Consider the following 72,089-nt stretch of genomic DNA (forward strand, 5'->3'; position numbering starts at 1 on the left):
CTGTTTAAAAACACATTGAAAATATACTTTAAATTAAGTACAAAAAGGAAAGGTATACTTGTAATGAATTTGGTCAACATGAATATTTCCAACATACTAAAGTATACTAGTTTTTCACCTGGGGAACCTCAGACTTTGTCCATAGAGTGATCTTACTGGGTTTAGGGCAGACTTGTTGGCCTGAGACCAGCACACTATACAGTACTGAACGTATGGTAGTATCAAGGCGTTAAGGTAGGTCTTGGCTGCCTCTACCGACGGAAGTTTGCTATATCATATTTAAAGCCTCTGGAAACTTGGCTTGAAATAGTAAAAATGCATATATGATATCAAATGCTAGTGTCTCTTTAAGCATCCACAAAAATCTGAGTTAAAATAAACGTTCAGAACCCTTCGAAAAAAGTGTTGCTCTCTAGACCATTTCTCAGGAATGTGTGGCCGTGTCAGATCAGGATTGACATTTTGACCCGCCAATTACAAACAATCTCATCAAAACTAGCAACGCACTATGCACAGCAACTAAAAGTCCAGCCGTCAGATACTCAATTCTCAGAGGATGCAGAAATACAGTAGAAGCCCTGCCATCTCCAAATAATTCATTTTAAAAGATCACTGAATGGTGAGTTCCAAAATGCTTTTCTATCCATTAGTAGAATTAGTTAGCCACAGCTAGTTCTAACCATACTAGCTAGCGCTAACATTATTAGGCTGCTAAGCAGCTACAAAGCACTGAGTTGGCAAGCTAACAATGTTAGATTTTTTTAGAAAAAGGTGAGGTTAACAATAAACGCGGAACATTTACTTAAACTTTATCATTAGCAAGTAACTTACATGATCGATCTCTAGGCTCTGGGCATCGGGGAGAGGCTGAAGTGGAGGGAGAGAGGGTACTGCTCCAGCTACAAGACATAGCCATTGTGCAAAACATTTCTGGCAGAATTTAATGAATGAGCGCAGCATATAAAGGTATGTTTCCGGACTGCTCCACTACGGCTCACCAAAAACGCGGTCCACTGTTTCTCTAAATCCAACACAGTTGGAAAACTAAAGAATGACTTGTTGTCATCTCACCGATGAGCACCCAGGGACAGCACAAACAATCATGATGGTGCACAGTGTGGGGAGATAAGAGGATAGTTAAAAATAGATACCGGTAGATGGATAGATAAAAATAGACAAAGATACTAGGCTGGATCAAATATGTTAGCTAACTGCAAATTTGCTGTCGACGAGGCAGATTTAGCAGGGAGGTAGGACTTACTAACGTCCTACTAACTAATGATTGGATCTCAGATATAATGATGTCACATTAAACGAATTAAACAACGCCCATTTCAAACCCACTGTCAGGAATGTTACAAAAACTTAAATGAGAATATTTCGAATTTTGATAGAAAGTAATTGCTAATACTTTTACATGTTGTTTATTATGTACATAATACACTAAATTACATAGTGAGAAGACTTTTGTGGATTTGAGTTTCCAGAGGCTTTAAAGACATGACACATCTTTTTGATGTGTTTTTTGAAGGTCAGCTGTCTAAGGTAACCTCTAGGTATTTAAACTCTTCTACGTTTTTAATCTGATGACCCTTCACATATATACATGGATGTTGACTGTTTGCGCTTTGAAAAGTACATAGTGACAGTTTTATCTGTGTTAACAGTGAGGCAAGATCGGCTCTGCCATTCTGCTACCTGTTCCAACGCTGCAGATAGTTTATCAGCAAGTGTCTCACTGTTTTTCCCGTGAGCATACAGGACTGTGTCATCAGCATACATCAGAGTCTCAACTCCTTTACAGGCAGCAAGCAGGTTGTTGATATAGAGACTGAACAGCATTGAGCCTTGCAGCACTCCCATGGTACAGGCACTTGGGGTAGATGTTTTATCCATGATTTTGACACACTCGGAGCGGTCAACTAGATATGACTGTTACAATTTAAGTGTGTTGACAGAGAGTTTAAAGTTAGAGAGTTTAGAGAGGAGTACAGTGTGGTTTACAGTGTCAAAAGCCTTGCAAAGGTCAAGAAAAACGTCTCCAACTACCGCTCCCTTGTCAAGGTTCCCCTTCATGACCTCGAGGAAGTAGCAACATGCAGTGGCCGTGGAGTGGTTTGCTCTGAAGCCGTATTGCATGGGAACAGATTCCATTTGGTTAGGTGATCTGTGAGCTGTTCAGCTACAGCCTGTTCTAAGATTAGGTAGCAGGGAGAATGCTAATGGTCCTGTAGTTGCTTACTTCCTCCACAGATCCTACCCGTACATATTCCAGAGGGAGGCAAAAAAACAGTTCACCCAGGGGCCGAAAAAGTTATCTGTAAAAATGCCTCTGTCAGAGAGAGAGAGTGGGTGACATGACAGGACAGGGTGGAGCCCCCCCCCCCCAGGACAGGACAGGGTGGAGCCCCCCCTCCCCCAGGACACCGCACCGCTGCACAGGGCATTACAATAGGATCACACAGTGTGTCTGGAGCCCCGCTCTAGCTCCACTTCCCAGGATGCCATGGGCTGAGGTCCCTGGCGGGAGGACTGCTGCTCGACTGGGGCGTGTTTGTGTGGATTCATGCGGTCTGGTTCTGGTTTCGGTTTCCAGCCACAGACACTCAGTTCCTATCAGCAACGGGCAGGTCATCGAACCATAATATTGACCAGTCAGTCAATACTCAACCTGTGTGACACGTGAACCACACCACTTACGTAGACAGTCACACGTGAACCAGGCCACTTACAGTACGTAGACAGTCACACGTAAACCAGGCCACTTATGTAGACACAACCGAACAACAGAAGTGATCCATTACTCTCCCCTGAGTCTTAACTGAGGAGAGACAGGTGACTTCAGCATTATTACTGAGTTTGTGTCCCTTCCAGGAGCAGGTGGGTGTTCGAAAGGTGGCTTGGGGTCACACACACACACACACACACACACACACACACAGAAACAAATGAAAGGACTATGTTTAGCAGAGGGGGAGGAAAAGTTCCACACACCAAGAAAAACAGCGATAAGAGTGTTTCTAAAGAAGAACACCCGCTGGAACCCGGATCTTCAGTCTTTGAAACCCAAATGAAAGCACTGGGTAAACAACACCATGTAAACAAACAACAACAACACTAGAACCGTCGGCCAATTCATGTTGTCCTCGGTAGTCTGCAGGAGACCCAACCAGGATATCAGAACAGGACATCACGTGGGGGTCAGGGCTACTGTAGCAGGACAGGACATCAGGCTGGGGTCAGGGTTACTGTAGCAGGACAGGACATCAGCCTGGGGTCAGGGTTACTGTAGCACAGGAGTCTCAAACTCAAATTGGCTTGGGGTCACTGCTGGTATCGTCAACTCATAGGAGGACCACTTCGATGTCAACTTCAAGTACTATGAATGAAATGGTTTAGTTTTAGATTTCAAGAACACACTGAGTGGTCGGACAAGCTGGTTTCAAACAAAGACAATAGGTTTATTCTGATGTTACGATTTGCAAAGCGGACTCTGCACAGGAAGTGAATCCAAGTAAGAGAGGGGGACTCGATCGAAAGTGATAGCTTATATCGAGAAAAAGAAAGTGACATCCAGTTTCAGGATGAAGAGGACAGGGAAGTGATGTCACACAGGAACAATTTGTAGTTTTAACAGACTGATTCTAGGGGAACGAACTACAAAGTTAGAACAAAAGTCAGGTAGGAAAACAAAGAAAAGAACAAATTGGGGGGTAACACATTGGTGATACTTGAATTTCATTAACAGTACTACTAACTATAAGGAAGTGCAATATTTCTGAAAATGCCATTTTTAATTTCCATAACTAGACTCACAAGTCAGTCTCTAAATGTTGCAAGATTATTCCATAACATTTTCATCATACAAATTCTAACCAGTTTCTATACATTTCAATATATTTTAACAGTTAGTTCAAATCTTTTTTCCTTACTTTTATTTTATCTTGAATAGCCTACATTTTAGCTGCAATATGCATCACTACTGTAAGCCTGCCCTGGACCTGGACTTGCATTTATTAAAGTTCAAGTTTGTTTCCATTTCTTGCCAGACACTTGAATACATACTATTCTATTTCTTGCCAGATACTTATCTTGAAAGACTGAGACGTCAGCCTTCTCAGCTGTGTGGCTCGTTTTCTCCTCTCGTCTCCCTATGACTCATACTGTTCTCCATGTTTAGTAATGAATAACGCTTGACATTATATCCCTTTAGAACGATGACTTTCTTCTGGTAGCATGTCCATTGAACTCCACAAAAAATACTGCAATATCCATCTTTCTTGAAACTGTCTGTGTTCCTAACGTTAGTTAACCATGAAAACAGCCTCTCGGTGGCGAGCTGCATTCCGTTCATAGTTCATAGTCGCGTGCAGTTTGATTTCACCTGTGACTGTAGGAGCATTCACCTCGCTCACTGCGCACAATAACACCATTTCGGCCCGCGTTTGAGCGACTTGAATTTCACATTGTAGGCCTGACTGCCGGCACCGTGTTCAATTAATTATTTTGCGGGCTGGATTATATTTCTGACATCATGTCCCGGGCCGGATGGAGGGGTGGGGCTGGCCGGAAATGGCCTGTGGGCCGGGAGTTTGAGACCCCTACTGTAGCAGGACAGTACATCAGGCGGGGGTCAGGGTTGCTGTAGCAGGACAGGACATCAGGCGGGGGTCAGGGGTCAGGGCTACTGAAACCAGAGGCCTGGTTCACATCGGTGCTTCCTCCCAGCCCCTGCCCTCCACCTCAGATGAGCTCTGCTCCTTCACTCACCTCTCTCTCTCCTGCGCTCTCTCTCTCTATAATCTCTCTTTCTCTCCCCTGTCCATCTCTCTGTCTCTTTCTCCCTCCCTCTCTCATAGCTGGTGCTGTACTGTGCCGTGGTGATTAGACAGGTGTTTGAACCTGCATCTGTCTACCATGTTCTACAGCAGGATTCCCAGCCTGGGCTCCGGGCCCCCTCAGGGGGGAGCCAACCATCTCAGGGGGCCGCCAGGCCCCAGACAGTTTACGGCCTTAATATGAGCTAGACAAATATTTGCCAAAGAATCATGTTATTGACATGTCACACAGGCATTTTAACAAAATACATTATTCTATCTGATGAAGGGCTTAAAAGCCTTGTATTTACGGCACTACAATGCCATATGAATTCAACAAATTAATCTGAAAACATGAATCATGTCAACATTAATATTACTGCTACACTAGCGAAGTGCTTCATTGTACCCTAACTTACATCTGATGGAATTTGCGCATATTCTGGGGGGGGGTACAAATTCCATCAGGTGTAAGTTAGGGGGGGTCTGGGGAAGAACGGTTGGGACCCCTGCTCTACAGCGTATCAGAGGAAACATCTTGTTCTCAGGGCTGGTTATATGGAGAGGCCTCAGCCGTGTGTGACCATGTTCTCTAACCACTTCCTCCGACACAGCACAGTGGGGGGCATGGCCTGGGGGTGTGGCCTTGCTGCACACTGCTCTTCAGGCTGTCAGCAGCACCTGAGGCTGAAGGGGAGGAGCGCTGCTGTGATGGAAAGATCGAGCGGAAGATACGAGATAATTAATAGGCAGGTTCACGTTCAGTCCTCCTTTATTGGGTGTGTGCGTGCGTGCGTGTTGTTATGACTCCCAGGCGTCTGGGGGTGGGAGGGAGATTGAAACATGAATATAGTTAAATAAAGGGACTGGATTGAGAGGCGTTGAGCCTGTTGGGTGCAAATAAGCGTGAGCAGAGCAGAGTGGAGATGCAGTCAAGATATATTATAAACAAAAACAAGAGTTGCGCAATTATGTAAACAATAAATAAATAAAACATTAAATAAAGACCTGTCTACTCTTCACACGTTTGTGTCTGCATGTTTTCTTGGATGTTAACGGACAAAGCTATCCTTCTGGTCCTTCTCATCTGCGCTCCCTGTACTGGCACAGACTTCTGTTTCTTTGTCTGGCTGAGGGGAGCGGTTCGAGGCAAAACTTGTCACACTATTGAAGAAGAAGGACAAATACTTTTTTATTTCACTTTTATAATCTGTAAAAAAAATCTAACAGAAAAAGGACCTTGGCAGACATCAGGACCAAATCTCCAGTGGCAGTCACAAATGTGTCATCTCCATAACAGTTGTGTCAACGTTGTGACTTTCAGCGTGTTTGAAGACAGACGACTATGTTTTCTTTACAACCTTAGTGGGCAGAACAGTCAATAGGATAGCAGCCTTGTTATATGGCTACAATCAGTGGCGATTGCTCCTATAAGCCAGGTTAGGCCTGGCTTACCCATACAAATCAAAATAAAACTTGCTTTTTTGCACCTGCTTTCAGTGAAAGAAGGCACGAAAATCGACTTTCAGACTGTTTTTGACTTAAATGCGTCTTGTATTCTGCCATATCGCTTCATTTTCATCAGTTTTTAGCGTTTTAGTAGTGCTCCGTCTCCCCCTACAGTCCTAATGAAAATACAGTCTATGTTACGATCCGTTGACAGCTGTCTTACTAGCTCGTCATTCACTTAACATTGTAGGCCAGGTAAAATGATTCTGGTTTACGGAAATCAAGACCGAATGAAAAATCAACCAATCAAATTAGCCCACACATACAAAACCACGAATAATGTCGTCATCAGTCAAAATGTTACCTAATCTGTCATTTGTCAAAAATGCTTAAAAGTGGGCGTAGGGTAAGCCAGTTCTCAAAGTGCTTACATTGGAATTCCTATTGACATTTTAACATTGGTACGGTTTATCCAATCAAAACTTGTCATGACTGTCCGGTCATTCACGTCACCTGTCAATCACATTACCCACTTTAGCGATCTAGCTAGCATCAATGAACATGGAAAACGGAGATCTTGATATTGAGTGCTGTGCCCTAAGGGCAATTTTATCGTCCTGTCATTCCTACTCGTGGTGCTTGGCTATTGTTGTCATATAATGTCTCTGTAGTTTATTTAGTGGGTCCCTAAAAGCTTGGTTGTTTCGGCCTAATTATTGTCCCTCTTATTCGCTCGCTCTCAAATTATTGGCCTTTGACGTGTTAAAAAACATCAGTAGCCTAGGCTACTGTAGATTTCCTGTATGTTTTTTTACATATAAAAATGCCACTGCTCAGCGCCCTTCTGGTGCTGTGAAACCGCCCATCAGGGCATGCTTTGAAAGCGCACCACCCAAAAATTGTGCGCTGCGCGTGCGTGCTTCGTTGGTCCTGGCTTACCCGGTTCTGGGACCCACCAGACGCCACTGGCTACAATATGTTCCGATTTCAGAAATACGTGCTTAGACATATATATATATATATATATATATATATATAGATATAATATATATATATGCCCCTGGCTCTATGATTACAGCAGGTATATTTTGACATCTTTTTTTCTGATGATGATTATACAGTTAACCACGGTTATATGCCTTATATCTCAGACTAAGTGTCAATATAAATGTGTGATTGTGATGCTCTCATCTGTCTTACCCACCCCCAGCACTAGACTACACACACAACCACACATTCACACAGAGCCACGAGAGCTCAATGAGAGAGCTAGCACTAGCACACACGCGCACGCACACACACACACACACAACTTTTATTTTCCAGAGGAGGGACATGATTGGTAGAGGCAGAAGCACATTAAGAATGATTGGCAGCAGGTGCAGCCATAGCACTGGAGTGTTGAATGGCCATCCTGCAGACATGGAACGTAACATGTGTGTGTTTGTGTCTGGCCTCGGTCTTCAGTGAGAGGTAGGCTCCCGTAGATAGCCAGGTCGATTATTCAGTGTGTGTGTGTATACTGTACGTGTGTGTGTGTATGTGTGTGTAGGGCTGGAACAATTTGCAACTATCGTAAATTACATTTAAAACACTCTAAATAATTTTATTGTGGTAAATTTCCATTATCGGGGTAATCGTGCATGTTTTCTTATTTTTGTTCAAAGTACAGTGTGAGTATGCCCCAAACAATGCCATAGGTCTTATTTAAAGAATATACTTATATAAAATGTTATTTATTTATGCATGCATGCATGCAGGGGGACTTCATCATTTGATATATACAGTAGGACCCCACTTATCCGAAACCAACGGGACCGAAGGTCGTTCGTATCTCTGAAATGTCCGGATGACTGAAACTTATGTTAAAATGCACCAAATTCAATAAGTGGTATACTTGTTTCATATAGACTCATAATAGACCAATAAATACCCTTAATTACATGTGAAAATGCATCAAAATTGCAATCAAATAGCCAACTAAACTCATATAGCCTAGCCTATAATAGACCTACAGTAGCCTATAATTAAATAACCAAATTTCCACTTGAGTGCGTGCTTTGATCAAATACAGTAGCCTACTTTATTCTCAAATGAGGCGTAAGCTGCATCGATAGGCTACTGTATTCGCAGAACAAAATGGTATAGCCTAAAAACAACCCAACATTAGAACAATTAGAGCAAATGATAATCAATCAATAAATAAATGAAATGACAGACAAGTTGTCGTGTCTCTAAGTCAACCGATGTAGGCTAACGTGGGCTGTAGGCTATTATTTAACAAATACAGTAGCCTAGGTCTAGTAGGCTAATCTACATGCCCACAACACGTCTGTGTTCCTGAAGTCCATTAACTGGGAACGAAAAATGACTCGATGCTGCTTCAGGTTGCTGATGCGCTTTCTGGCTACCAAGGAATGCAGCTCTCGCGCAGCAGACTCGTTTGCGTTTTGCGCTCGACATTAGAGTAACAAAGAAATGAAACGTGACAGTAGGCTACAGCCTACAGGCAACATGTAGGTCTACATACAGTTCTGTTTTTTTTCACAGTAGGATACAGTACTGTAATGAAAATCCCACCAGTAACCAGATAGCAGGCAAAAAAAAACAAGCCCGTTTTTTAAGCCTGTCCGGTAGACCGGGAGGTTCGGATCTCTGAAGTTCGGATGAGTGGGGTCCTACTGTATATGATTTTTTTTGTCTCCTTGCTGCTGGCTATTGTTGATGACTCTGAATGTCTGTTTGAGGTAACAACAACAAAAACTAGAAAGTACATTTCCTGGAGAAAATGTGAGGTGGGCTCACAACAGCTGCCACCACTCTAATCCCAACTGACACTCTGATCCTATACTATACTATACTAGACATGGTCCGCTTCAGACAGCTCTATGGCAAAAACTACAGATGTGAGAACATAAGAATGTAACTTGACCCGCGGTATTCTAACAGGAGCTTTACGGCATTCCGCACCACCGCTCGCATGCCCATAGAGGGTAACAGTAATATTAGGCTACTCATTGACCCATTGCTGTAGCTCATCTCGTACATTAGATGAGCCTACCTTGTTCTCAAACTCCTTGTTCTCTGTCTGGTTGTAATTTAATTATTACGAACAAAGCCTACCTATCTATAGTATCTATCTCTGTAACTGTCGCCGGGTCTATCTGTTAACTCATGTGTCGGGGACAAGTAGAAGTTTAATACAGTAGGCTAACTGAGTGTTCTCATATGGAACATGGCATCAGGACGAGTAAGATGGCTAACGGAGCTGACCAGAGATGTGTTTGAAATGGTTCACTCACTCCTTATTCCTTATGTAGTGCTACTCATAGTGAACTGCATAGGGAATGATTTAACAGTTTTGGGACACTACATGGAATGTCATTGCGTAGGATATTCATGACGCAAACAAGCAGACGCGCCAATCACTGATGGCAGCAGGTTATATCAGGTTATTTTAGGTAGCCTAGTATTCAGGTTTCATGTTAAGTTGAATGATAAATCCCATATAAATGGTTATATATATATAAAAGTGTGATTTTATCAACTTTAGTGCTGTCTGCTAATAGCAGGCTGTGAAGCTGCACAATAAGACCGTGATAGCAAGTTAGCTCACGACAGCAGCTTCCATAATATTAACGGTAGCTGTCCGTGGCTAAAAAGCAGATGGCTTACTTTACAACGATGATTCCTGTAGCTATTTTGATGCTAAACCTCTGTTTCTCGGGCAGGAACGGAGACGAACTCGCATTAGCAGCAAAGCAGCTACAGGAATGATCTTAACATTAGCTAACTGCTTTAGCCACTGATAGCTACCGTCTTCTTCACTTATCCTTCGGTAAAACATGACACCGTTGTATTGTGGTATTGTGGAGTGCTTAGGCAGAAAACCATCATGGGACCTTAAATCAGAAAAAATGTGGAATGGTAATGAACGGCGTGAGAAGCTATTGTAAACTAGACTGCAACGTCAACAAACACAATTCATGTGACACAGAGGTCAGACGTCAGCTTGCTAGCTAGCTAACTACTGTACCAGTTAGCTAACAACTATAAACTCAAACTCCTTGTTCTCTGTCTGGTTGTAATGTAATTTAATTTGGTTGTAATTTCATCCATCCCGGTCCTCCCCTACAGTTGTGAGAACATAAGAATGTAACTTGACCCGCGGTATTCTAACAGACGCTTTCCGGCATTCCGCACCACCGCTCGCACGCCCATAGAGGGCGCAGTAATACTAGGCTACTCATTGACCCATTGCTGTAGTTCATCTCGCACATTAGATGAGCCTAACTTGTTCTCAAACTCCTTGTTCTCTGTCTGGTTGTTATTTAATTATTACGAACAAAGCCTATCTATAGTATCTATCTCTGTAACTGTCGCCAGGTCTAATGAACATGGCATCAGGACGAGTAAGATGGCTAACGGAGCTGACCAGAGATGTGTTTGAAATGGTTCACTCACTCCCTATTCCCTCTGTAGTGAACTACATGATTTAACAGTTTTGGGACACTACATTGAATGTCATTGCGTAGGATATTCATGACGCAAACAAGCAGACGTGCAGATCACTGATGGCAGCAGGTTGAAATATCAGGTAGTATTCAGGTTACATGTTTAGTTGAATGATAAATCCCATATAAATGGTTGGAATTCTAATCATGTGCAAGTCTGATTTTGTCAACTTTTGTGCTAACTGATGAAGTCGTGGCCTTCAACTTTGCATGATTTGCATTTGCATTGTTTTTAATGTTACTAAAAGCAACATATGATTTGTATGTGTCTGTAGGCCTATGACGCCTTTCTCATATTTTTTTGAATAACGCCTAGGCCGCACTTTAACAAGAATATAGAGAAAGAATATATTCACAAAAGGAGAAGAATCGATAAAACGGCTACAAGAACAGCATTTTGGCCAAAGATCCAAATAAAACAGTAGTCTACTGTACAGATGCAGCATAGAATGTAGATACATAATACTTAGCTAATTAATAATTATCTAAGTTAATAGGCCTATGGATGCAACGCTTTTTACGGTAGGCTAGGCCTATGCGTCTTGTACTGTAGGCTACAATTTAAGGCTTAGGCCCTATTGAATTCCTTTTATAGCCTACTAGGCTACTCATTATTATCGAATTATCTAATTGATATATGAATAAAACAATAAGCCATTGTAGGCTATACACTAGTTGATGCGCTCTGCTCTTACGCACGGTTGAGGCGGCAGCTCAAATACATTCGCACATATCCTCTGCACCTTGGCAGTGCAACTGCCGCAGACAGCTATGGTGCACTCCATGCATTGGTAGACAGTTCTGTTCTTGCTGCAGCTTGTCTTCACCATGCAGGTATTTTTTGGAGGGTGTTCTTCTGTGGACACTGCGAGGGGCGCCGCCGGTGGCTGTTTGGACGCCAGAGCGCGCAGCTCATCAGCCAACTGGAGGATGTCGCATCTGGGGAGGCTCTGCGTCTCTCCACCAGTCCCCAGCGAGTCCAAGCTCCCCCAATGAATAATACTTATCTATAATAGCCTACATAGAGCGAAACTGTGCATATAATAGGCTGTAGCCAGCGCGAAACTGCGCATTCCCTATAGCCTTTCATTGAACGGCTGGCGGCCGATAAAGGTATAAATAAATAAAAACATACACGATATTTTGTTATTTGAATGATCTTGAATATATTTAGGCTATATTCAAGATCATTCAAATAACAAAATATTGTGTATGTTTTTTTAATTTATAATTTAACAATAGGGGGTGCAACAGAACACAATTTTAGGGAAAGTCATTTACAGGCGGACTTCAATGTTTTATTAAAATATAGTTATGTGCAAATGAAAACCCACAATCGTCCAATGGACGTCTTTGGTGGTTCTAGTGTTAAGACCTTACCCCGATTTTGGAAATCAGATAAAGGCGTTCACAAGACCATTTCAATAATCGCATTATTACAATTATCGGGTTATGATCGGCGTAGTGTGCATGTGAACGCTACATTACTCAAACCTGCCGCTCTGTATGCACAAGATTACTCATGGCGACTACAGATGTGGGAACATAAGAATGTAACTTGACCCGCGGTATTCTAACAGGCGCTTTACGGCATTCCGCACCACCGCTCGCCTGCCCATAGGGGCGCAGTAATACCACTCATTGACCCATTGCTGTAGCTCATCTCGCACATTAGATGAGCCTACCGTTCTCAAACTCCTTGTTCTCTGTCTGGTTGTAATTTAATTATTACGAACAAAGCCTATCTATTTATAGTTTCTATCTCTGTAACTGTCGCCGGGTCTTTATCTGTTAACTGTCGGGACAAGTAGAAGTTTAATACATTAGGCTGAGTGTTCTCATATGGAACATGGCATCAGGACGAGTAAGATGGCTAACGGAGATGACCAGAGATGTGTTTGAAATGGTTCACTCACTCCCTCCCTATTACCATGGATGTATTGAGTGCGACTCATAGTGAACTACATGGGGAATGATTTAACAGTTTTGGGACACTACATGGAATATAACTGCGTAAGATATTCATGACTCAAACAAGCAGACGCTCCGATCACTGATGGCAGCAGGTTGAAATATCAGGTAGTATTCAGGTTCCATGTTTAGTTGAATGATAAATCCCATATAAATGGTTGGAATTCTAATGATGTGCAAGTGTGATTTTGTCAACTTTAGTGCTGTCTGCTAATAGCAGCCTGTGAAGCTGCACGATAAGACCGTGATAGCAAGTTAGCTCACGACAGCAGCTTCCATAATATTAACGGTAGCTGTCGGTGGCTAAAAAGCAGATAGCTAACTTTACAACGATGATTCCTGTAGCTATTTTGATTTTGATGCTATTAGTTCAACTTCTGTTTCTCGGGCAGGAACAGAGACGAACTCGCATTAGCAGCAAAGCAGCTAGAGGAATGATCTTAACATTAGCTAACTGCTTTAGCTACTGCTAGCTACCGTCTTCTTCACTTCTCCTTCGGTAAAACATGACACCGTTGTGTTGTGGTATTGTGGAGGGCTTAGGCAGAAGCAGGAAGAGAAACCACTTTTGCCCCATATAAGTAAAATAATGGTCTCATAAGCATTTTCGATTGTAAAATTTTGTTCACTTGTTTTAGTTTGCAAACATATGCAATTTTCTTAGCATTCCCAGCTTTGTATGTAGTTTTAATGTGAAAGATACATCTTGAATGCAGTCAAGACAAATTATTTTGCCTCATAACTTTTGTCAAACCCCCTGGTTCCAGTCAATTGGATTATAGGCTATAGGCTACTTTCGTTTACAATGAACTTACCTTATGAACACAAATAGCTTAACCTATAGGCCTACATAAAAACAATAGCCTAAAACCATGTTTATTAGGGCCCGAGCACTGGCGGTGCGAGGCCCTATTGAATTTCGAAGGATTATTATTATTCTCCTACCTTCTTGTTATTCTTCTCCCCAAACAAATGCCTTTTAGGCGGCCTGAACATCGATGAAAACGGATGAAACTTTGCAGATACGTCAGTCCCGGTGAAAAATTTGATAATTCATGGGTGACGGAAATGGGCGTGGCAAAACGGCTCATGAGCGCCCCCTGGAAAATCTAAAATGGCGAGCCCCACCTTTCAGTTTGATGTAGGCGAACGAAATTCGGTGGGCATATGTATTTCATCGAGCCACACTTAAATGTCTCTTGGAGCTATACCCAACATGCAACAGGAAGTCCGCCATTTTGCTTTTAATGTGCCATTTTGTCCTTGTTTTGACCATTTCCATGCCTCGTACTTCGACGAACTCCTCCTACAGATTTCATCCGATCAACTTCATATCGGGTCAGCTTCATCTTAAGACCTTTGTGATCAAAAGTTATCAAAAAAATTGAGTTTTCACCAAACACCCTTGCCGTGGCGCCCCGCCAAAGTTTGACATTTCGCCATAAAACACGAAGTCCTCATAACTCCTCCATACATTATCCAATTTGTCCGATATATCTCACGCTTCATGACGGTTCTGTCCTGAACACATCTATGTGTCAGTATTGCATCATACTTATAGCGCCACCTATTGGTGAAACAGGAAGTCCTCATTACTCCTCCATACATTATCCAATTTGTCCGATATATCTCACGCTTCATGACGGTTCTGTCCTGAACACATCTATGTGTCAGTATTGCGTCATACTTATAGCGCCACCTATTGGTGAAACACGAAGTCCTCATAACTCCTCCATACATTATCCAATTTGTCCGATATATCTCACGCTTCATGACGGTTCTGTCCTGAACACATCTATGTTTCAGTATTGCGTCATACTTATAGCGCCACCTATTGGTGAAACAGGAAGTCCTCATAACTCCTCCATACATTATCCAATTCGTCCGATATATCTCACGCTTCATGAAGGTTCTGTCCTGAACACATCTATGTTTCAGTATTGCATCATACTTATAGCGCCACCTATTGGTAAAACAGGAAGTCCTCATAACTCCTCCATACATTATCCGATTTGTCCGATATATCTCACGCTTCATGACGGTTCTGTCCTGAACACATCTATGTGTCAGTATTGCGTCATACTTATAGCGCCACCTATTGGTGAAACAGGAAGTCCTCACAACTCCTCCATACATTATCCGATTTGTCCCATTTATCTCACGCTTCATGATGGTTCTGTACTGAACACATCTATGTGTCAGTATTGCGTCATACTTATAGCGCCACCTATTGGTGAAACAGGAAGTCCTCATAACTCCTGCATACATCATCCGATTTGCACCAAATTGCTGACGCTTCATGAAGGTCACCTTCTGAACACATCTATGCGTCGGTATTGAGTTACACTTACAGCGCCACCTACTGGTGAAACAGGAAGTACTCATAACTCCTACATACATTATCCGATTTACTCCAAATTGCTCATGCTTGATGAAGGTTGCATCTTGAACACATCTGTAGGTCAGTATTGCGTCATACCTACAGCGCCACCTACTGCTTACAGGAAGTCCTCATAACTCCTACATACTTTGTCCGATTTACACAACATTTCTCACGCTTCATCAAGGTACTGTCCTGAACACTTCTATGCGTCGGTATTGAGTCACGCTTAGAGCGCCACCTACTGGTGACAGGACGTTTCTGTCAGTACTGGACACCGAAATAGCACATCCTTTAACGGCGCCACACCCCGACCCGCGTGGGGTGCGAGGGCCCGCTCACTGCTGCTCGCAGCACTAGTTTAAAATGTATTTTCTTTCATTGATAGCATGCCAATAGGGTGAGGAAAACGACGCGCGGTCTCTTTAGCCCTGAGACCATCAGGCAGGCAGCAGGAGGTCGTTGAAGCCTTTATATATTATTATGATATTATGTCTAATAATACATTCGTTGAAAGTACACAGGCTGATCTACTATACGGAATTGGACCGAGGAGTGTTCTCATATGGAACTAGGCTGCACACGCCCGCCCGCGACAAGAGGTGAATTGTAGTCAGCTTTCCCCGCTGCGCGCAGGACGCGTGCGTCCCCCGCTCCGAGCGAGAACGCAGGCGGAATGTCGCTCCCCGTCTGAAACGGCCTTGACTCCTGGAATCCCAAGGTCTTTCATATTGAAATTCTCTTGATGGTCTGGGGATGCGAGATGTGTTAAGGGAGTGCATCAGTCGTGAGCCTTGACAGTAGGCTACCAGCCTGCGCTGCGCTCAGCACAAAGTTGGATGAATGGATGGACTTTTTGGAATCCTGGAAAATGTTTATTGCGCTCTAAAATCATGAAAGCATAAATGTAAAAATGCAGCAACAGAAGTAGTCTAGATGAGATGGTGGTTTAAATGAATGGCAACACATAAATTGAGACATAAATTGAGACTGGTGATAATGCTGATAATCTACAGTAGGGCCTACCTCTGGCTGAGTTCATGGTTACAGCCATTCATCTCTTACACATGGGCCTATACAATACTTGCACAATCTACTTTGGACGTTAATCCATCCATCTATCAATCAAACTAGCGAATTCAATGGCCGGTCATGGCAAAGCACCCGCTAACGCAGGCTACCCCCCTCCCACGATCCAGGGCTAGGAAACCGGTTCATCCAGTTTATTTGAATATTAAATAATTTGGGGGGGGGGGGGGTTACAATAGTCTAGTCCTGGTTCGCTGGAGGACCTGTATTTTCAGTGTTTGCTGGTAGCGGACTGCATCGATCAATGCAATGACTCTCCATGTTTTTCAGTTTTACCCTTTTCATCAATAAAACATCATTTTTACAACCATGTCTCATTGATTGGGAAGGCATTTAGAGCTGCCGGTCTATTAGCCTACATTCGGACTCAGAGGATGACATAACTGTTTATTGAGAAACAATTGGCTATATAAAGAAATACCACAATGCATGTAGTCTAGATATATTACATTATGGTTATACACTTTATGGTAGACTGCCCTCTCGCTCGCTAAGCAGGCTACATTGTGGCTGTTTTGTTCATCGCCTATAGGCTACACATTAGAAAAATGTTTTTTTTATATAGACCTAGAAGGAATCGGAATATGTGGAAATTTAATTTTAGCCTATTTTAATACAATTCAAATTCTGCTTAGAGGGAATTATTTTCAACGGACATTAGACCTGAGCATAATTAATAATTATCTAAGTTAATATAGGCCTATGAGAACGCAACGCATTTTACGATAGGCTAGGCCTATGCGTCTTGTGATTGTACTGTAGCCTAGGCTACAACTTAAGGCTTGCCCTATTGAATTCATTTTATAGCCTACTAGGCTACTCATTATTATCGAATTATCTAGTTGATATATGAATAAAACAATAAGCCGTTTTAATGGCTATGGGCTACTAGTTGTAGCTATATGATGCGCTCTGCTCTTATACGCACGGTTGAGGCGGCAGCTCAAATACACTTCGCACATATCCTCTGCTATAGCCTCTCACAGACAGCTAGGTGCACTTCATGCATTGGTAGACAGTTCTGTTCTTGCTGCAGCTTGTCTTCACCATGCAAGTATTTTTTTGGGGGTATTCTTCTGTGGACACTGCGAGGGGCGCCGCAGGTGGCTGTTTGGACGCCAGAGCGCACAGCTCTTCAGCCAACTGGAGGATGTCGCGTCTGGGGAGGCTCTGTGTCTCTCCACCATTCCCCAGCGAGTCCAGGCTCCCTCAATGAATAATACTTATTTATAATAGCCTACATAGCGCGAAACTGTGCATATAATAGGCTGTAGCCAGCGCGAAACTGCGCATTCCCTATAGCCGTTCATTGAACAGCTGGCGGCCGGTATAAATAAATAAAAACATACACGATATTTTGTTATTTGAATGATCTTGAATATATATATATATTCAAGATCATTCAAATAACAAAATATTGTGTATGTTTTTTTCATTTATAATTTAACAATAGGGGGTGCAACAGAACACAATTTTAGGGAAAGTCATTGACAGGCGGACTTAAATGTTTTATTAAAATATAGTTATGTGCAAATGAAAACCCACAATCGTCCTATGGACCTTACCCCGATTTTGGAAATCAGATAAAGGCGTTCACAAGACCATTTCAATAATCGCATTATTACAATTATCGGTTGATGTCTCACTGTCAAACCTGCCGCTATGCACAAGATAGTTAATGTCCGTATATGATTGGCAATGAGTGATCTTTACTCATGGCGACTATTTCAATTTTGTTTGGATCCACACCTCCGATCAAGATTATTTTTTCTTTGTATCGTGCTGAAGCCATATAGCCTACTGCTCTCAGACTTGGCTACATTAGCTGGTGCCCTGTCTTCAAATTTACTTCCGGGGTTTACGAGTAGCCTACCAGTTGAATGCGTTCCAGAAACAAAACGCACAACCCTCACGTTCACCACATCTTTACTAACAAATATATTTACAATACTGTTATTTTGCGCATTTGACTTAACAGACACCACGTCTTGACCCGACGTCAGTTGCCGAGATAGATAGGCTACTGTAGGCCTAGATATATTATAGGTGTTCGTAATAATTAAATTACATGGAGATGGAGAAAACATGGGTTTGAGAACAAGGTAATAATAACAATTAAACGTTATTTGTATAGCCCCTTTCATACAGATAAATTCAGCTCAAAGTGCTTTACAACAGAGCATTTAAATTAAAGAATGTGAAATTTAATGATGCTTCATTCGTAGACTATAGGAGAAAAACACTGAGCCCAGCCTGCTAAATCTACTCAAAGACGCCACCTGGTGGTGGTGCATCACTAAAACGAAATAACACCCGTCTGAAATCCCACGAGATTTCCAACGGGATTTCCCTGCCAAATACCGCGAGGTGAAATGCTGCAGCATGTGACATTTCTAACTTCCCACATCTGTATGTCAATTTTGTATGGATCCACACCTGATCAAGCTTATTTTTTCTTTGTATCGCGCTGAAGCCATATAGCCTACTGCGCTCAGACTAGGCTACATTAGCTGGTGCCCCGTCTTCAAATTTACTTCCGGGGTTTACGAGTAGCTTACCAGTTGAATGCGTTCCAGAAACAAAACGCAAAACCCTCACGTTCACCAAATCTTTAATAACAAATATATTTACAAAACTGTTATTTTGCGCATTTGACTTAACAGCCACCTTGACCCATCAGTAACCGAGATAGATAGCCCTACTAACACAATCAGGTTGCAGCAATGTTGAAGCAACGTGCAATTTAGACTTTTGTATGGTCCACTCAACGTCAAGTTAAACATGCATGCAACGCAAACGCGGTATCTGCACACAAGTTGCTGCAACGTGCAGGTCCAACATGCCTGCAACGTGCCTGCAATGTGCACACAACGTTGTGATGATTTCGATGTATATTTTGCACGTTTTGTCGTACGTTGCTGCAACGTGGTCTACACTTCCGTTGGCTACATTTATAATTTGCATTACAAAACAAATCAGCTCCTTGCACAAGCTCCACTACTTCCTGAAACTCTACAGGCATATTTCTTTACCGTCCTATACTATTAGATAGCAATTGCGATGAATCCGGTGTGCAGCACACCTGATCAATCACTTCCATCCACTAGTAAAGGACAGGAAAGAAATACGCCTGTAGAGTGTCAGGAAGTAGTGGAGCTTGTGCAAAGAGCCTATTAATGCCATAGTCAATGCAGCATGCAAAATTATGGTACAAAAGTTATGACACAACACCATTAACAGTTAAGAACAATTTATTATATTAAAAAAGTACACACAATGTCTGGCCTGCAACATAATAAACAAGTTCTAAAAACAAAAAGGATCTTAAAAAACAAAAAAAGTTATTTACAAAAAAAGTTATTTACAAAAAAAATGACAGGCTGTGCTCAGATAGGCTGGGGGGGGGGGGGGCTGTGCTCAGATGGGCTGCGGGTGGGCGTCAGATGGGCTGGGGGGCAGCTAGGAAGGGAAGTCTTCCTCATCAGAATGCTGGGCTGTGCTCAGATGGACTGTGCTTGGATGGGCTGTGCTCAGACGGACTTCTGCAGATACCTAAAGACATAATGAAATGGCTGTAAATACACAACGCACATACGCAAATACATGCACAAAAAAGTGGTACACAATCATTGGAACCATGCCGTGTCACTGGGTAGGAGAAATCCCCCCAAAAAAAGACATCACTTACCCTTCTGCATTTAGCAGGGGCATGTTTTAATGTCTCCTGCAGCTGGGCGGCCACCTCCGCCATCGTAGCCTTCGGCATTGAAACGATAACTGCACCTTTAAGTTATCAAGAAAGGTAATGGTTTCAATTCACATCGGTCATGGAACAAAGACGATGTATTAAAAAAAAATATATATATGAACCATTTCTTACGTGTTAGAACATTGAAGAGTGTCATACTCTTCAGTGGCTTCTTCCCCTTCTTCCCATGCACACTGTAGGCGCTCCACACCGCATGTGTGGTAACAGCTGACAGCACCCGCCGGACTGTGTCAGCCAAGTCTCTGCCACCAATGGCACCTAGGTATTGTGTCTGCAAAACAAAGACAGTCATTTACTGTACCCTTCCCTGCAAAAAATAAGACAAAGTTCTGCCCTGCAGACACTCACCATCTTCCTCTGATGTCCCGGTCCTTCAACCTGGCCTCAAAGACCTGCAGCTCCTCCTCCGTTTGGGCAGGGTCCAGTGCATCCAGCACTTCTCCCTGGGCACCTCCGGACTCCCCAGGCCGCATGCTCTGGGCCAGTTCCCTCGCACTCTGCGCAAGCTCACGGAGTTGCTCCCGCAAGTCCGAGAACTGCACAGACCTCTGGAAATCTAGATAAACACAGATGTGGCTATAAGTACATTGACATAAAACTAAATGAAAATATATCCCTGCATGCAACATGAAGTAGTTCCATACCAGCATCTGCAGAGCAGCATCGATTGGGTAGAGGGGTACATGGAGTCAATGGTGCTGGAGACGTTTTCTTGGGCGACGGCATCACAGACCTAACTGAAAACCAAAAGGGATAAAGGAAAGGGATTAGCAGGAAACTTTATGGTGTTGGCAGCATGCTTTGGCTTCTGGCATTTGAAGGAAAATAAATTAAGACATGAAACAGGTAGACACCACAACACCACAGCAGTACATGCCACTCTTACCTGGTCTGGCTGGGGTGCTATACCTGGGGTCTGGGCCCTGCTCGCTCACATGGGACGATCTTGGAAAATCTGCAAGATGAGTAAAATGGTATTCAAAATAAATAAAAAATAGTCCAACTATCAGTGTGCAGTAGGCATAGACATTTCATTCATTTCATTTCAACACAAACATGCATACCTGGATTGTACAGCACACATGGATTGTACTGGACAGCCGGCAGAGGCCTTTCAACTCCGGCACCTGGCATACTGTCTTTGGCCTGCATTGTGGGGAACAATGGCTGCCCGGGGCTTGGAATATCTAGTGGAATATCAGTAAATTAGCTCAGATTACTCGATTTCAAAAGAACTACTCTTTTGGGACTGTTGAATGCACTTTAGTATATTACCTTCGTCACTGGAGTGATAGCGCGTGTTGCGCCGTCTCTTTCTAACGTCTTGGCACTTGTCCATTGACGACTGCTCGATGACTGCTGCTCGAAGACCTTTGCCATGAACCTGGCACCTTCGTAATGATCTGTGTGCATAAAGTACCATAATCAATACATTTCAGCCATCCTTTTTCCTCAGAATAATGAGTCATGATTTTTTTCCCCCATCAGTATGTTTTAACAGCTTAAAATGCAAACAGTACCAGTTGTGGACTTTGGGAAAACCCGGACTCTGTCGAGCGCCCAGCCAGGGTTAGGTTCCACACAGCTCTATATCCGTTGGCTGACTTTGTTCATTGGCCAGGAACACATCTGCAACTGTGAGTGAAACCATGTTAGTACCCGCTTCCCTGTACAATTGAAAAGTAGCACACCAATCAGAAACATTGTCTACACAAACATGTTCTTACCCCATCCTTTTTGGAGAGCCAGGATTCTGGGACAACCGACACAGTGTCCTCCCCCAGAAACACCACGCTGCAATACAGTCTGCCCAATAAACAAAAAATATTAAGGTTATAAACACATAAGGACCCTATGGGAAAGTAGGCAGAGGGGAAGAGGCGAGTAAAACACTTAACAATTCAACAAGTAATTACAGCGGATAAGTAATTAGTGACACGTCACTAGGGGGAGTTGGCAGCAAAGTAGCATTGATGTTTGATGATCTCGTCTGCCCAGGCAGATGCGCAGATGGAAATGGCGGTCAATCATCAGTGTGGGAAACATGAAGCTAGTTTAAGCATTAGCCACTGCAGTGCACATATAAGGCTCGTGAATCACGCGTTACTACTCACAGTTTTAACAGAAACGCCTGTTTTTTTTACTTGTGAACTCAAACAATACACACCAATACTACAGATGTGGCAAACAAAGCTGCCTCCATCTTTGTTTCGAGCTAACGTTATTGTCTATGGTACTGCGGTTACCTCGTGGGTGGCATCGTTCTCAGTCTCTCCGACTTTCCAGACAAATGGAAAATATATAACGCATTATCTTGGCTCCACCTTCACTGTTACCTATGTAAGATTCGCAATGGCCTTAGAAAGCCTGACACGAGCGAACTCCCAATGTGAGTCTCAAATTCAGCAGTCAAACAACAAACGATTCACATTTCCCTTAGTCCAGCGGCCATTTTTGAGTAACGTTAACTAACACAGACTACCAGCTCAGACCGTGCACTTATGTTTCTGCAAATGTTTGCAGCGAACACAAAGCCAGCAGTAACAGAAAAAAGGTTTGCAATAGTTTGTCAGAGTATTTGCAATATTGTCTAACGTTAGCCAAGTTCGGGCCTTGAACTAACACTAGGTAGCGTGCTAGCTAGCATTAGCTAACGTTAGCTAGCTATCATTGGGCTTCCAATTCCTGAACTTAGTTTAGCGTGCAGGTTATGAGTTACTAATGTTTACTTAAGATATTACTCTACATTTCAACCAGACATTCCAGTTAAATCAGATAATCAAAATAACGTACCTGATATGAAATGGGCACCGCAAACGCGGGTATTTCTGATGTCCTCAGTCCAGTCCGTAGGCTTAGGATTCGCCTCCGGTTCCTCTGAAAAGGCCGGTTTCCTCTTGGAATCGAATACCGTTTTAATCCACTAGAGCGCCGATTTGTACACCCGTAGACGCAACAGCCAGACATCTTGATGGCATATAAAATCTATTTGCACTAAAATACTGCTCTGGGTTAGGGTTCCTTGTTCTGAATCCGTCTGTCTACCCCTGCTGCTGTTTCAAGAATGCTCGCGAATACTTCTGCCGACGGCTGTAAAAGTAATCTCATCGCCCCCTAGTGGTAGCGTTCCATAATGCCGAGAGAATGAATGGGATTTCTCATAGACACGTCTTTTGAAAAATGATATCTTGGTCGACACCAAAAAGTTAGTAGAATGCCTTAAACGGCAAATACTTGGAGACAAACTTTATTGATTCTGGTGATCATATAGTTGATTTTCAATCACAATCCGAATTATATTAAATAATTAGCTGTGACTATGAACATGTAAAACTAAAGTCCAGTTGCTCATGAAGGTGTCATTAAAAGGTGCTCTCCCTCCAGCTCGGTTTTCAGCAAGGGGGCATAAACCGTTAGTAGATTAGAAAAGAAACATCAAATTGTGTGCAGGTTGATTAGGCAGTTTGACAGGTCATTCCAAACATTTCACTTGGTCAGAAGTGTGATTGGTTGTTCTGTTTTTATCTGTATTGAGCATTCATGTGTCAAATCTCTTATTTCATTGATTACATTCCGGGGGAGATGGCACCTTTCAACACTGCAACACTTGCAACCTACCAAAGTACAACTTATGTGCAACATTGCTGCAACCCACTGTGTTAGTAGGGTACTGACCTGTGGATAATGGCACGCTAGCCAGCTAGTTTACTGATGCTGTTTGGATCACGAAACAGTATATCATATACCTAATAATAAATCAACATTCATAAAGTTATGGAGGTTATTCAGTTTGTATATAAAATGCTGCCTTTGCTAACTTGCTAGCTTCGGAGGACATTTGACCCTGGCTCAAGCTAACCAGCGGTCTGCATAGATCTAGCTAGCTCACTAGATAACGTTAGCTAGCTGTGTTCCCCACACAATCCCTCAACAGGGGATAGATAACATAAATTCAGCTTACCCCATCGCAAAGCAGATTGTTTTGTAAGAACCTCGGCATCCATGGTTTTCAACTTTGAACTGGATGTCGAAACTTAACTACTACTACTTCTACTTAACGTAGTTCGCTGTGACAGCAAGCAGGGAGACTTCCCCGGCTAATACGTCCCTTGCTGCAGGTGTAACACAAATCCCAACTGCCCACCAACACATATCATTCACTTCAATGTAAAGGCATGCCAGCTTCAGACAGCTCTCTCTCAAAAAGTATAAAGGCTACAGCTTAGCTATTGACATCGGAGGAATCCTGAGAACTTGCTGAACATTTGTATGTATAATTGTCTGTGTAGGTTAAAAATTGTAGGCATGGCGACGAGTTAGAAAAAGGGTAAAAATGCAAAATTAGCAGCTCCAAAGGTAGAGTGTGGGCCCATACATTTCAATGGAGAGCGCAGTTGCCGAACAAATCGTCATACAGCGAAAACTATAAGTCACACGGCTTAGATACTTACATTGTACGAATCAGCACAGTTATGGGAATGTTTCGATATATAATATGTGTATGAGCTGTTAGAACTGCAGGCATAGCGACAAGTTAGAAAAAGAAAAAAATGCAAAATTAGCAGCTCAAAAGGTAGAGTGTGGGCCTGTTGAAGAAGTTCTGATCACAAGTCAAAAAGGATTTGCCAAGGTTCGCACAAAAAGGTTCAGTCTGATTTATTAAGAAAACAATACGATTGCAAAAGGACCTCATGATAAATCACAGAGTGATTCATCCGAACAGAAGTGAAGTCAAAGCTCGTCTTGCGCAGCCTTATATGTGCTCAATACAAGGATGTGACGCTATCGGAGATTTGGTTGGCTAACCCATCTATACACGTCATAATAAGGTGACGGACATCATCAAACAGTGGTCAAGGGATACAGAGAAAACGCGGCAAAGGAACAATGGTCTAGGCCATGACGGGAAGTCTGAGGTGTGAGGCCTTCCCGTCATGGTGAGGATATCACGACAGGGGTGTCTGTCCTTACAAAGAAGGGGGGAAGACAGAGGTTCAGGAGGTGTTTGGAATTACAAAAGAGAGAGAGGGCAAAGGTTTAAAGGTGTTTGGAATAGCAAAAGGCAGGGGACTGGATCAATAGGTTTTAAGAGCTGAGATCTGAAAGGTCTTGAGGCCAGTTGTAAATTCTATGACAGGCCCATACATTTCAATGGAGAGCGCAGTTGCCGAACAAATCGTCATACAGCGAAAACTATAAGTCACACGGCTTAGATACTTACATTGTACGAATCAGCACAGTTGTGTGAACATTTTGATAATATGTGTGTGAGCTTTCAAAACTGTAGGAGTGCCAGCAGTTTACAAAATGTGTGAATATTTTCAAAGCAACCACTCTAAAAACAGTTTCTGAACATTCCAAAAGCAGTTTCAATGGGACAAAAATAGTTTTAAAAGTTTAATTTCTTAAAAACTATAACAAATATCAAAAATCTGAATGGATCCATTCAAGAGCTGAACGTCATGGACATTTTTAAGTTTGAATGAAGTTTCTAGCACAAAGTATGAAGAAGTAGTTAAGGAGACAAAAACTGGGGTGAATAATAAGAAAGAAAGAAAGAAATAGTGGGAATATCACAAGTTGAGCTTGCTTTTGCAAGCTAGCCCACCTAACTAGAAAGTACATTTCCTGGAGAAAATGTGAGGTGCTATGCACCTGTATGTAACAGCTACTGCTAGAACTACTACGGACCTACTATGAACATTTTAAAGTTTGAATGAAGTTTCTAGCACAAAGTATGAAGAAGTAGTTGAGGGCAAAAAAACTGGGGAGAATAATAATAAAGAAAGAAATAGTGGGAATATCACAAGTTGGGCTATCTTTTACAAGCTAGCCCACCTAATAAAGAAAGAAAGAAAGAAAGAAAGAAAGAAAGAAAGAAAGAAAGAAAGAAAGAAAGAAAGAAAGAAAGAAAGAAAGAAAGAGTGGGAATATCACAAGTTGGGCTAGCTTGTAATATGTGTGTGTGTGTGTGTGGTCTGTCAGCAGGGTTTCAGACGTCACCAGCGAGCATCAGGACTGGCTGCTCCGAGTCTCAGCCTCAGCTTATAAGAGGCTTGGACAGACCGGATTAGAATGTGGGACACCTCTCTCTCTCTGTAGAAAGGTTTACCTGGGCACTTCAACTTGACTACCCGAAGCAAGACACTGGAGCACTCATATAGTCTACACGTTTATTGCAGAGGTAGCAAACAGGGTGACTAACGTTTCGACATCCGTCTTCTTCAGAGTCAAATGCAGAACAAAGGAAAAGGCGGGGTATATATATATCCTCCCACATAATTGGATAATTGGCAGCCATCTTGAAAGAAAAAATAAATGATATGATAATATGTATGGTACATCAAATAGAAAAATCAATAATAAAGGTAGTGGCATTCGTCGCAATTAACTCAAACAGCAATTCAAATAGAACAAATAGAGACAATACATATCCTTGTTTATAAATATTTACATGTTCTGGATATTGGTTCCCACGGTAACCTACCTAAACAAAACAAGGCAAAACAAAACAAAAGAGACCATTAGAGGAAACAGGAGAGGCTTGGTTGGTCATTGACTCCACCAGAGGTAGCTGCATTAAGGGTATATATCCAAAAGGCTTCCCTGCGTAATAATTTATTGATGATATCGCCACCCCTTGGGGGTGGCTTAATTTTTTCTATGCCCAGAAATCTGAGGGAGGAGACTGAACTGTGGTTTTCTTCAGCATAGTGGCGCGCCATTGCATAATCAAAATTTTTGTTGCATATGGCGGTTTTATGTTCCCCAATTCTCACTTTGAGTGCTCGCTTCGTCTGACCCAGTGTTAATTTTGACAGCAAATTATGATGTTGTTTTAGTCATAGTCTTTTGACTAAAATGCCATTTAGTTTTAGTCATATTTTAGTCATCTGACTTGTTTTAGTTTAAGTCTAGTTTTAGTTGACTAAATATCATTACGATTTTAGTCACAAAATCTACCATAGATTTAGACAACTCAAATTGAACAGGCTTAGTTCAATCAATCAATCTGGATTTATATAGCGCCCTCCATGAAACCCAGAGCGCTTTACAGAGTCCAGTATTCATTCAGACAGTCATACAGGTGGTGGTAAGATACATCTGTAGCCACAGCTGCCCTGGGGCAGACTGACAGAAGCGTGGCTGCTTCTGTCAGACAGTTTCATAATGAACTATTGCTCTCCCCCAGTCTGATGCTAACTGTGTTTGTGCCTGATATAGCAAGCTATAACATTATCATGTCAGCACTAGTTGGCTAGTCAGGCTAGCTAACATCAGGCCGGAGGAGAGGGTCTATGGCGGCGCCAGGTAGCTAACTGTTCGTGTTTTATCCATCTAGCTACAGTATAACATTAGACAGCAGCAGTAGTTGCTTAGCTAGCTTACCCAGACTAGCTAACGCTAGATACCCCCGCCAGCCGCCACAAGCATAGCCCCACTTGTTGCTAGCTAACCTGTGCCTAATATTAGCTAGCCACTAACATTAGCGTTGCAATGATCAGACACTTCAGTTCTCCTCCGCCACAAACCTACGTGAAACACTGGTTTCTTTTAGCTTGTATTGTATTTGAAGCATTTCAGAAACACACCAGCTTGGTTTTAGCTAATACAGTAACGTTAGCCGGGGGTGGGGGGTGCTTACCTTCTCGTGAATTTCGGGATGACTGTTCTCCAAATGTCGCTTTAAGTTTGTTGTATTTTTGCCAGTCATTTTCACCCCACACGGTTTACAAATGGTTTTGTTTTCCTTTGCATCAAATATGAAGTTTATCCAGATGTCTGCTCTCCTCTTTCTCCCGGTGTGCGAACGTTGACAAAGACATTTCTGAACTGTGGTCATTTACTGAACAGTTCAGGCGCAGCAGTCGTGCTGTTAGTTGACTTCCCGCCGGCCGGTGTAGCAACGGTACTATTCAAATGTAGGCGATACCATGGATGTATTAATAGAACTATATTATATTATATATAGGGCTAAATACAGACAGGCTACCTGTAGGTTGCATCCAACTCGTTCTGTTAATACATCCATGATCCAACTGCGCACATCCCGAACCTCGACATTCTGATTTGAACTTTTCCCATACCTCCCTCCATAACCATCTTTTTTTATCTGTTGACGAAAATGTGAATAGATATAGTCATAGTTTTTGTCATCATACATTCATTTTTATTTAGTTATCGTCTCGTGACGATAACCCCAAAAATGTCGTTGACGAATAGTTTTCGTCATAGTTCTCGTCAACGAAATTAACACTGGTCTGACCCACATAAATTAGACCACAAGGGCATTTCAACATATATATCACGTGGGTAGAGTTGCAATTGATAAATTATTTTATCTCGTATTTGGTTTCATTTAGGGGATGATAAAATAACTTAGCCTTGTGGGAGTTGGAGCAGTGTGTACAGTGGCCGCAGCAATAAAAACCAGCAGGGGGGTGAGGTAGCCAACCTTTGGGAGCTGCGGTAGGGGGCATGAAGCTATGCACAACCGAGTCTTTAATGTTGTGTGGTCTTCTGAAGGCTACAAGTGGAAGATTAGAGGTGGTGTCTTTCAGTGATGGTTCACTTTTAAGAACATGCCAGTATTTGAGAATAATGTTCTTCACCTGGTCAGCATAAGGGTTGTGTTCAGTTGAAAAGCAGATACGTGGAGGGGCTTTTTCTTTTTCGACAGTCGAGAGGGTCGGTCTGTATATTTGGCTCGATTGAATGCCCGGTCGATATCCTCCCTACTGTAGCCTCTTTCCAAGAAGCGTTCCTGCATCTCTTTGGATTTGCACTTAAATTCTTCAGGACTACTACAGTTGCGCCTTAATCTGAGGAATTGACCCACTGGAATATTATGTTTAAGTCGTTTTGGATGATTACTATCTGCATGTAGTAATGTGTTGCGGCTCAAGGGCTTACGGTAGATGGTGGTCTCTAGGCTATTGTCATTATTTTGGGATATTGATAAATCCAAAAAATGTATGCTCGTGAGACTGTGTTCTTCTGTAAAGTTGAGGCTGTTATCCGTATTATTAACATACTGCATGAAAGAAGTAAATTCATCTTCAGAGCCATTCCAGATTAGCACAATGTCATCTATATATCTACGGTACAGTTGGACCTTGGAAAAAAATGGGTTAGTGATGGGGTTGTTAATAAACTTTTCTTCCCAATGACCCATGAAGAGGTTGGCATAGTTTGGTGCAAACGCTGCACCCATGGCAGTACCTTGTGATTGGATATAGTAGGACCCTGCATATTGGAAGTAGTTCATTTTGAGGGCCATCTCTGTTAGAGTGAGTAGGAATTCATTGGGTGGAAGGATACCTTCAGGGCGCTTCTCAAGGTAGTGAGTCAGGGCCTGTAGACCCCCTATATGGGGTATGTTAGTATATAGGCTCTGTACATCTAGAGTAGCTAATATGCTATTTGGACTCACATTCAGATGGTTGACAGCATTTAATATATCCATGGTGTCCCCTAAGTAAGATGGCAAGTCTGGTACCAATTTCTTTATAAAGAAATCGATATATTGGGACAGGAACTCAATGAGACTTCCATTGCCAGACACAATAGGCCTAAGGGGCGGGTCTACCACTGATTGATGTATTTTTGGTAGTCCATAGAACACTGGGCAGATGGGATGATTGGTCGTCAAGAACTCTTTTTCTTGTTCAGTGATCCATCCTTTCTGTACAGAAGAGTCAATAAAAGCATCTATCTCAGATTTTATTTTATTAGTGGGGTCGTAGTGTAAAGGTGAGTAAAACACATTATTGCTTAGTTGACTTTTAATGCCATTGTCATATTGTTCCAGGCTCATAACAACAATAGCTCCCCCTTTATCAGCAGACTTGATCACAACATCATGATTAGATTGCAAAGATTTCAAAGCAGAATATTCCTCTTTAGTTAGATTGGGCCTACTTTTGTGGCACCTCTCTCTCTCTGTCTGTGTCTGTGTGTGTATCTCTCTCTCTTTCTCCATCCCTCCCTCTCTCTCTGTCTGTGTCTGTATGTTTCTCTCTTTCTCCATCCCCCCCTCTCTCTCTGTCTGTGTCTGTATCTCTCTCTTTCTTCATCCCTCCCTCTCTCTCTCTGTCTGTGTTTGTATCTCTCTTTCTCCATCCCTCCCTCTCTCTGTCTGTGTCTGTATCTCTCTCTTTCTCCATCCCTCCCTCTGTCTCTGTCTGTCTGTGTGTGTATCTCTCTCTTTCTCCATCCCTCCCTCTCTCTCTCCCCCTCTCTCTCTGTCTGTGTGTGTATCTCTCTCTCTCTCCATCCCTCTCTCTCACTTGATCTCTCTCCCCCCCTCTCTCTCTCTCTCTGTCTGTATCTCTCTCTTTCTCCATCCCTCCCTCTCTCTCCCTCTCCCCCCTCTCTCTCTCTCTCTCTGTGTCTGTGTGTGAATCTCTCTCTCTTTCTCCATCCCTCCCTCTCTCTCCCTCTCGTTCTCTCTGTCTGTATCTCTTTCTCCATCCCTCTCTCTCTTTCCCCTCTCCCCTCTCTCTCTCTCTCTCTCTCTCTGTCTTGTCTGGGATGGTGTGTTGATTATGGGGAACTGGAAGTAGGGTGAACCATTTAGATTTTATTACTGCTGTTGTGTGATGTTTACATTTCCCTAGACCATGCCAGTGTTTGGCCAGCAGTATTGAGGAGAGCAGAGGAGGAACTTAATCATGTGAAGACGTAGCTGCACCGAGTATTTTTCACCAGGGTAAAAAAACAAACAACTGGATTCTCTAAATAAATGATAAAAACAAACCACTAACATGTTTTATATGAGTCTGCATGGAGCTAGTAAGAGTTAGAGTATAGGGTGGCCCCGTACTAGGCTAACTACCTGGCCCCGTGCTAGGCTAACTACCTGGCCCCGTGCTGGGCTAACTACCTGGCCTTGTGCTAGGCTAACTACCTGGCCCTGTGCTAGGCTAACTACCTAGAAGGGGTGTCCCATTTCTTAGGGACGATTTCTACCACTTAACCCTTGACACTCCGTTTGGAAGGGCAAGGACTAGGGCCAAGGGCTAGGGGAAGGGCTAGAAAAGAGAATTGGGATTCGGCCCAAACCTACAGTTGTTTGAACTGGGTTGACTGGGTTCACTTCATCTACACACAAACACACGCAAACACACACACACATCATAAAACCTTATTGTCTCTTTTGTTTCACTTTGACTGAGCATATTCCATGTGTCTGTTTGACCTCTGGTTGTGGAGAGAAGAACTGGTCCTGGGAGAGCTTATGACCTCTGTTAGCCCTGTGCTAGGCTAACTACCTGGCCCCGTGCTAGGCTAACTACCTGGCCCCGTGCTAGGCTAACTACCTGGCCTTGTGCTAGGCTAACTATCTGGCCCTGTGCTAGGCTAACTACCTGGCCCTGTGCTAGGCTAACTACCTGGCCCTGTGCTAGGTTAAATATATTTTAGGCTAACTATCTACAGTACGAGTAGCTTTTATGGCATACTCACCATTGTTTTCATAGAGGGTATATTCAATGGTATTCAAAGTATTTCAACTGAGTGGGGAAGAGATAGAGGTTGGGCTGGAAAGAGAGCGAGAGAGAGATATAGTGTGTGTGTGTGTGTGCGTGCATGCGTGAGTGCGTGTGTCTCTCTCTCTCTCTCTACAGTCCTGGCCATACTGCAGACGAGCTAAGGGTGTGGTACGGATGTGGGCTGTGGCTGTCAGAACAGCCACAGCCCACAGCCACATGTTGTTCATGACAGCACACTCTTCCTCTCTCCTCCTCTCCCCTTCTCCTCTTCTTCTTCTCTACCCCTCTCATTTCCTCTCCTCCTCCCCCCTTCAGTTCCTCTCCTCTCTCCTCTTCTCCTCTCTTCCTCTCCAGGATGTTGTTTCCCAGAAGCCCCAACATGATGAATCTCGTCCAACACCCAGTGTAAAGCTGAGCCCCTCCATTGCGCGCGCACACACACACACACACACACACCGCCTTCCTCTCCCCCCACACCTCCAGTCACCCCGTGTAAACACCGACCCCTCCTTCACCCCTCTGACCTCCTGTAGATACCCCCTCAACTGCTCCAAACACCCCCCCTCCCCACCTAAGAGAGCCCCCCAGGGCCCATGCCCGTCCTGCTCAATGCCGACGCCTCCTTCAGCTCCAAGCAGGAGCTGCTGGACCTCCAGGACTGCCCCCCGGGGCTGGGCCCCGCCTCCTCCCTGGACACGCACAGCCCTGCCGACTCGCAGGCGGGCAGCCCCCTGGACTCCGCCCCTGGCAGCCGCGCCGGAGACTCCGCCCGCCACCGCCCCCCTGGCGGCCCCCTGCAGCTGTACGCGCCCGCCGAGGCCCCCCCCCCTTCCCCGCCCCCCCCGCCGGACAGGCCGCTGGGTCTGCGGTTCGTCCCGGCGGACGCGGGGGAGCAGCTGTGCGGCTGGGGGCCACTGACGCCGCACGCCGTCCAGCTGTTCAACACGCCGCGCTGGGTGCTGCTCTTCCTGTGTGCCGCCTCCTTCCTCCAGGGCATGATCGTCAACGGCTTCATCAACACTGTGGTCACGTCCGTGGAGCGCCGCTTCGACCTGCGCAGCTACCAGGCGGGGCTGATCGCCAGCTCCTACGACATTGCCGCCTGTGTCTGCCTGGCGTTCGTCAGCTACTTCGGCGGCACGGGCCACAAGCCTCGCTGGCTGGGCTGGGGCGTGCTGGTGATGGCACTGGGCTCGCTGGTGTTCGCCCTGCCCCACTTCGCCACGCCGCCGTACCAGGTCAGCCTGGCCGAGGGGACGGGCGTGTGCTCAGCCAACCACAGCACCAGTGCCGGCGGCAGCCCGTGCCGGGGCCGGGAGGGGGGCGGGGTCGGCCTGTCGGGGTACCGCTTCGTGTTCATGCTGGGCCAGTTCCTCCACGGGGTGGGTGCCACGCCCCTCTACACGCTGGGGGTCACCTACCTGGACGAGAACGTCAAGTCCAGCTACGCACCAGTCTACATAGGTGAGCTGTGATGGATGGATGGATGGATGGATGGATGGATGGATGGATGGATGGATGGATGGATGGATGGATGGATGGATGGATGGATGGATAGGTGGGTGGATGGATGGATGGATGGATGGATGGATGGATGGATGGATGGATGGATGGATGGATGGATAGGTGGGTGGGTGAATGGACCACTTCCTTGTGTGTGTGGAGGGGTGGGGGGGGGGGGGGGGTGGGTGGATGAATGGTTGGATGGATGAATGGATGGGTGGGTACACCATCCATCCATCCACCCAACCCCCCCCCCCCCTCCTCCCCCCCTCCACACACACACACCTGCCAGCAACACCAATCAATGTCCCTGCCGCAGTGTGCCCTGCCTCTTTGACCATCCTGTAGTCCTGCCATCCGCCCCGCTCTGCACTGTCACCACCCAGATCAATAGAGCGCCCTCCGCCCTCTCTCCTCATCTCCCAGCCAGTCAGAGGCCGGCGCCACCTCAGTGACCATCCCGGGGCGTGGGAGCAGACGCCGCAGAAACAATGAGCTCTTTCAACTCTGGGTAGACAGGAAGTAGGAAGCAGGAGGGCAGGAAGTGGTGGTGTGGTGACACGCCCTGTGTTCTGTGTGTGTCCTTCCCCCCAGGAATCTTCTACACAGCGGCCATTGTTGGGCCGGCGGCAGGCTACCTGCTGGGAGGCTACTTCCTCAACATCTACACGGAGATCCACACCGCGTGAGTATGGAGCGCTGTTCCTCCGCCAATCACAGGCCTGCTCCTGCTCCCTCATCTGACACAGAGCAAACAATGGGCTGTTCACAAATAACATCCCGATTATTTACATGCTTGTCTCTCACACTCTCCCCCCACTCTTGTGTGTGTGTGTGTGTGTGTATGTGTGTTTGCCTACCTGTGTGTGTGTGTGTGTGCAGGACGGAGCTGACCCCAGAGAACCCTCTGTGGGTGGGGGCGTGGTGGATCGGTTTCCTAGCAGGGGGGGCCGCAGGGCTGGTCATCGCCCTTCCCATCCTGGGTTACCCACGGCAACTACCAGGTACTATACTCACACACTCCCCTCCCACTGCCGGCTGATAGACACTGTTTACCTAGCAGGGCAACAACACCATGTGATAACACACTCTCATCTCTCTCTCTCTCCCTCCCTACCTCCCTCTCTCTCTCCCTCTCTTTCTCTCCCTCCCTACCTCCCTCTCTCTCTCCCTCTCTTTCTCTCTTCCTCCCTACCGCCTTCTCTCTCTCTTTCTCTCTCCTTCCCTACCTCTCACTCTCTCTCTCTCCCTCCCTCTCTCTCACCCCCCTCCCTCTCTCTCCCCCTACCTCTCTCTCTCCCTCTCTCTCTCCCTCCCTCCCTCCCTCCCTCTCTCTCTCTCTCTCTGCAGGGTCTCAGAAGTACGTGGCGATGCGTGTGTCGGAGGCCCACCAGCTGAAGGACGGCAGCCAGGTCACGGCCTCTGACCCCCAGTTCGGGAAGTCAGTCAAAGACATGCCTAGGTAGGGGGCAGAGCATCACACACACACAACCGGAACACACCACAGAGGTTTTAATAGTTGTGGAAGTGCTTTGTCAGAGTCGGTTGCGTGCAAGATGGTGGAGGTAGAACTCAGAAGCAGATGAAACAGGTGAAGCAGGAGAAATCAAGTTTTAATCCGAAGAGGGTGACGACAGGAACAGGAGGAACACACAACATGACAAACAAGGGTCTAACACCGGACATACTGGACAAAAAAAGAACAGGAGGGAATACAGTAGCAGGACTAACGAAGACACAATAAGGTGCAAGTGGTTCAAATCAACAGGACACAGGTGCAGCAGGTAATCACAATGAAACACCGGGGAGGGGAGTGAAGGGGTTAAACCAGCAGAGACACCAGGGGCCTCATTTATCAAAGAGTGTGTAAATTCAGGTGTAAAAGAGGGCGTACGACGAAAACTAGGAAAAGGCGAAATGTCGCGTACGACGAGAATATTTACACGCTTTTCGGATCCATCAAACATGGCGTACACGCTGCTGCGCCTTTCCTCAAAGAAAAATCCGACGGTGTCGTAGAAGAGAGCGGACGTGCACGCGTCTCGTGTTCCGCCCTCTCCACGCCCAAATTCAACCATATATGGTCCAAACTATGACAGCGCACAACGTGGATACCCGGAAGGAACTGACATAATATAGCGTGGAGAAAAAAAGGCAAGACAATTACGTTTATGGAAAAACGCGGAAAGAAGAGAAACTTTTCGGAGACGGAGGTGCATGTGCTTGTTGGTGAGGTCCACGCGAGGAAAGAAAATCATCTTCGGAAGGTAAGCTATTTGTACGAGCCTACATTTGTCTGATTGCTCCTACAGTTTAGGTAGCCTACTGTACGTTTCGTGCATCCTGTATTTGGCGTAGGCTACACGGACATGCTGTATTATGTGGCTGTGAGGAAAGCAAACATTCCACACATTCTGTGGTAGGCTATGATTGATTTAGGACCAAAAACAGGGAACGATAACACAGATGATCACTTCATAATGTTAGACCACATTAAACATTTTCCCCTCTGGGAAATTAAGACTCTCATCTAAATCACCCGGTAAATCACACTTAAGCATTTTTCTGGCTGCCAACAGAAAAACATATCAATTGAATATGGCTACACAATGAAATGTTTAATGCATAATCAAGTTAACAGACAAACTCAAAGAAAATGACTGAAATTGTTTCTCCAGACTCGTGGGGTGGGACTCAGAGGAGGGGGAGTCTGCAGTGGTCCTTGACCTGACGGTCGTGCCCCCGCCGGTTGCAGCCTCCACCTCCAGCGCCACGACCTCCAGTGCCTCCACCTCCAGCGCGCCGGCCTCCACCTCCAGTGCCATCTCCAGCGCCTCCGTCTCCACCGCCCACGCCTCCACCTCCGGCTGCCAGCGTCCCTGCCTCACGGGTCCCTGAGGGCTGGGCTTCCTCTCAGACGCTGTGCTGGAGGCTCATGACCCTAGAGGCCCAGAGGGACATGGCAGATGGGTCCTCATTTTGTGGTGGGGTCTTGACTGGTTCTCATTCTTATCAGCTTTGAATATATATCTTGGCAAACATAACACAGGATGATGTACAAGGAGGGGACAGATACCTAGTGAAAGTACTATTGGTTGCTAGTAAAAAGACAATAATGAGCGCTTGGTATAAGGTGGAACCCCCAACCAAGGAGCAGTGGCTGGGTGTTGTAGAAGAGATTTATGTTAGGGAGAAGTTCACGCATGCATTGAGGATGCAGGAAGGAAAGTTTGAAGGGAGATGGGAAAAATGGATGGATTATAGAAGGAAGTGTGATGATACCACTAATATTAAAATTGTAATATTTGATTCAGAGAAAAAAGCTGCATGGATGGAAGTACCCATAAACTGTTATTGTAAGTTTTTATGTTTTATTGTATTGTCGTTGTATGGATGGAAAATGCTAATAAAGATTAAAGTAAAGAAGAAAAATAATATATCTTGGCTATGCACACACCAACAAGCCAGCCGTCACGCGCAGCGCCTGCCTCCAGTCTAGCCCCTACCCTGCTGTGCGCCAGGATGGATGAGTCATGCGTGGAGCCAGGCCACCGTGCCACTACACTTGTGATGAGCATGTTGGCGTCACATATGATTTGGGTATTTATAGTGTGCACATTTTTGCGATTCACATTGACGTATTCATTCAATGATGGTGCCCTTATGTGGGTGCAGTCGCCATCGCCGTCACCTCTTTGGAGTTCTATCTCGGCCAGTAGGCCGAGTAGCGCCGGATTCATTTAGGCTCGCATTACGCACAGGAGGACTGTCATTTATATTCTTACCAAACAGCAAACAGGTCCACATGATCACATATTAATGACAATCTAATTGGTCAATTATTGCCGTTTGATGGAGTGCCTGCATTAGGTGTGCGCATAGGTTAAGTTTGGGGAACAAATCCATATCGGACCATTAATGAGCCGGTTAGAGGACACGTCTAATCTTGCATTGCGATATATGTTTGTGCTGAATTGGGCTATTAGCCTTCATGATTGTGTGTTCATAAACTGTCGCTCTTATTCTCTCCATCAAACATTGTAATTCACCGACGCACCACCTGCGTCGCCAGTTCCCCCTGTGTTCAAAAAGGTTGTAGAAAACCGTGTAAATCGGTACGACAACTTGAGAGGTGTCCTACAAAAGCGCGTAGAAAGGCGACTACATTTTCGCCCTTTTGGCTTGATAGATCGCGCTGTGGGGGGGGGAAATGGCGTACGTTTAAAATCACGGAAAAGGCCGTGTAAAAGAAGGCGTACCTCAATGATAAATGAGGCCCCAGGGAGGGGAGTGAAGGGGTTAAACCAGCAGAGACACCAGGGAGGGGAGCACCACACACTTGAGGACAGGCCTCACTGAGGGCGTCAATGGTGAATGGAGGTGAGCAGGACCAGATGAGGAAGTTAGCTTTCTTTCTCTCCCTCGTTTATCTCTCTCTGTGCCTGTCTCTCCCTCCCTCCCCCCTCCCTCTCTCTCTCTCTCTCCAGGTCGGTGCTGCTCCTGTTGAAGAACCCGACCTTCCTGTTCCTGTGTCTGGCCGGGGCCACCGAGGCCACCCTCATCGCCGGCATGTCCACCTTCGGACCCAAGTTCCTGGAGTCCCAGTTCAGCCTCAGCGCCTCAGAGGCCGCCACATGGTTCGGTGAGTGCCCCGCACTCGTCTGCAGGGCCGGCACTGCGGCTGAACAGGCCCCAGGTCCTCCACCAGGGGGAGCTGCACACCTAGAATAAGAATAGAGTCCCTCAACGGAAGCAGGAAACGCAGTCCCCTCGCTGGGGACCTTCAGTCGGAAAAAAATAGAGGCTAGAGACAAATCATTTCTTGATCCTGGATTCATCAGAGCAAGCACTGCTCTTCTGATGAAGACACCTGTGTCCAAAGCTCCCATGTGATGTATTAAAGCACAGCATTTCGGCCGGTGTGGCCTTCCTTCTTCAGGTGCAACCAAACTAAACGCTGTGCTCCAATAAATCACTAGGGAGCTTTGGTAACTGCAGACCTTTTCTTTCTTCAGTTTATAGTTTTTAATCTAGCACCTGTCACTTTTCTCTCTTGGTTGTGCGTGTATTTTCCGTGTATTTATGTTATGTCAGCAGTCCAGCAATGAAAATAATGTAAACTGAGCCGCAGAAAGTCCATCCATCCATCCATCTTCATCTGCTTATCCGGGGTCGGGTCGCGGAGGCAGCAGTTCCAGCAGGGGGCCCCAGACATCCCTTTCCCTGGCAGCATCAACCAGCTCTGCCTGGGGAATCTTTAGCCACTCCCAGGCCAGTGCGGAGATGTAATCCCACCACCTAGTCCTGGCTCTACCCCGCGGCCTCCTCCCAGCCGGACACGCCTGGAACACCTCCCTAGGGAGGCGCCCAGGAGGCATCCTCACTAGATGCCCGAACCACCTCAACTGGCTCCTTTCAACGCAAAGGAGCAGCGGCTCTACTCCGAGTCTCTCCCGGATGACTGAACTTCTCACCCGATCTCTCAGGGAGACCCCAGCCACCCTCCGGAGAAAATTCATTTCGGCTGCTGGTATCCGTGATCTCGTTCTTTCGGTCATGACCCATCCTTCATGACCACAGGTGAGGGTGGGGACGAAGATAGACCGGTAGATCGAGAGCTTTGCCTTTTGGCTCACTCTCTTTTCGTCACAACAGTGCGGTAAAGTGACTGCAGAACCGCACCAGCTGCTCTGATTCTCCGGCCAAACTCCCTCTCCATGGTTCCCTCACTCTTGAACAAGACCCCCAGATACTTGAACTCCTTCACTTGGGGTAAGGACTCATTTCCTACTCGGAGCGGACACACCACCGGTTTCCTGCTGAGAACCATGGCCTCAGACTTAGAAGTGCTGATTCTCATCCCGGCCGCTTCACACTCGGTTGCTAACCTATCCAGAGAGTGCTGGAGGTCGCAGGCAGATGATGCCATCAGGACCACATCATCTGCAAATAGCAGTGAGGTGATTCCCAGCTCATCAAACTGCAAACCCACCTCCGCACGACTACGCCTCGATATCCTGTCCATGAAAATCACAAACAGGATTGGTGACAAAGCGCAGCCCTGGCGGAGGCCAACTCCCACCGGAAAGGAAGACAACTTACTGCCGAGGACACAGACACAGCTCTCGCTCTGGGTGTACAGGGATTGGATGGCCCTATGTAGGGATCCCCTCACCCCATACTCCCGCATAACCCTCCACAAGACCTCTCGAGGGACCCGGTCGTAAGCCTTCTCCAAGTCCACAAAACACATGTAGACAGGTTGGGCAAACTCCCAAGCCCCCTCCAAGATCCTTGCGAGAGTGAAGAGCTGGTCGGTGGTTCCTCTTCGATCTGAGGTTCGACTATCGGCCGGCAGAAAGTCTTGTACTTTTATTCCATATGGAGTGGCGCTATCCCACCTAGGGGGGTTTCTCTACCAGTGTGTTCTCATAGCGCAGCACCCACATGACCATACACATACTAATATTAGCTAGCTGACATGTGCCATGGCCATACACATACTAATATTAGCTAGCTGACAGGTGCCATGGCCATACACATACTAATATTAGCTAGCTGACATGTGCCATGGCCATACACATACTAATATTAGCTAGCCGACAGGTGCCATGGCCATACACATACTAATATTAGCTAGCTGACATTACACTCGTTTAACAGTCACCAAACCCTTATAGAGACGGTCCTGCATGCCAGCTCTTATAGAACTGACTAACTCTCCTTTCGCATTCCTGCAGCTCTCAACATGGCCAGACTAATAGGGTGTGTTCGAAATGGCATACTAACATACTATTCATACTATGCATGATGTCAATTTATGTATGTAGTGGATTCCCACTACATAGTATGTGAAATTTGTGTATGTGAGAAATGCACGGATGTATACTAGATTTGCCAGAATTCATGGGTATGGTGCGTGAGGTTACTTCTCCTACTCAACTTCCCCAAAATGCATCGCGTCTCTTCAGACTGTGCAATGGCAGACAACGGAGCAGACGGCCCTGGCACTAGCCAACAAATCACGTACAAATGTGAGTAACCAAACGACTTGTGGTCAAATATTATGCGAATTATTCATAATGAACGTATCTTCATTGCTGTTGGTATTGTATCTACCGCTCGACTGGCCTGAAAGCCTATTGGTCACTAACGTTAGTTGGCTAATAACCCCCCTCATCTTAGATCCATGCTACAAACACCTTTGTTCTAATCAAAGTAATACAATTATTAGGCTTCCATGTACTTATTTATGTTAGGACGTATATCTGTTGTTGAACAGTGCCACCTGGGGGATTAAAACAAATGGTCAGCACTGCAGGATTGTTAATTTAAAAGGGTTCATGAAAATGAAGGAGACAGCCAGTGCAATCAGAAACAGGTTTATTATTATATAGCCAGGGTGTGCAACACTTTTTTCCTACTCTAAAATAATCATGTTCCTGCAGTACAGGGATCAGGACATTGGGAGCAGACACTGCAGCTGCAAGCCTGTTTCGGAGGGTGTCCCCAGACTGCTGGAGTGGCTCGTTGACTTCTCTGTCGACGCCATCATCCTCATCATCACCATCACCACCTTCATCAGGCTCCAAAATGTCCCCATTGTCATTGACAAACTATTAAAGGACAATGCTCGTTTTTAACAACCTGGACCTTATTTACGACATATTATAAGACGTTTGACTCACCGAGATCACTTTGGTGTAGTTCGGAGGCATGTAGAAGAAATTTAAAATCCAGCGCGAGCCAGTATATCCGAAACGAAATAGCTTCCCCACTTGCTCCAGCACGCATGCGCACAGCGCGCAATCGTTGCTCCAGCACGCTGTGCGCATGCGTGCTGGAGCAAGTGAGGAAGCTATTTCGTGTCTAAAGATGTTTCTAAAGATCATATTACAGAGGCATGTGAAAAACCACAACAGGCCTACGCTGTATGTAAGCACAACTAGCGATTCATAAAGACAGATTGATGAAAACAACCGTTTTGCGGCAGAAAATAGATTTCTAGAAACTGCATTCCCAGTGCTCCCACCACCGCCATTACATGGATATACTGGCTCGCGCTGGATTTTAATTTCTTCTACATGCCTCCGAACTACACCAAAGTGATCTCGGTGAGTCAAACGTTATAATATGTCGTAAAAAGGGTCCAGGTTGTCAAAAATGAGCATTGTCCTTTAAGTATCAGAACCCCACCACCACCCTTAACTAGGGGACATTCTACATTTAGTTAGAAACTGAAAAACATTTTTCTAAATCAAAATATATGTCCTCATAGCAACTTTGCTAGAACAGCTATAGTAGCTCTATTTGTCCTGTGTCATAATATCTAATATATTATCTGCAACCATGTGACACAGGCAGCGTGGTGTAGCCTACTAGTAATGGTTTTCACAAACCCAGCAATAAACATGTATTACTATAAATATAATTGAAATTAATTATAAAATTAAATGTAGCCTAGGCTATAGGCCAATAAGCCGAGGAAAATGACTATAGGCCTAATTGTAGGCCTATAGCCTACTGAAGTTTCAACAGTGCTTAAACCATGGGTAAGTAGGGTATTGTAGTGAAATTATTATTATTTTTAAATCTGTTTAAATAGTTTATTATTGTTATATCAGAGATAAGGACTTTGATTATAGCCTATCTTAGGCCTACACTAGACTACTCTGTTGTGCTGATAACTGAACGGCATGGATCAAACATTTGATCAGTTGTGTTTCAGTTGTTAAAATATACTTTCATAATTATTTAATATTTAAAAATAGCCGGATATAATATAGGCTAGTGAGAGGCTGAGCATGCGTAGCTGAAATAGCTAGCGTATGCTAGATATACTACACTGAGCTAACAAGCTACCGGTCCTCCTATGCTCAAACAAACGCTACAGTTCACATAGGCTATTGCAGCAGGTAGGCTACGACAAGAAAACAAAATCCAATAACTGTCTCAATAAACCAGTTAACTAGGGACAAAAGCCCTCGGTGCTGCATATGTTCGTTGTCTGCCTACTATCTGGCTCCTCAGCGCGCTCCAAACTTTCTCTCCCTCTCCGCATTGTCTAGACGTCTAGACAGACAGCAGGTGCGTATGGAACGCCAAATGGGTCATAATTCGCCTTGATTTTTCGCCGTCACCAGGCGTGTTTTCGTTGAAAAATCCTTACAATGCGCCGTTTAATAAGCGCCTGGCACCGCCAGGTGTCGGTTATGGTTAAATACACCTGTCGCCGTCAGGCGTTTATTAAACGCCGCCAGGCGTCTCATAACCAAATTTTTGAAACCGCCCACTGGCCTCTACGGTGACTCGGGTAGTACAATTGTCCGAATGAGGGTCCACTTCAGAACACGGTAAGTGCACTAGGCTACTTTTAATAACATATTACAGTGTTATCTAGCTATTATATTACACCAGCTTTGAACTATTTTACTCATTAAGTACCGAAAGCATTTAATAAAAAAAGATAAAATAATTAATAGAAAATAGATTCAATAAAAGCATTTAGCAAAGACAGCTTTGATTGCCAGCTAGCTAGCTACAGATTTAGAACACTATTCAGCTAATGATGGCTACAGACAGTAGGCCTATAGCTAATACAATGTTTGCCTAAACTTAACCTACCGGCAGATTGCCATTAGCTAGCAGTAGTCTACATTTAACAATTACAAACATATTAAAGTTAAGTTACAGTTGGTGCTTCTGTGTCTCTTGGTAGTTTGCAATTAATCATCACCACCTCATTATTTGCAGAGGTATTTGCAGAGACTTCAGAAAGCAAAACATACAATGCAATATATTGTCTCAGTCTAAAAATACGCTGTGATGCCTATTATGAGGGGAAGGGAGGGAGTTAGAGGGTTGAAGGGGGTTGTTTATCGGTTGTTGTATTTTGTTTATTGGTTGTTTTTTATTGGGTGTTGCAGCTGGCAGGTGAAGGCCTATGGCCAGAGAAAACCCTCCACCTACATTGGGGTCTTTGACATCAACCGCTGGTACCACGCCCAGATGCCTGGCTCTCTGGTATTTGAAACGGACGGACCAGTTCTATCTCCTGTATATAACTGCTCTGCTACTCTACAGGGCTAGTAGTGAAGGCCAGCGTTGTTTGACTGATTAATAGACTTTATTGGAGAATAAAAAAACATGTACAGCCAGTGCATAATGGCAGTACAAAAATTAAAGTAAACTGTCAAGGATGTCTGAAGACAGTCTCAGATTTATCCTTAGATTTATCCATTGTGGTGTGTGTGTGTTTCTTGTATGTTCCAGAGCGGGTGAGTCCCTGGACGGCGTGGTGGAGATGATGGCCCCCTGACCGCAGCCTGAGCAGAGGCCTGGCCTACACCTGCCCTGCACACCTGAACAGTTATATTGCCCCACCACATACAACTTTGTGCACACTCTCACACACACATGTGCACATACTGTATATGCCCCTCCACACACATAAATGGTCCAAAACCCTGCTGCAAGGCTACTGACTAGGTCCAGAATGTCCTGTCACATTACTTGAATCCTGGCCTCCTTACACTGGCTCCCCATCAGTTTCAGGATCCAGTTTAAGGTACTTGTCATCACTTTTAGAGCTCTGCATGGTCAAACACTATAAACCCATCTTTTTCAACAAAAAATATGTAACGACTGCAGTGCTGTTGCATAAAAGCAATAACACATTTGAGGGCTTATGACCGCAGCACTGCCGTGCCAATAACCACGTACTCCCTCTTGTGTGTTATTGCCTATGTAAACTACTGAGGGTGAGGCTGCACACAAACCACTGATACACACCGCCAACCAGTCACTGTCACTAAAATGAGCTTTGTATGTGTTGTGTGTGTGTGTATGCCTCTAGATCAGGCAGGGTGTAGTGACCCTGCGCTGTGTCCTGGAGTGGGCCTGGGACAAGCTGGTCCACATCAAGGAAGAGCTATGTTTTATGTTCTGTCTTCATCTTCCCTCTCACACACTTTATCTCTTTGTAATATTTTTGAAAAATGATTCACTCTGGTTTTTTTTTAAATAATATGTTACTTAGTACTTTGTGTACTAGCAGTAATTCATAAATACAGCTGTTAATTTGATCTGAGACTGATTTCTTGTAACATCTTAATGGTTTAATTTACTACGATATGATAGAGTCAAGAGATCTGGTGGGTGCTAATGGCCAGATTGGACCAGAGACATCGCCAGCCTGGAGGAAAGAGATGACCTTATCCAGTCCGCCACCAAGTTCTACCTGGATGGGAGATTGCAGGAGGACCTTTTCTGATTAAATGCCCCAAAATTGTTCAAATCTTTGACACTGCTTTATTAAGATTAATTGATAAAATAAACCTCACCTCAACTTGAACACACAAACCTTGTTAGTAGTATTTTTTTTAAACATTACATAGCTCAATTCATCATAACTTGTGGTCAGGTACATTACACATAACCTACGCCTCAGCTTTAACATATTTACACACTACACACAGAGCCCTGCCCAGGAGGAGGAAGGCTGGAAGGTAAAAGAAGAGTAGAAAAGGCAAACTGTGTTGTGCCAAAGAGAGGAGATTATAAGATGCCACTCTCCATGTACTCTCCACACTTCATATGAGGTGTGGATAGGCAGTCTCAGTGTTATAATACAGGTGTTGGCCTCTGGGAAGATGCGCTTTGGCTCCGCCCCCTAAACATGCAGGAACTCCAGGTGTGGCTCCACTGGGAATCACAGACCGGTACTGCTGAAGCCCACTGATTAGAAGACTAGACAAAAGTATGCTTACTAAAGACAATATAGAGGACCATTACTTGAAATGCCCATGGAGAGTATTGCTCACAAAAAGAGTTGTAAAAGTACTGCTGACATTTAAGAACATGCTATAGATCAGTAATGGAATGACCTTGATGTTTTTATTATATTACATTACAGTCATCTAGCAGATGTTTTTTTTTATCCAAAACGACTTATAATTGCATTTCACATAGGTAATCAGTGTACTACTACTCGATCAAATCGATGGTAAAAAGCGTTAGAGGATATTGGCCGATAGATGCTACCCCTGAAGTCTTAATAGACAGGCAATAAACATATCTTGAGTCTAGAGTAAAATATATTCTCCCCATATTCTTACAGTAGCCTAGCCTAATGGTGAAATACAATTAGCCTACTTTGTAGTGGGAGCATTATTTGATATAGGCCTATTAGTCGATCGAAATAGGTCCCTGAAATCTTACATAAATGGTTATTAAAATGTTCCCCATACAGTAATTAAAAAAACATGAATAATGCCATAACTGTTCTGTCATAATATGTCATAATACTAACTAGCCACTACTATCAGTTGACCAACGTAGCTAGATTTATGTATGCAAATTCATAAACAGTGAAAACTTGCCTTGCCTTGTTAAAGTAGGCTGGATTTTGTCAGCTTGGATATTGTCCGAAAGTAGAAGACGTGTGCAGTCGTTTAATGTTCTTTTGCAGTGAAGCAGAAAGTTATTTCGTGCCATCTTTCTTGGTCAACGTGTACAGTAGCATATCCTCACATGACACTCACGGCCATAATGGCCTGATTGGACCAGAGACATCACAAGCCTGGAGGAAAGAGATAAATTGTACTACCTGAGTCACCGTAGAGGCCAGTGGGCGGTACCTTTCAAAAATTTGCTTATGAGACGCCTGGCGGCGTTTAATAAACGCCTGACGGCGACAGGCGTATTTAACCATAACCGACGCCTGGCGGTGCCAGGCGCTTATTAAACGGCGCATTGCGAGGATTTGCGCCGTGCAATATGGCGTTTTTCAACGAAAACACGCATGGTGATGGCGAAAAATCAAGGCGAATTATGACCCATTTGGCGTTCCATAGGTGCGAGACTGCAAGCGTGTGCGCCCATAGATATGAACACGAGATGACTCGTAATGGATTGAGCGGCGCAAAATATGGCCGCCATATTGGTCCGGTACCGCTGTCACGTGACAACCGATCTCCTCAGCAGTTTCAGTCAGTAAAAGTAACCCTGCATCAAGAGATAACTCTAGAAGATAAGTAGAAACAAATATTTTTGTCTTTGAACTATCCATAACAGTCAAATAACATCAATAATAAATAAATAAAATAAAAAATTACAAAGTGCAAAACAGCAGCATCCAACAGTTTTAGTTGTATCTATCAGCTAACAACTATGTATTTATCATCTTTCACATAAAAGAGCCGGCACATAGAGCCGTATCGTTCGCGACCGACCCATCACTAGTTGACTCGCGGAGCTCCGTACCGGACCAAGATGGCGGCCGCATTTTTCGTCCGGCAGCAATCAAATCAACGTCAATGAGGCGTCTAGTGTATATGTCTATGTGTGCGCCTCTGTCTCTCTCTCTCTCTCTCTCCCTCGTCGTGTCATGTCCACAAGCAGACAGAACGTGTGCGTATTGCTCGCTCATACAGTATTTGATGTTCGCCCCCCTCCCGAATATTTTTTACAATATTCGTACGAATTTACTATTCGGGAAAAAGCTACTATTTGTGCTCATACGAATACCGTATTCGTATTCGGGCACTCCCTTAATGCAGAGGTTGTGGAGGAACAGGCAGTCAATAATGACCTCTGACACAAACTCCACCTTCACCTCTAGCGCCTTGAGGAAGATGGACCACCACCTTGTCTTCAGCACCCCAAAATGCCCTCTCCACCACACACCTTGCCCTGGACAGGCATGTGTTGTACCTTCTCTTCACAGCATTCCGGACAGGCTCACAGAATGGGGTCATCAGGCAAATGGGTTGGGCCAAGCAGGGATACCCTCCATTCCCTATGAGGCACCATCCTGGAGGTGGGTACAGCTGGTGCACATACAGGGGGCTGCACCTGAGAACCTGGGCGTCATGCACGGAGCCAGGGAAGCCCACATGGACATCCAGAAAGCGACCCTTGTGATCGCAGATGGCTTGGAACTGGATGGAGTGGAATAGCTTTCTGTTAAAGTACTCCGCTGGAAACTGACCCCGTGGTACAATTCGTGGCACCCATCGATGCTCCCGGCCACTTTCCCAAAAGCTGGGGAACCAGACAGCTGCTGGAACCCAGCCTCGATTTCCTCCAGCTCATCCCTGTTCGGGAAGCGGATGAGCCTCCTGAACACCCCTTGAATGCCCTTGCTGACCATCAGCATCAGAAGTTATTAAGTTAGATTGATGATTAAAGATGATTGATGATTAAACATGAATTTATTCATGAGTCTGTCAGTGTATCTTATGATTTTTAAATTTTATTTAACCTTTATTTAACCAGGCAAGCATTTTAAGAACACATTCTTATTTACACATGCAGCCTGACCAAAAAGCAATGGCTCTTTGGGGAGGTGTGTGTGTGGGGGTGGGGGGGAGGGTGGGAGGCTCAAAGTAATGCTATATTATAGTAATTATAGTGATGCTTTAAAAGATTGTAATTTAAGAAAATTCTCACTTTCTCTCATCACCTTGCTAAACGAATTGCCTAGTCAGCTCCTCCTTTGGTAAAACTGCCACATCATACATTGAAAAGATCAGGCTGTTTTTATAATGGCCTAAATCAAAAATGTGAGTGACTTAGGCCGTTTCATTATTCTGTCTCCTGAAACACTTGAAAATAATGACTTAGGCAATTACTTTAGCAAGGTGATGATATAGCCTACTGCGAGCTAGTGAGCTAGATAAGTTAATGTTAGGCTTCAGGGTGAAAAAATCATGTAGGCTTCATCTAAATCAAGTACCGCAGGCGACCAGCTGACTGCCTCCGTCGTCTGGCTCTGGTAAGAGGCATGTTGGCTGGATCAAGTATTAAATGATAAAAAGATGTTAGCAGCTATCTCGATCCAGGATGTCCTGTGAGGTAACGTATGACGGGCGTGGGAACGGGGCCGCTGGCCAGGTTTGTTATGTCTGAATCAGACACAACAAACCTGGCAATAATATACATGCAGCAAATTTACATACAGCTGTTATTTTGGGAATGTATATGGTGAAAATGCATTCTTAACATGTCTACGTCGTCATTATTACAAAGATGCCACTTGTAATGCATAAAATCTAGTTTATTTATAGCAGTCACGAATGGTCCCGGACAGTAGCTTCATATGAAGGAAAAAGTTCGTTTTTTTAATCCTGTTCTTTTGCTAACTGCTAAGACAACAATATAGTAAGCTAGTTACTTTCGCTGCTTAGCTAGTTAAAGATTTGGCCACCAAATCATTTTATAACTTGTTTAGCTATTTGTTCCAACATTTCTGTAGAACCCCGCAGTAAAAGGTATCTAACGTTAGTAATGTACCTACGCTATCTAACGTTAGCCTACAGAAGTGAAAAACAAATGTCAGATCAGATATATCAATGAGTTATTTTGATAAACTGGCCACATTTTAGGAATCTACATGACTACTTTCTCACCTGAAAACATATGAAAACTTAATAAAACTACATATTAACACTTGTAAACACAAAATTACAACAGCTTTTAACCTAATCTTTAAAATCCCCGCTATCGCTGCCGGTGAGAAATGCATTCCGGGATACCTAGCTGCATACTTCAGTGTGAACAGTCTGCTGGTAATGGCTTATTATGAATTCAGTAGGCAGTATGCAGTCCATACTCATTGAGTATGTAGAAGGCAGTATGTTAGTATGCCATTTGAACACAGCCATAGTGATTTTTTCAATCAGAGGTTTCAATACTTAGTATAATACTTAGTTCGGGAATAACTGCTTCACAGTTTTACAACAGACAATGATTTTCTTGTCTTGCAAAATTATGTTTAACATTAATAAACATCATATGTGTATGGTCATGGCACAATTTAAACAGGATCAATAAATGATTGGTCTCTTGTGGTTGCCTACCATACATATTTCTCTGAAGTAAGGTCCCGGGGACGGCGCTTCCTGCTTCCTCTTAGGCACCCTATCAGAACCCTGGACTGGACACACCAGGGCCGGAGTCTTATTGGTCAGGAGAACACAGAGCAGCCTGTGTGCAGTTGCCTGATAGGGTTTATTCTAGCTCTGCAGACAGAGCTAGTAGTAGTAGCAGAGTAGTAACACCTGTTCTAGGGGTGGCTGTGGCTCAGGAGGTAGAGCAAGTCGCCCAATGATCGCAGGGTTGGCGGTTCGAATCCCAGCTCCTCCTGTCCACATGTCGAAGTGTCCTTGGACAAGACACTGAACCCCAAAATTGCTCCCAATGAGAAGACTAGCACCTTGCATGGCAGCTGCCACCATTGGTATGTATGTGTGTGTGAATGAGAGGCCTTTATTGTAAAGCACTTTAGATAAAAGTCAATTTACCATTTACCATTCTACACATAGGCCCATATCCACAAAGAATGGATTTATCCCGCTAATAGTTTGATATTTTGCACAGCAATTGCAACGGAAATCTGCTCCAGTTTAGCACAATATCCACAAAACATTTTCTCTAATGATATGCCCGGGCAAACACGCCCACAAATTTGCCAACTGTGTGCAGTTTGCGCACATTGATTGCATGCATGATTGCAATTAGCCATGTACTTGCACACACCTGGCATGACGGTGCCTTCGGAGAGTCCAGGCATGTCATATGTGTTGCACTTACCACCAGCTGAATGCAATTTGTTCTTGTATATATATACAAGATCGTGGATATAGTCGGATCTTTCCCCAGTGTTTCAAGCTTCTCTCCATATTTCAGGATACATATTGGATCATAATGAAAACGACAGACCACACTTTTTTGCAGAAAATATCTGTTATTTTTGTGTCTGTGCATCGCAGCTGGCTGAACTTATTTTTAAATCTCCCTCTATAAATATTTTGCCCTTAATATCATCCAATATCAATTCAATATCATTCAAACTTCACAAGTTCTGAGAAGAGACAGAAGGAGAGAGTGCACGCTGACAGCTGCAGTTAATACCAGCTTTTCAAAAGCGGTATTGGCACCTCTCTTACTGCGTGTGGCAGTTAGCTCATAGACTTTGTGGATCAGACGCAAGGCTTATTTGGGGAAATTTTGCACGGAAATACCTAATTTACATACATTGAAATGAGCCTGGCGCAGCCGTGGAGCTATTTGCTCATCGGTGCAGCTTGCAATACCTTTCACCCTTTGCGTGTGTTTTGTGGATTGGATGAAATTGTTTGGTCTCATTTGCACAGGTTTTGCAGCTGCAAAAGCTGCTCAATCCTTTTTTGGATTTGGCCCATAGACTGTCTACATTACAGGCTACTGTACTCCCACACTTTAACAGTTCCATGGTCCCTGCCCGTACCCCCCTCCTCCTCCAGGCTACATGGTGATGTCAGTAACACCCCCCCCCCCTCCCTCTGCTCCTCCTCCAGTGACATGGTGGTGTCACTAACCCCCCCCCCCCCTCCCTCTGCTCCTCCTCCAGTGACATGGTGGTGTCACTGCCCCCCCCCCCCCCCCCCCCTCTGCTCCTCCTCCTCCAGGCTACATGGTGGTGTCACTAACCCCCCGGTCCCCCCCCCCCTCCCTCTGCTCCTCCTCCTCCAGGCTACATGGTGGTGTCACTAACCCCCCCTCCCTCTGCTCCTCCTCCTCCAGGCTACATGGTGGTGCCCGCGGGCGGCGGCGGCACCTTCCTGGGCGGCTACATCGTCAAGCGTCTGAACCTGCGCTGCCGCGGCATCATCCGCTTCTGCATGCTGAGCGCCCTGGTCAGCCTGCTGGCCATCTTCATCTTCCTCCTCCACTGCCCCAACGTGCCCATGGCCGGAGTCACCGCCCCCTACGGCCCGGGCCCCGCCCAGCAGGGCCTCTCCCACCACCTCCACCCGGACCAGGACCAGGACTACGCCCAGCACAGCCCCACGCTGCCCAGCAACAGGTGAGTCCAGGACCAGGACTACAGTCAGAGCTGCGCTTCAGCTGGGACTGGAGAAGCACAAACATCATCCTGCTGGGACTATAGGGAGTTCCTCTTTGGTCTAATGGTAGTCGTAAAGCCTTGTGAAACCATCCTGATCTCACATCCAGTGTCTCTCCACAGATCAGTCTGGCCTTCCCCCTATCTCTAATGATTTCCAGAGATTACAATGTAACTGGGCCAATCAGGGACTGTGTTCTAACTGCTGTTCTGCCCCCCAGTTGAGACCCAGCCCCTGATTGGTTCCCTTAGTTGATGACGTGAAATACAGGCCGTTGGCAAAACAGTAGGCTGATGGTGTCTCCCAACGCAACAAGCGGTAACATTAACGTTAAAATAAACACAGCCATTAGTATTATTCCAGAAATAAACAACAACTAAACAAAAACAAGAGCATGCCCTAGTGGAGTTTCTCTGCATAAAATCTGTTTTCCTACTGGATTTGGCAAAAGTTTTGTTATGCTGATTGGCTGAAGGAGTTAGTCTGTCAAGGCCTCGGGGGGAAGACTAGACTGATCTGCAGAGAGAAACAGAAAGGGAGCTCGCTAGATCAGGACGGTCTCACAAGGCTAAGATTATTGGGCTCTAATGCAGACGTTTGTCTGTTTAAATTCTACTTGTTACAAAGGCTAGCAGACAGCTGAAAGACACGTGAAAAGATGTGCTTTAGAACCAGTATATAGCATGAAGATGCTCATATACCAGGGTAGAGGAGACAGTGAAGCGTGAGATTAAACTGCTCACTAGAGGGCAGCACAGGCCTGCTAGCGTGGGCTAGAGGGTTGGAGTTGTTCCACACACTTAGCATTCAGAGCTCAGACACATACAATATGGGGGTGATTAGTACAATACAGGGACATCGTTAACAGGGGGAAGGAGAGAGTGATTCAGGGGGCCCCAGCTTGGATGGGGTCCAAGAAACCAGCAGCCAATGATCATCATATATTAAGGGACCCAGTGGAATATATTTTTCATGGGGCCCAATATACTTAATCCCGCTCATGAGTTACAATACAATCAGTCCTCCGCCACAACTCTGCTGCCACTCTTCTCTACCTCCTCCCTCTCCTCTCCTCCCTCTCCTCCCCGTCCTCCCTCCCTCTCTCTCCTCCTCTCTGTCTATCTGTCTCTGCTGCATTAAGCTACAGTGATGACTGTGTGACCCCCAGGTCGTTGCTGGAGCGGAACCTGACGGTGGGTTGCAACGCGGACTGCGGCTGCGTGCGGGAGCTGTATAACCCGGTGTGCGGGGCGGACGGCGTGATGTACTACTCACCCTGCCATGCCGGCTGCAGCTCCATCAACCACACGCAGGTCTCCACCGGCAGACAGGTGCGCTAAACATCTCCTGCCATCAACTACTGTACGTCTGTCAAAGATTTAAGTACAGGATCCTGTTACACTCTCCAGAAAATGGGTTTCAAACAAAATGGGAAAACCCCTTTAAGAATTTTTTTTTTGGTTCCTGGTACAAATATTGTCGCTTTGGATAAAAGTGTCTGCTAAATGACTGTAATCTTCTTCTTCGTGCGGGTTAGGTGTTGTGTTCTCTTCTCCTGACTTGGGGCCGAGGGGCTATCCTTTTACCACCCCAAGCCTGGGTGATGGGTCACCCGGGCTATATATCCGAGCACACCTCCAGGAGCCATGTTACCGTTTTGTCATCCAAAACATCAGGTCATTCATTCCGTTGGGTGTCCGGTATGTCTCATTGTGCATCAATGAGCGGAAGAGTCCGACGCCGGTCCGGAGGCGATTAAGCCTCACCCACCTGGCTTCCCCGGGAGGGGAAGGACCAGCGGTTGGGAAGAAATCACAGAGTCTGGAGGTATTTGCCTCCCATTCCGCACGCCAGATGTGGTCCGCCCATCCTGCCTCGCTGATGTTAAGATCTCTGCATTGCTGCAGGAGATCCTGTGCGGCAGGCACAAAAGGGTGTCTCGACTTGAGACACCGGGGAGGCTCCGCTGTTGCAGTGAGCCTGTCGTGGAGCAGGCGGTTAAGATCCACGGCCCGGCAGGCGAGACGTGCTGTAGTTCCTGTGCGGCGGAGGCCAGCGGGCTGGATGCCTGCGAGGATGGGAAGGTTGTCCACAGGAGTGGGATGCAGGCATCCTGTCACGATGCCCAAGGCTTCATTGATAGGTGGGTCGATGAGGCGGGTGTGAGCGCTGCGACACCAATATGCGCAATATTCACTGGTCGAGTAGACCAGGGCTAGGGCTGCTGTGCGCAGTGTTTTTGCACCGGCACCCCAGCCTGATCGGCCCAGTTGCCTCATCAACGGCACACGAGCTGTTAATTTCTTGCGCAATGATTTGAGGTGTCGGCAGAACGTGAGCGACCTGTCCCATGTCACACCGAGGTAGGTTTGTTCGGTGCTGTATGGCAGGAGTGTTTCGTCGGTGTGCACTTGGAGCTCACATTATGCTTCCTTGTTGTTAAGGTGGAAGTTTCTGCATGTCCTGGCTCAGTGTCTCCTCCACGGCCTGCCAGTCTCATCTCTGGTGGTGAGGGTGAAGCTGCGGTTTCGGACAAGCTCCATGATCATGCTGACCATGTGCCTGTCCGGCAGCAGGCGGAGCAGCTTGTAGGTGAGGCTGCGGTGCCATACAGTGTCGTAGGCAGCCGTCAGGTCTATAAAGACAGCTCAGGACTTCTTTTTAGCCAAAAAGCTCCTCGATGTCTTGAGTCATCAAAGTGACTTGATCTACGGTTGATCTCCCGCATCGGAACCCGGCCTGCTCCTGTGGGAGCAGCGGGTCGATGATTGGTTCAACGTGGGCGTAGATGAGACGCTCGAGGATCTTGAAGGGGATACATAACAGAGAGATGGGGCGGTAACTCTTGGGGTCCCCTTCAAGCTTGTTCGGCTTAGGGATCATGACAACTAGGGCTCTTCTCCAGATTTTGGGGATCTTGAGTTGGCGCAAGCAGGAAGATAGGAACGCTTTTAACAAGGACTTCAAGGCAGGCATGACATGGAGTATAAGCTCCGGGCAGATAGAATCAGGCCCCGGAGCTTTCCCTGGCTTTACCTCATTCACATGAGGGCAGCAGTGAACTCCTCCGGTGTGAATTTACCAGAGATGTTATCGCCGCTAGGAGTTGTGGCCTTCCAGAGGTCAGACACTTTTTGCCACGAGACGTGACTATTTGCGGTCTTTGCCCTCATATGTCCCACTTTTATTGTGATGCGATTTTGTTTGCAGAGATGGGGCAGTGACGGCGGGAGTGTCTAGACCTACCATCCTGGAGGAGGATGACGAGGGCCTTGGTGGTGCAGGCCAGGTGCTCGATGATGTCAATTTTACTGGGGGTGAGACCTTCGGAGTTCAGCTGCAGAATTCTGGGTTTAGAGCCGAGTGCAAGCTCCGCCGGCTTCTCTCCCCGCCTGAGGCCTGGGTGGTGGCCCTCAGTTGGCAGACTTTGCTTTGTCTACAGTGGTTAATCACAGCTACTGATGGGGGGCACCACGAGAAGGTGTCTGCCTCGCCCCCCAATGACTGACTGTATTGTAATGTAGAATCACTTATTGCTGAAAGGAACCCCTAGCTGGAACTTTTGCTTGATTGCATTGCTCAGCTTGGAACTAAAATGTTTTTTGTTTTGTTTTGTTTTTATGGGCTTTTCAGAGGGACCCTCTACACTCTACTGGAGGGGAGTAGATCTTGTTGAGCTGGTCTTTTTAAAAGTAGCGCACAAGCCAAAAAAGTGTAACTAGAGAAGGTATTTTGTTTGTCACTGTAAAGCTCTTTCACTGTAGTCGCTGGTCTCTGTGTGCGTGTGTGTGTGTGTGTGTGTGTGTGTGTGTGTGTGTGTGTGTCCACGTGTGTGTGTGCTTGCGTATGAGTGTGTGCATGTGTGTGTGTATGTGTGTGTGTTCCTGTGTGTGCAGGTGTTCGCGGGCTGCAGCTGTGTGATGGGTAACGTGTCGTGGGGCGAGGAGGGTCTGGCCCTGGCCGGGAAGTGCAGCAGCAGCTGTCAGCACATGCCAGCCTTCCTCACCTTCCTCTTCATCGTCATCTCCTTCACCTTCCTCTGCTCCATTCCCGCCCTGACTGCCACACTCAGGTGGGCGAGGCTCCGCAGCAGCCAATGGGAGACAGACACCCATACTGACATCAGCCAATGAGACAGAGACTCACACTGACATCAGCCAATGAGACAGAGACCCACACTGACATCAGCCAATGAGACAGAGACCCACACTGACATCAGCCAATGAGATAATAGATAGATAGATAGATAGATAGATAGATAGATAGATAGATAGATAGATAGATAGATAGATAGATAGATAGATAGATAGATAGATAGATAGATAGATAGTAGCCCTTAAGCCCCGCCCCTTCTTCCGGCTCAAGCCTGTAGAGCCCGCCTCCTACTTCCGCTTGCTTTACTTACATCGATGGAAGAAAACATGGACATACCTGAAGAACTATTTCAAGAAGTCATGGAAGAAGTGTGCCGGATACATAATATCACACATTTGAAGCCACTGCAGCGTCTTAGCCTCCGGAATTATAGATACAACAACTGTTCTTCTTCCGGTCCAGGCCGGAAGATTATGCGATGCGACATCCTAGGCGCTTCCCCTCTAGACCGGTGAAACAACTGCGAAAGAGACATGCCCCAGACTAGATAGATAGAAAGATAGATAGACAAAACTTGGACAACCCAGACTAGATGCATGTATAGCACAGATCTCTATGCTTCAGTAGTCAGACCCTGTGTGTGTGCATGGTTGTGTAAGAGTGTGTGTGTGTGTGTGTGTGTGTGTGTGTGTGTGTGTGTGTGTGTGTGCGCGTCTGCATGCGTGCGTGTTTCTGACCAGCATCTCTGTCGCCCCCTGCAGGTGTGTTCCAGACAGCCAGAGGTCGTTCGGCCTGGGGATCCAGTGGATCGTAGTGCGGACTCTAGGTATGATCTCCCAGGATCTCTTCAGACTGGGGAGAAGGACGGTCAGTCGCCCCCTAGTCTCAACATAATATAACATCATGAATTCACAAGACATGGATCAGCAATAATTCTGGACTAGCAACATGTCCAAGGCGAATTTCTGTTGTAGACTGGATTTAAATCTAGACTAGGTTTAATTTGAGATTGGTTTCACTGTAATCTGTGTCTGGCAAAGCTGCCCCACAATTCAACATGATCATATATCGCATCACCATCTGGTACCACCATCTGGTCTGACATCGGTGTGATCTGGTATCCCACGCCAGGCGGCATCCCGGGCCCGATCGCGTTTGGCTCTGTGATCGACATCGCATGCCTGCTGTGGCAGGACCAGTGTGGGGAGCAGGGCTCATGCTACCTCTACCAGAACTCTGCCATGAGTCGATATACGCTCATCGCTGGCCTCATATACAAGGTAGGACCGCCCAGAGACATGACGTCACACATACAGTACATGGACCACTCAGAAACATATCATCATACATACATAGACCACTCAGAAACATATCATCATACATACATAGACCACTCAGAAACATACTAACATATGTACATGGACCACTCAGAAACATACTATCATACATACATGGACCACTCAGAAACATACTAACATACATACATACATGGACCACTCAGAAACATATCACCATACATACATGGACCACAAAGAAACATACCAACATACCACATGAACCACTGAGAAACATAATGTCAAACATACATGGACCTGAAACTGTGTCTCTTTCTCTCTCTCTCTCTTTTTCTCTCCCGCTCTCTCTCTCCCTCCCTCTCTCTCTCTCTCTCTCTCTCTCGTTCTCCCTCTCTCTCTCGTTCTCCCTCTCTCTCTCTCTCTCTCTCTCTCTCTCCCTCCCCCCTCTCCAGGTGCTGGGGACCGTGTTTTTCCTGCTGGCCAGTGTCTTGTACCAGCCCCCTCCAGAGTCGCCCCAGAGCAGCTGTGAGAGCACGGACCTGGGTGCGCTCGGCGGGGGGACAGGGGCCGGGGACCTCGAGGACCTCCCCATCAAAGATCTCTCTCATGATGACCACATCATCGCTAACCTGCATGCACGTTTATGACCTCTGATCCACCCCTAGCATGTGTGTGTGTCTATGTGAGTGTTTGTGCATTTGTGTGTGTGTGTGTTGTTTGTGTTGTTTGTGTGAGTGTGTGTGTGTGTGCGCTGAGGGAGTGAGGCAGAGCTAGATATGCAGCATTCTGTCACCATGGCAACTTACGAACTACTGTAATGATGGATAGTGGTTTGCCCTGTCAGAGAGAGAGAGAGTGAGAGAGAGAGGGAGAGAGAGAGAGGGAGAGAGAGTGTGTGTGAGTGTGTGTGTGTGGGGGGGGGGGGTGTTGTGTATGTCAGACCATGACTATGAAGCATCTATGGTGTGGAGTGTGGTGAGAGAGAGAGAGGGAGATAGAAATGGAGAGAGTATTTAAGGCCCTGACCTCCCTCAGTATGACCTGCTGTCCCCTCAGTGGTCCTGCTAGAAGGCTACAGTGTTCAAACAAGACCACCCCAGACAGAACAGTCTGCAAACAAGACCACTAGACACCCCAGACAAAACAGTCTGCAAACAAGACCACTAGATACCCCAGACAGAACAGTCTGCAAACAAGACCACTAGACACCCCAGACAGAACTGTCTTCATACTGTACAAGACCACTATCAAACAGCACAGACAGACCTGTTCCACATCATATATAAAGTACTGTATTCAGCTAGATTATTTACAGTACGCAAAGGCACTTATACGACTGAACCGCGAGTATACCTAACACTTCAGCACAGGTGTTTATATAAAAATGTAAAAAAAAACACAGGATTATGTGTTAAGGGATTTTTCCCATGTTTCCCAAATTTCCCCCTAGGGGCGTCATTAAAGTATATCTATCTATCAATCGTATCTATCTGATCTGTCACAAGCCTCAAGTACCTTTCAATTCCAACAGTTTGTGAGAAAGGGCTTGTGCATCAAAGGTTTGTTTCTGTCCCCCAGATTTAAAGGTAAACTCGCATTCAGGATCGACTGAATGTAAGTGGAATTGAGCTCAACGCTGGTTCTACTGTACAGTAGAGTGAACTCCTGGGCTGGGGAGAGAGTTCTACTGTACAGTAGAGTGAACTCCTAAGCTAGGGGAGAGGGTTCTACTGTACAGTAGAGTGAACTCCTGGGCTAGGGGAGAGGGTTCTACTGCTGCCTCTACCCAGAATCACACTAGAGCCCAGTCAGATCCACACAGTCTGCAGCTATAGAGCAGCTCCAGTGGTTTCGCTGTACTGGCTAGTCTAAATCAAAGTCTGCAACATGCAGCTGCACTCTGACCCCCCAGTACAGGGTTAGGGTCACCACAGTTTGACCTCCCAGTACAGGGTTAGGGTCACCACAATTTGACCCCCCAGTACAGGGCTAGGGTCACCACAGTTTGACCCCCCAGTGGTGATGCTGGGCTAGTTTCTGGCGGGTTGGACTGGGGACGACTTAACCACTGGACCTGTCAGTGTTCACCACATCTCATCTCATTTGTTTTGTTTGATCTTTTATTTATTCAGGTCATTTTTATTTATGATGACAATTAACAGCACTGTATTGACTTATATTTTTTGTTAAGATTTTCATGTTTTAAAGACTGTACAAGTCTATGTTTGTATAAAGAGGATTCGGCTGGGGAATTTGAGACAAAGACACTTTTCCTGACCCCTTTCCGTCTCAAAACTGCAAATTCTGACGCAGAGCCTTCAAGAATGTGATTATTATTGTGTATTGTTTATTAGTGGTTGTTTTATGATCCCTCCTCTGTTGACATCCTGTCATGTACTTCATGCTTGGTGTGTGTCTGTTTGATGCATCCTTCCTATTGGTTCAAATGCCCTTCAGTCATCCCACTCAGTGGTCCTATTGGGTGAGATCCCATGCGCGTGTAACTGTATACCTTTTGCCCCACCTTTTCTCCCGGCCCAGAAAACAGTTCTGTACAATGAGATTTCTGCATTTTATTTTGGTACTTTCTTATTTTCAAAAAATGGAACTGAAATTAATGATTTTTATTAAAAAGTTTCTGAAAATGTCATGTGTTTTTTAAAAACAACAGGTGAACAACTAGATTTGTCATGTGTTTTTTTTCCATGTTCTGAAGCAGTAGTCTGTGAGTGTGTGCATGTGTTCACTTGTCAAGGGAAGCAAACTTGTCTGCTTTTGCTAAATTAAATATCAAACATCATTCACAAACTTAACAAATGACAAAGAAATGGTCACATTCTGTCTCAACTTCATTCTCCCAGATGCTTGGATTACAGACACTCTCACACACATATGCACGCAAGTGCGTGCGCACACACGCACGCACACACACACACACAAATCCTCTTAATAGCCCCACTAGTGGAAGCCCCTGCTGTTTTATCTCTCTCTCGCACCTGTCACAGAGATTAACTCAAACTGTGTCTCTAATATTTCACTTGTTTCACTTCCAGAGAATTAGAACCCAGAGTGTGAAACACACTGTTCCTCACAGAACCAGAGTGACAGACACCCAGTTCATCTGACCCTCAGAGAACCAGAGAGACAGACACATGGTTTCTAGTCTCTCTCCAGACTGAAATATGTTGAATCGCTGCGCTCCACATACTACATAAGAGTCTGTGCCACTTTGCCGCCCAAGCTAGTGTTCTGAGGGCGTATTGACGGGTCGGTGACAGATCGCAGCAGCAAATGAGAGACGCTAGCCCAGGTTAGATGGGCGGGGCTAGATTGGGTGGGAGTGCCTGCTCGCAAAAGTCGTTACTGATAGAGAGATCTGCAGCATGCGAACATAGTTAACGTAGCTTACATAGTGTATCAGCGAAATAACTCTCATGGGTCTACACGGTTCCCCTTACCCTCAGAGAACCAGACAGACAGACGGTTCCCCTTACCCTCAGAGAACCATACAGACACACGGTTCCTCTGACCCTCAGAGAACCAGACAGACACACGGTTCCCCTTACCCTCAGAGAACCAGAAAGACACGGTTCCTTTGACCCTCAGAGAACCAGACAGACACACGGTTCCCCTTACCCTCAAAGAACCAGACAGACACACAGTTCCCCTTACCCTCAGAGAACCAGACAGACACCTGGTTCCCCTGACCCTCAGAGAACCAGACAGACGCTGACCCTCTATTCTTATACAAATATGAATACAGGTGATGATGTTGATTGAACAGATACAGATACTGGTAATGGCCTCTCAGCACATCCCTAATCGCTACCATTTGGTTCTGAGTTCTAAATTCCCAAAATAAGGTATGTGTTTAACAGAGACTCCCAGACGCTATACATGTTGTTTTAAAAGTTCAAATACATTGTTGAAGATGGATTTTGTGAATGTTTAAGTCTTTAGTTGGTTCTGAGGTTGATGTAGCTGGCACTCTGCTAAACATGTTTGAAACTGGACTACATGAGTCCCGTGTCCTTCTCATATCCTCCTTTCACAGGGCTAAACACATGAGTCATTCTCATATTCTCCTCATTCATAGGGCTAAACACATGAGTCATTCTCATATCCTCCTCATTCACAGGGCTAAACACGAGTCATTCTCATATCCTCATTCACAGGGCTAAACACATGAGTCAATCTCATATCCTCCTCATTCACAGGGCTAAACACATGAGTTATTCTCATATCCTCCTCATTCACAGGGCTAAACACATGAGTCATTCTCATATCCTCCTCATTCACAGGGCTAAACACATGAGTCATTCTCATATCCTCCTCATTCACAGGGCTAAACACATGAGTCATTCTCATATCCTCATTCACAGGGCTAAACACATGAGTTATTCTTATATCCTCCTCATTCACAGGGCTAAACACATGAGTTATTCTCATATCCTCCTCATTCACAGGGCTATGAAAACACGAGTCCTTCTCATATCCTCATTCACAGGGCTATGAAAACACATGAGTCATTCTCATATCCTCCTATTTCACAGGGCTATGATCACAGGGCTATGAAAACACACAAGTCATTCTCATATCCTCCTCATTCACAGGGCTATGAAAACACATGAGTCCTTCTCATATCCTCCTCATTCACAGGGCTATGAAAACACGTGTGGAATTAGCGTTCGTTGTATGGATGTTTTTTAGGCTCTATTCAAATGGCAATGCATTTTGCAATTGGCAATTCAATGTGCAATTTGGTCATGCAATTTGAAAATGCATTTTACAATTGGCAATATGCAAAGTGGTCTTGCAATTTGAAAATGCATTTTGCAATTGGCAATTCAGTATGCAAAGTGACAATGCAATCCTAATTCACTTTCAAGAAAAAATGAATGAAAGCTGAATCAATTGAATTCCATATTGCCATGGTTTTTTGGTCTATTCAAATGACAATGCATTTTGCAATTAACAGTTCAATATGCAATTTGGTCATGCAATTTGAAAATGCATTTTACAATTTGCAATTCAATATGCAAAGTGGCAATGCAATCCTCAATTCACTTTGAAGAAAAAATTGAATGAAAGCTGAATCAATTGAATTCCATTTTGCAATTAACAATTCAATATGCAATTTGAAAATGCATTTTACAATTTGCAATTCAATATGCAAAATGGCAATGCAATCCTCAATTCACTTTGAAGAAAAAATAGAAATAGCTGCAAGCAGTAATGTGGGGGCCAAGCAGGACGCATGACCAGCGCATCAAAAACAAGCGAAACACGCCATACGAATCAAATCCCTACCACAGTTTTGAAAATCGGGAATACGGTTCAGAATAAACTTCCAACTTTGACAGGTTGGTGGTGCTACATAGTTTGAGGTGTCGACATAGACTTGGTGACAGGGGTCACGGGACGGTCCCAGATAAGTGTGCCTAATGTGGTTATGATACAGTACATCAAAACGTTACTGAGTATGACCACACTTCCTGTGTGGCGGCTTGGATGCCAAATTCGATTGGCTGTAGCGAGCGAACGCCTTCGACAATCGAAAATCCCTGTAATACTTTTGTGGACATTGGTCTAGAGAATGTGTACAGCCAGTTTCATGTAGATTGGTGAAAATCCCTAGGAGAAGATACATTTTAAGTGTTTTACACAAAACACAAAATCGCAGGAAATCCAATTGGTGGAAAATGACATCATAGGGTGCGATGAACTCGGCATGAGACAGGGATTCCAACGGTACCTCATTTTTGAAAATCGGTCACACATGTCAAAAGTTGACAGGCCACTTGCTGACAGTGGTCATGGGACTGTCCCCGATGAGTGTGCCAAATGTGGCTTTGATACATTAACAATTTGCTGAGATATGACCCCATATCCTGTTTGGCGGCTTGGACGCCAAATTGGATTGTCTGTAGCGGGCGAACGCTTTCGAGAATCGAAAATCCCTGTACGACTTTTGTGGACATTGGTCTAGAGAATGTTTACACCGAGTTTCGTGTAGATTGGTCGAAATTCCTAGGAGGAAATACATTTTAAGTGTTTTTCACAAAATCCAAAATGGTGTGAAATCCAATACGGCGGAAAATGATGTCATAGGGTGCGTTGAACTCGGCTTGAGCCAAGGAATCCAACGGTACCTTGTTTTTGAAAACCGGGCTTACAGGTCAAAAGTTGGGTGCACGAACGCACCTCCCACTTTGACATGGGTCTTGGTGAAAAGACTCAGGGGACTGTCGTGAATGAGTGCCAATTTTCACAACTTTTTACCATACGGTTCTATGGGCTGCCATAGACTCCAATGGCAGAAGAAGAAAGAAAGAAAGAAAGAAAGAAAGAAAGAAAGAAAGAAAGAAAGAAGAAAAATAAGAAAAGGTACAAGAACAATGGTGGCCTACGCAGCTTCGCTGCTTGGCCCCCAATGAAAGCTGAATCAATTGCATGTCATATTGCCGTGGTTTTCACTTTGAAGAAAAAATAGAACTAGAAAGTACATTTCCTGGTGGGCTAGCTGCTGCAGCTGTATGTAACAACTACTGCTAGTACTACTATGGACCGGGCAATCTCCATGCACCCACCGGTGAAGACCGTGTGTCTCTAGCCCACACAGGGGCTGAGTTGTGGGGCCCGTGGTGTGGATAGTGGCGTGGTGGTGAGACTCCACCCCTTCAGGTCAGAGCCGGTTGGGGGCAGTGCAATGACCTCCAGGCAATCTCCATGCACCCACCGGCGAAGACCGTGTGTCTCTAGCCCATTCAGGGGCTGAATTGTGGGGTCCGTGGCGTGGACAGTGGCGTGGTGACGAGACTCCGCCCCTCAGGTCAGAGCCAGTCGGGGACAGTGTACCCCTCTCCGGGCCACCCACCTGACTCCACCGGTGAAGACCGTGTGTCTCTAGCCACCTCAGGGGCTGAGTTGTGGGGCCCGTGGTGTGGATAGTGGTGTGCTGGTTAGGCTCCGCCCCCCTTGGGTCACAGCTAGTTGAGCAAAGTACATTGACCTCCGGGCAATTTCCATGCATCCACCATTGAAGACTGTGTGTCTCTAGCCCACTCAGGGGCTGCAAGTGGGTTCTGTGGCGTAAATAGTGGCATAGTGGCGAGGCTCCGCCCCTTTTGGTCATAGCCAGTCAGGGATGGTGTACTCCTCTCCGGGCTACCCACCGGCCCCCACCAGTGAAGATCATGTGTCTCTATTCCACTTTGGCTGAGTTCTGTGATACCACATTAGTTATAAAAGGGTGCCTGTACTTTTAAGAGAGGCTGCACATGCAAAAAAGCAACAGCTGCCACCACGCTAATCCCAACTGACACTCTGATCCTAGACATGGTCTGCTTCAGACAGCTCGCGAACACTATAAATGTTGTCCACTCTGGTCTTCCTGAAGCTCTGCTTGACCAGGCCGAAGCACCAGTCAGGGCCAAACTTGGTGTGGCCTGCAATCAGGAAGTGGACGTCCAGCTTCAGGTGAAGCTTGTGCATGGTCCGCCAAGCACAGTACCACAGCACAAAATTGTTCTTGTTTTGTCCACGGCAGTTGTCACAATGAAGGTCCACGTGTGTTTCTCCATAGTTGTTGAAGAAATTATGCACGTAGTTGATGACTGCATTGCTGCCCTTGCTTGAGGCCATCCCTTCGTCGATCAGGTAGTTCACTTGCTTCGGCATCCCCTCACAGCAGACACCAAAAATGCCACACTTGCGCGGAGTCAAAAAGTACATGGGTCCTGGCTGAAGAGGGTCAGAAGGGAAGTGGACCTAAGAGACAGGAAAAAATAGGAAGAAAAGGAAAAGATGAGATGCATTGAAAATCAAAAACACACATGTAACCCTAACCCTACACATCACAACACACTCATCATAGGATGAACGTATTCTCACCTGTGAATGAAATTCAAGTCTCACCAAAGTGTTTTGTTTTCCTACTTGACTGCTGTTCTAACTTTGTAATTCGTTCTCATAGATCAGTCTGTTAAAACTTCAAATTCTTCCTGTGTGACATCACTTCCCTGTCCTCTTCATCCTGAAACTATGTCACTTCCTTTTTCACGGTATAACCTATCTACCTCGTCCTCAAGTGAACTCACTCAGCCCGGATTCACTTCCTGTGCTAGAGTCCGACTCTGCAGAATCGTAACAGAATAAAACTATTGTCTTCGTTTAAAACCAGCTTGACCGACCACTCAGCATGTTCTTTGAAATCTAAACTAAACCAAGTAAGATTTTCATTTACAATAATTGGCGACGAGGAAAAAAGAGAAAAAAGTTACTTTCGGGACGACTGCCGTTTTTTCAGCGAGCTCAGGAGGAGAAACGTGGGCCCACGTCAACTTTATAGTTTCGGAACGACTCCGGGGCACCGTCGTAGCCTGGGGGTGTATTTTACCGGAGCCTGCTGTTCTGTAGCTCGCTGAAAAGCTGGTACGTTGGTCAAATCTTATTATAGTGGTCCTGCATTGTTTGCTCAGCTGTATAGACTTAAGACTATAGATTTCTTAGAACCGGTTTCCATCTCACGCGTGTAGCCTTATAGAGTAGCTGTGCTTGTCTGTAAGGGCTTGTTAAACTGGTTGTTTTGCTATATATATCATATATTTGTATGATATATTGGCTGTTGGCCTTGTGCCCGCTTTAAGAACATCTTGTAAATTTACCAGGGTTTGGATTTCTTGTTAGCAAAGCATTTGCGTCCGTACCTCGAAGAAGCCTTGTTTTAGTTTCGTTTTGCATTCAGTTTTGTGGGGTTGCACAAATCGGAGAACCTTGTTATTTTAGGTTTAATCAGGGTTATGGTGGTGCATGACTCGGAGGCCTTGTGTTTTAAGGTATAATTTTGATATCAGGGCTGTGATGTTGCGCGGCTCGAAGGAACCCTGTTATATAGGGTTTAATTTTGTTTAAATTGTGTTATGAAGGGCATAACGCTGTAAAGGGCTTGTTATATTTCGAGGTTGGTTAGGATATCAGGGTTATGATTTACATGACACGAGGAGGCCTTGGTTTCGTTTTGTTTTGTTTGAGTTCTGTTTGTCTGGATTGTTGGTCTTATATTGGGATTTGTGGTCCTGTTTTCTGTTTTGTTTAATGTTAAACCCATGTTTCTGCTGGCTACAGTTCTCATTTTGTGCTGGCTACGTTCTGTGGTTGTGAATTGTTTGTTTTTGTGCTGGCTTTGTTTTGTGTACGTTTCTGTGATTAATTTTGATGCTGGCTGCTCTCTGGCTAGGCTACTGTTTTTGTTCTGCTCCAAGCTAGCTATTTTCTCTGTTAGCTATGGTTTTCGTTATTCTATTGTTTCAATGCTAGCTTCCACGTGCTAGCTAGTTCATCCACATGTTGATTAGCCCATGTGTTAGTACTTTCTTCTAACTTTGTGCACACGTGGTTAACTTCCGGTCTTGCTGCTTGTGTGAAAAAAAAAAAAGTGAGAGACTTCCTGTTTTCCCTCGTGGTCCATCATTTTGTGGGTCCACCATTTTGGTTCTACAACTCTCTTGGCTCCTGAGTCGGCCATTTTGTTGAACAAGGGAAGAAAAAATATAACAGGAAAGAAAAAAAATAGAATCTCTCAGCACAGCAGGGATTGGTTGAGTTTTTTTTTTACTGTACTTTTGACATTGTTTGTATTTTGTTCTCATATTTTCTTTTAAAATGGGAGCTACTTCTAGTACGCCAAAGCGTGAACCTTTTCTTGGCGCTGCCAAGGTAGTTGCATTGAAGTGTGGTCCTACTGTATGTGAGCAAATTGCATTATGGGCTAAATACAGTGATTTTCCCCCTGTCAGGTACATTGTCTGTTAAGTTGCTAGGAGAAGTTAAGGGACAGCTTGAGAAGTTTGAATTAGCTAAGCTAGGTAGGATGCCCCAGAACGCCATTAACTGGTCTCACTTTTTTGCCTGGGAGACGACTGCGAATAACTCAATTGATAGAGCTGAAACTGCCCACATCAAAAGGGAGGCTAGAAAGGACTCTGTCACTGCAAAAGCTAATTTGGCTATTACTTTTCCTAAGACATCCCCTTCTTCTGGGGCATCCCCTCCATTGACTGGCTCTATAAACCCTGATGACACCTCAGTCAAAGTCTCACCTCCTTTACTAAACCCCCCTGATCATACTCCTGCACCTATTCCTGAAACATTATAGGACCATCCACATTATAGTCTTAGATCTACTGGTCCAGTTAACCAACAACAGCTCTCTTCTGCATTAGGTAAGCTGCTATTGCCAATGATTAGATGCATGAATCCTGTACCTCAACCACCTCCGAACCACCCAGATCACGCCGGCCACGCCGATGTCTACAGACCTTTCCGTTGTGATGAGCTTCGGGAGCTTGCTTCCTCATTACCTGATCCTGCTAAAGACATTGATAGTTTTGAGAGAAATGTGAATGCTGCCATTCAGATGTACAGGCTGCATTCTGAGGAACTTGAGGCTGTAATGAGGCTTGCACTACGTCTCAAATGGGCTGATCTGAGGGGTAATTTTGATGATAAGTTGCCTTTTGATGATCCTGGATCTGCTGCTCAGGTGATGGCGCTGCTGCAGAGAATCAGGCTCCAGTTCTCTCCTCAAACTAACTGGGACCTGATCTCCTCCTGTAAACAGAAACTAAATGAGCCTTTTGATGATTTTTATGAAAGCCTGGAGAAGACCTTTTCTCTCCACTCTGGCATGAACAAACATGCCAATGACTACAAAACTGTGTTGAAACAACAATTAATGAACAATTCTCTCCCTGCCTTCAGTGACCAAGTCCGGACTTCTTGTGTGAACTGGGAGACCCAACCCCTAGAACAGGTGGTCGGTGTTTTCAGATTTGCAGAATGTTTCAATCTACTCAAAGAACAACGGGAGGCCGTGGAGAAGAAGGACTCTGATGTGAGACTACAAGCTGCACAGCTTAGGTACTTCAACAACAATGCTCGCACTGAGCAACAAGAGACGGGTGGACAGCGACAACAATCAGGGGGGTAAAGGGATAACCAGGGATATAATTCACGACGAAACAGCAAGGTTTACAAATCTAATCAGCATTGTCATCACTGCGGCCGCAAAGGGCATTACCGGAGGGAGTGTAGACTATACGCTAAAAAGCATAAGTCTCCCCCTGATCAATGGGGTCCGGCACCCCCAAACGGGGTCTCTGTACTGACACAGGGAGGTGGATCCTGACTTGACAGGGAACAGATAGGGTTCAGTAGGGACGTCTAGGGAGAGTGAGGGTGTACGTGACAGGGGGGAAAGAGAAAAAAAAAAATCATTCATATTTGCCAATATCTTAATCTGCATACATATTGTCTAACAACCCAATTTTTTGATTTGCTTAAGATTTCATGTTATAGCTGATTTCAGATGCACATTCATTGGTTCTGAGTTTTACAGACAACTGTCGTTCCTGGACTACCGGATAAATGCCAAACCGGTTGGAACCGCAAGTATTTTAATATTTTGAGACGACTGCCAATTAAAGTTGTTAGATGATGCTAGCTTCACACTCAATTCACTGTATTGTCATATTAACTTAATATGCTCAGATCTGCTTTGCAAACTAGTTTTCGGAGGTGTGACTCCAACGGAATTGATATCATCCATCCTAAGAAGGTAAAACCACCACACTACAATATCATGGTTCATGGCCTTTAACTAATTAGACATATTCTTGAAAAAAAAAGAGAGAAAAAAAAAGACATCACTCCAATTTATCAAAACTGTTTTCTATGATTTATTTTATGTTTATGCACCTCCGGCACATACTTTCTAAGAAGACCTGGTGTTACCCACAAGGGTGATGAGAAATTGTCTGTCTTTTATTTTGTCTGTTTTATTTTGTCTGTCTTTTATTGTATGTATACTGCCCATGCAGCTCTGTCTGTGCGTCTGACGGCCCACAGAGACAGCTGCATGGTAAAACAAATGTGTCGAGTATTATTTCTTAAGTTTGTTTACAGAGTAGACACAGGCACGGGACGAGAGATGGAGGCTACACCAGAAATTGGATACTCACACCAGGTAACTCTCCAGCAACCGGGGTAACCGACTTCCCATACAGATGGGCTGACACCTTGGTTCGTGGGATGCTGGTCAAACACCTCACCCCCACGTTGCCCGACTGACTGTGGGTAAGAGATAGATATGACCTAGACTAGATTTATGCATAGTAACCAAGCGGTTGTCAGACCCAAGGAACCATCACGTCCGAAGCGTGCTCAAAACTCTCTGTCCTCAAGCGCAGAAATGTGGTTATTGAAATTAAGAGCTCAACTTGCAACACCCCTAGTGTTCTTTTGAGAACGGTTTAGATAAATTATATTTGTTCAGACTTTGAGAATCGCATATGAAGCTATTTTGAGTAATGCATTTTTTTCCATTTGTTCACCCTGACTTCAGGGAATTTTTGCTTTCACCCTTAGAGGGCGTTGTTTCACATAATGTGTTAGGTCTCCCCTCTTTAAATTATCAACTTCTTGTTAGAAACAAGGAGTCATGGTTTGATGACACGAAAGTGTTGTTGTATTTTAGGAAATGGCCATATAATTTTTAAGAACTAAATCCAATTGGTGCGGGAGCAGGTTGATTACCTTGGTTATGTAATAATAATAAATAAATAAAAAATGCACTGCTTGGGACTAGGCTACTGCAGAGTCTATCCCTGATTTTGCAGACATAACCCTCATTAGACAAAAGCTAGCTCCCCCTGACAAGATAACATGGACTGACGAGCCCGACTGGCTCTAACACACCCTTTAAGTATTTCTGACTCCAAAAAGACTTGACTCTGTTAAGAGGACTTGTGTCCTACTTGAAATCAGTGGCAGCTACCACTGGCGCTATGTTTCAGACCTAGTAGCACTGCGCACACTGTTTTGTCCATGTCCTGCATGCTGTGTCTATTCTTCTTTTACAGGGAAAACATCACACCTGCACACAGCGTGGCTGCTGCTTTATTAGAATGAACTGTTGACCGTGCAGTTCAAAGATGCACTGTTCTTAATTCTGCTTCCTCCTCCAGAAGGCGGAGAAACATGACTGTCGACATAGTGAAGGAAATCAAATAAGCCACGCTCAAACCTCTCAGATATTCTCCTCTCTCACCCTGATTTTGAATGAATGCTCATTTCATAGTTAGCATAACCTATACTGCATCTTCCATGCTTTCATTATGTTTTCAAATTAGCACACTGACCAGATCATCTTTAAAAAAACTGGGGTAGTGAAGGATGTTAACAGATATTGCTTACACCAGAGTTCACTGTTTTATGCAGAACAGGGAGACCACACGAGACCAGAGGACTGGCTCTACATGAGGTCATTCATTCAGTTATTTATGTAAAAGGGACAGTGGATTTTATCACGTTAACTGGTACACTTAATGTGTAATATTTTCTATGATCTAGTAAAATAGTGGGCAAAGGCCAAGCTCCTGTTGAAACCTCTGATCCTGTGTCCATAGGTAGTATGGCTTCTAACTCCGCTGCTAAAGCTGCGGTGCTCTCCTCTTGCTCTCCTGTTTTGTCTATGCTGTCTCTCTCATCTGTGGATTCACAGGCAGGTCTCTCCTCCCATGTCTCTCAAAGACATTGCCGAACTGCAAGACTCTGCTCCCCGTATGAAATCCTCACTAAGGGAAGGCGACCATTCCGGACGCCAGAGAGGGCTTCCTGCATCATCTCCAACCAGGCCAGTGGGTTGTGATCGGAGACCAGAGTGCCCGTTGGCTGGGCCGTACCAGATCCTGCTGCCGACCCAGACGTAGCAGAGAGGACTTTGTGGGTACACGCCAGCCACTGCAGGCTGGTTCCGAATCAGGACGAGCACAACTGGCCCAAGGATTCCAACAACCAAGATGCAATACCCTGTGTCACCACCAGGGCGAAAGCTCACTCTCTGGTCTCCTCAGATGAGGAATCAGACAAAGAATAACACACTACCTTTTCCTTATTGCTGTCAGGATGACAACTCTGACCGCCACTCCAGCAAAACACAATCATGGGCCACCACACTGTGGCTTCCTCTGAGGAGGAGCTATTGAAAGAAGTGACCTTGCCTGTCACCTCCTTCCCAGGATTGTTATGGCAACGTGGACAAGCTCCACAGCCATGATCTCATAAACATACACCCCACACTCACTAGGACACCAAAGTAACTCAAAGCATTTCTCTCCTGAAACTGAAGCCATTGAACGAAGGAAAAGACAAGAACACACCCCAGTATTTGTTTGTCCTATTTGAATGTTGCACTCCACTTGACTGTTGGGTCTATACGGTAGACGAAGATGGATGGAAAATACAGCATTCTGCATATATAAGATTTGAAAGCAACAAAGATTTCCAGGTTATACTGTTGTAACTGTGACTGAAGTTTGGTTTAGAGTGGGTATACAAGTATTGAAAATTCATAATTATGGAGTTGACCTTTGTAGATCTGTTCCAGACTATTCTCAGGATACCGTGTTTAACTGTGTTTAACTGCTCTGCACTACATCAACCAAGTATTAAAATAAAGCCTAACAGAATTGCATCCACAGGGCTGAACTTGAAAAGCGAGTTAAACAATTTGAAGTGACCAAATTAATGATCTAAGCATATTTATGAGATGTGAAATTAAGGTTCAGAGAGCCATCCAAATGGCGTATTTTTGAGCTATAGGGAAATAGCATATTCAACTTTAAATTGCAACAGTGTATATGGATGTTATCTTGCTCATTTAATTCCCAGGATTAAGAAGGTTGATCACACTCAAATGCAGGTAATTAATCAGCAATCAAACTAGACACCATAGAGCTATCTCAAATTTTCAATTTGTTTTCGGTATATTCTTTCTCTCATGAACGCATGACACATGAACGCATAATACCAAGTAATTTCAGCCTTAGCTAAAGAAGTAAATGAAAGTACATGAAAAAGATTGTGCTACAAAATAGACTTCCCTTAGAGATAATACTGGCTATATCTGCTGTAGTTCAGATCCAAATGTTGCATTGAGTTCCATGAAAACAAAGTTCCTCTAAAACAAAGAAAGAGTTTTTTTCCCACTCAGTCATATATGAAATGTGTCTTAGATTAGTAATCATGTTATCTTTTTACCTTGCTTATGCCAAATTTTGTGAGTTTGCATGTGGAAAGTTTGCATTTTGGTACATGGTTTGATCTGAGCAGCTCCATATGCAACTGGACCCTTGACTTCCTCACTGACAGACCACAGGTGGTGAGAATAGGCAACAACACCTCATCCACCCTGGATCTCAGCACGGGAGTCCTGCAAGGCTGCTGCCTGAGCCCCAGGCTGGAGCACCTGACTGGAGGCATCCCAGCCTGGTACGGCAACACCACCACCCAGGACAGGAAGGTCCTCCGGAGGGTTGTGAAAACAGCACAGAGGATCATGGGAGTTGAGCTACCGGCCATCAGTGACCTATACATCTCACGCTTCCGCAGCAAAGCCATCTCCATTACGAAGCACACTAACCACCCCAGACAGACCCCAGAGACCTACCATCTCGCCTGAGAGACAATAGATGGCAGGTGGAACCAGAAAGGTTCCATAACAGCATGCTCATTCCCTCAGCATGCTCAACAACCAACAGCAGCAGTAGACCACCACTGGAGTGAGGCTATAACCCCCCCCCCCTACACACACACACACACACACACACACAAGGGGCCAAGAATTCCAATGTACTTGTACTTGTTGCATGTGGCAAATAAAACCTGAATTTATTCATTCATTCAGTTATTTTGTTGACAAAGCTCTGTACTATGGTTGTTCAATGTACTTTGGGATGAACAAGTTCACAATTTACCATTGCGTTGGT

The 72,089-nt window shown here is 45.1% G+C and overlaps 1 protein-coding gene across 1 annotated transcript; it reads left to right on the forward strand.

Moving 5' to 3' along the window:
- Nucleotides 1-32,074: 32,074 nt before the first annotated feature.
- On the forward strand, nt 32,075-56,909 carry slco4a1 (solute carrier organic anion transporter family, member 4A1; the record flags this gene model as incomplete). The annotated part of the gene is made up of 11 exons (XM_084462056.1): nt 32,075-32,945; nt 33,579-33,669; nt 33,867-33,988; nt 34,335-34,446; nt 37,472-37,626; nt 50,550-50,832; nt 52,041-52,203; nt 54,769-54,944; nt 55,729-55,793; nt 56,099-56,247; nt 56,715-56,909. The coding sequence occupies 11 exons, from the start codon at nt 32,075-32,077 to the stop codon at nt 56,907-56,909; spliced, it is 2,382 nt and encodes a 793-aa protein (XP_084318182.1).
- Nucleotides 56,910-72,089: the final 15,180 nt, after the last annotated feature.

The sequence above is a fragment of the Borostomias antarcticus genome, assembly GCF_949987555.1.
Source record: "Borostomias antarcticus genome assembly, chromosome: 3".
In the NCBI taxonomy this organism is placed as follows: Eukaryota; Metazoa; Chordata; class Actinopteri; order Stomiiformes; family Stomiidae; genus Borostomias; species Borostomias antarcticus.